The sequence below is a fragment of the Lolium perenne genome, chromosome 1, assembly GCF_019359855.2.
Source record: "Lolium perenne isolate Kyuss_39 chromosome 1, Kyuss_2.0, whole genome shotgun sequence".
NCBI classification, from domain to species: domain Eukaryota; kingdom Viridiplantae; phylum Streptophyta; class Magnoliopsida; order Poales; family Poaceae; genus Lolium; species Lolium perenne.
The window spans coordinates 184,862,045-184,934,133 of record NC_067244.2 but is presented as its reverse complement, the minus strand read 5'-3'; the positions used below and the strand labels follow the sequence as shown (position 1 = coordinate 184,934,133).

The window sequence follows — 72,089 nt, the reverse complement described above, 5'->3', positions numbered from 1 at the left end:
GACCTGGACGCGGACCACGACACAGACGAGGAGGAGGACGGCGCCATCCTCCTCGGCGTCCAGGAACTACCGTGTTGGCGCGACACGGTAGCCACCTCCGGCGGCGACATCCCTAGAACGGGGGAGTTCCCACCCTCGATGTGCGCGAGCACATTCGCGAGGGTGCGGCCAGACGCGCTCCACCACCGGTGGTGGCCAGTGGCGTTGTTCCTAGCGGGAGGAGGAGGAGGAGGGCCATCGTAAGCGGCGAGTTCACGCTCGTACCTGCGTCGGAAGAACTCCGTCCACGCCGTGTAGTTGTCTGGCCAAAACCGCTCCTCCGCGCGTTGCTCGTCACTGAGAGCGACGAGCACCGTGTCGATCTCCGCCTCCAGGGCGGCGCGACCCATCGGCGGCGGCGGGATCGGGACGCCACCCACGCTGAGTCACCATCCTCCCGGCGCGCGGAAGTCCGGTGGCGCCGGGTAGCCCGCCATGTGGAGGAGCCGCCGCTCCCATTGGTGGAGAGAGCGGCGGCCGAAGCCATTGTTCTCCATTGTGATCGCCGCTGTCGCTCGAGGTTGGGGAAGATTGAGAACAGGGATCATGGTGAATGCGGCCAGACGCGGTAGTTCGGCGATAAATAGAGGTCGACGCGCGTCAGGCGACGACATTAACTCGCCGCGTGGAATCTACGCGTCCGGCGAAGACTGACCGGCGGCAGGCTTTTATAGCGCGCGGAAGATGATGCAATGAGGATGACGATCGGTCTCTCTCACCGACAAGTTGGGGCCACCATCCGCGCGGGAAGTTTTCTCGGCGTCTCCCGCGCTTTCGTTTCGTTCAGAGTCCCCGAGCGCTCCCCGGGGGGCCGGGGGTGGCCTCGGCTCCCCGGATGGATGAAAGCCCAAATCCGGACGAAAACGAGGATCCGATGGCGCGACTGGGCCGTTTTCGTCCATCCGGATGACAAAAAGGCGTCCTGGGGGCCTCGTCGGGGAGACGGCCCAGTCGCGTCCCCCAAAGGTTCCCAAACGGCGCTGGATCGATAGTTTGGGTGATATGTTTTGTTCGTGCCGCGTTTGGGGGACGTCGCTCCCAGCCGCGTCCCCCAAACAAAATTTCATATTATTAACTTAAGCGAATTCATTCATACTTGCTATATATTACATAGATTCGAACGAAATTCGATAAGATTTAAACTAAACCTAATCTAGTAGTACTTGCGGTGGCCGGAGTCATCGTAGTACTGGTGGAAGTTATACATGTCGTCGGTGATGACCTCCTACTTGCCGCGCTCGTCGGGCTCGTCCTTCACCGCGCAGCTTGGTCCAACCTCGCCGTCGTCGGTGAGGTCCACGAGCGGTTTTCCCGGTGTCGCGGATGGACATGGCGATCGCCGCGTCGAGGTCGCCCCTCCAGGCATCCTTGTTGTTCAGTGACGCCAAGCACGCCGCTCGCAGCCCTGGACAGTCCTCGGGGTCGTCGCTGCTCGCGATGAGGGGCTGCTGCCGCTCGTACTCTGCCAGCAGCGCCGCCTTCCCGGCTGCCTCGTCGTCCTGCTCCTCCTTCACCTCCGGCTTCGGGATGAAAAGAGCGCCGCCGCCTCGCCTTTGTTGTTGCATGCTGCCGTTGCCGCTGCCTCCGCGCCTCAGAATGACTGGCGGCGTCGCGAACTCTGGCTCCTCCTTCACCTCGCTCTTGGGGACGGTGTAGGGTGCGGCTCGGTGCGACGAGGACGGCGCCGATCGCACCGGCCCTGATGAGGAAGAGTTGAAGGAGGATGAGTACGTCCTCTTCGGCTGCCAGGTGCCAGCGTGCTGCGGGAGATGGTGGCGGCAACGACGGCGTCTCTAACCTTGGAGCGCCGTTGTGGATGCCGTCGATGACGTTCTCCAGGGTCTGCCCCGGAACGTCCCAGAAGAGGACGTGCCCATCCTTGTTCCAACTATTCCGCCGGTCGACGAGGCTGGTGGTGCTGTTCATCTCCATGTCGTACTGCGCCTGGAAGTAGGCGACCCACCAGGCGTCGTTGCCGGTGGCCTCCCAGGTCGGATCTGCCCGCTCGTCGGCGGTGAGGCAAGACCGCCGGGCCCTGATGGCGTCCCTCCAGCGATCCGTGCCTGGCAACGGCGGCGGCAGGACACCTATGACGTTGACGACCATCCTCCACCCGCCGCTGCTTGGCAGGCGCATGTCCCGTGGACGGGATATCCCCCGCGGTACAGCGCCCACGCCTCCGCCACGGTGAGGCTGCCGCGGCCGAAGCCGTTCGCCGCGGTGATCTTGAGGGAGGGCGACGACATTGGATTGAGGTTGGAGCGGCGAGGAGAAGATTTGGGAGCGGCGAGATATTGGGATGAACAAGAACCGCAGGGGCGCTCTTAATGTACAGCGGCGGCAGGCAGGCGAAGCGGCAGCGGGTCATTGGACGCAATAACGCCCGCACGGACGGCCACATGGCCATGCACAACGAGACGCGTCCCTGCGTCGCCTAGGAAATCTTGGATGCCATTAACGTCGCTTGACCAAAGGTAGGCGATGGGGTTTTAGGTTTCTGAGCCGCTGACGCATAGGGCCCGCGTCTTGTCGCTCGCTTTTCGTTGTGTCCGGCGTGCCCGGAGCGTCCCTTGTGTAGCGGGGACGGGCTCTGGGCGCCGGACACCGTATTGGACCGTGCGAGGCTGATGACACACAAGTATAGGAGATCGCAACAATCTTCGAGGGAAGTAAAACCCAAATTTATTGATTCGACACAAGGGGAGCCAAAGAATATTTATAAGCTTTAAGAGATGAGTTGTCAATTCACCTACACCTGTAAATAGACTTGCTCGCAACAGTTTATCAGTAGTAATAATTTTATAGTAGTGGTAGTAGTGAAGTAACAGTAGTAATGAAATGAAAACAACAGTAGCGATGATTGCAGTAGACAGCAGGATTAAAATATATTGTTCCCGTCTTGGAGATGTGGTTTTTGGAGAACCTCTTTTGCAGTTCAGATGTTATCTTTACTGGTGGTTGCGTGCTGCTGCGAGTAGTTGATTGCAGTGGCAGGGGCTTTTTCCCTTTTTTTTCCGTGCTGCTGCTGTGAGTAGTTAATGCTGTTTAGGCATTTTGCTGGTGAAGAGGCTGAGTGTAATTAAAATCTTAGCTGTATTAATATATTTTCACTATCCAAAAAAATGTGGATGATAAGATCCAGATTAAGTGGTTCCACCTCCCACACGTGAGTAGTCCATCGCACCCGTGATCTCTTCTTGATTATTTTTTCTCAAATACTTCTTAGATTTAGAGGTGCTCTAGTTTTTGCTAAGTACGATGAAGTTTCTTATTTGTGAAAAGGACTACCCATCTATTGGTAACCATCTATAGCAATACAAAGAATTCAATAAATAATAAAAAATACAAATATATCTTCAGATAATCTAGCGATGACTACAAACACTAGCGCGACCAGAACGCACGCCACCGTCATCACCTTTCCATCACCGGAGAAAGGCAAAGCTTTTTGCAATATATAAACGAGAATTTATCGTGCTAAGACCCCAAAAGACCAGCGCATCAGGACAACATGTAGATCAGAAGAGGGCCCGAAACCACAACAACGAACAAAAAAAAACAATTTTCAAGAAATGGTTCCTTAACTTATCGATCGGCCTCAAATTGAAGATTAATCGCTTACCGACAAATTAATCGATTTTATCGGTCAACCATTATCAGCTTATTTTTTTGTAAATCCTAATTTCGGCAATAATTTCTTTTAATATGCAATGCAAAAATAAATATTGGAGGATTGAAAAGAAGTATTACCTTGATTCCTTGCATATGAATCAATAAAAAATGGAAAATTTGGGATAATGCACAGTTCTACAAGGCTATAAGATGAAAATATCAACTTCTTGACCAAATTTCAGCAAAATTCCACTAGAAATTTGCCAAAATATTGGGCATAACACTGAAAACCGTGCGAAATATTGTCTATCCGACTGAAAATCAGCCGAAATATCAGTTTTGGCAATAAATTAACTGATATGCCAAAATCTTATTGGTTACCACCCGATCCACAATAAATTGGTATCTCGAACAATTTTTTCAAGTGCAAAAAATGACTTGATCCTAGAAGATCCGCGCGGCGCACAACTCCACACCATAGTTGCCGGCGAACCGGATCGCTCGGATCGGGGAACGGGATCGGGGAACGAGGTTCGACATGCCAACGAACAAGGATCGGTCAGGGTACACATCTCTGGTATGGGAAGTTGGATCGTGGATCGGGATCCACTTTGATTTGGGTCGATGACAAGGGAAAAGAGGCGCAGAATCAAGGGAAAAGAGGCCCAGAATCAAGGTTATTAATTAGCCCAAATATGACACTTGCAATTTCCGGTTTTACGCTTTATTTTTAGTGGTCCTACCATATTCCAGGGTCGCTAATATGGGAAGAGGAAGGGTGCGAACGGGATCACGACCCAAAAACGAATTCAATCGATCCACTCGCGTTCCCGACTCCCGATCCGGGTCGATCGACCCAGGGTCACGGAACACGGCACCGATCCCGAACCCTGCAACCATGCTCCACGCGCCCTCGTTGTTGCTAGACGCACCACTGGGGCAAGGATAAGGCGGGAATGACATTATGCTGACTTCAAGATGTAGCCTCCGCTCACCATCTCGAAGAAAACGCTGGAAATAACTTAAATAAAATGGATACCCTCCTACCGGCGAGGGTCCATGTTCCGGCACGCCTCTAAGACACCAAAGCCACCGGAGGAGGAGTGGACCAGAGAGGTTGCTGGCGAGGGGAATGTAAACCTTGATGGATTTCTAGGGGCACATCCCAATTGCCTCTCTCCTCCCTATACATCTTTATGGGGTGAACTTGCTACAACTTCATAAATATACCGATGTATATGTATTTTTTTTGTTTGTTGCAGAATAATCTAATATGAAGTTTAAATTTAAAGTGGAAGGCAGTGTGACTATATTGATTATGTTCTTTGCAAAAAAAAGTAGATGTACCCTTGCATCGAAAGTTAAATAAGAACATGAAGGTTACCCTCTCAAGCTTGTCTTCCTCTCCTACCCTCCTCTTCCGGACTTTAAGATCCATCCAAAATTATTGCAATGACTCTCATCTTATGTAGTATAAAATATTATGTAGCCTAGTACCGCACCTTATGTTTCCCTTGGCACAAAGGTTTGTCTATCTGTGGTTATTGCTAGATATGTTTTAGCCTTTCACGAATCCCGCGGGTGCGAATATCAACCGAGTTTCTCCTCTCTTCTATAAAAGTATGCCGGCTAGGGCTAGTCCTTGTTGGTCTCTTTTCTTCCTTAGGAATCGGATGCATCGGGAATATGATAATAACTGGGACACAGTCATCTTCAAGTTAGAAGATAATAACATTATCAACAGAAAAATCCATAGGATGTTGTATACCGTTGCATTGCAGATAGTTTTATGAATTTGGCTTTCCTGGTTCCGTCAACTTAACTCTGTACAACTCCGGTTAGAAGGTCTCGTAGCATGGGATGGTGAAGTCAGAGCTTTCGTGTAGGTTGCTCTAGAGTTTGATCATCATTCATCAGGCATCTTGAAGCCAGAGCAATAACACGTAATTATATAGTACAAAATATTCTAGCACAACAAAAGAAAACATCTTGTCTCCCATAAGCTCGAGCAGCATCCGATTAACCGTTCTTAATATCTTATACTTTCTCTGTCCTAAACTAACTAATTTGAGACGGAAAAAGTATATATAGTACTCTCTCCGTCCCAAAATATAAGACGTCTAAGGATTGGTCAAAAGTCAAACCTTACAAACTTTGACCAAATATTTAGAAAAAAATATTTACATCTACAATATCAAATTGACATATTAAGAAAATATACTTTAGGGTGAATCTATTGATAATAATTTAGTATTGTAAATATTTATATTTTTGTGTATAAACTTGGTCAAACTTTAAAAACATTGACTTTTAACTAATCCTTAGACGCCTTATATTTTGGGACGGAGGGAGTATAAATTTATGTAAGATTTGTTAAAATTTGGATATATCTAGTTACTATTTAGTGTGTAGATGCATTTAAGTGTGTAGATACATTTAAATTTAGATAAATCTTATAATGGAACCGAGGAAATACCATTTTCTTAAAAAAATAGGCTGATTTATGTAGAAAAACACTAACGGCCAGTCGATCAGAGTTACACAACATACCAGCATTGCTGTTGGCCTGCTGCAAACACCATTGCCTTCTTTATCGGCTCGGGCTGCGGCCTCTTGGATGTTGCAAAGAGAGCACTCTCTAGTGCTCCTTTGATTCATTAGAAAAAGAGGAGGAAAAACGTTGGATTCAGATTTTTTTAATTGATGACCGCTGATACGTTTGATCGAGGATTGGAGCATAGGATTTATGTCAGTTTAAAGGAAAAGTGCTAGGATGCTTACCATCTGCTATTCTGCTTAGACCTCTTTGTAGAACACTTACGCGTGAAGACCAGACATGTGACTTCACCGGCATTAGTGGAACAGATGGAAGAATGGCCTAGCCGCACATTTAAGATTTAGTGGCACATTCCATGTTTCCACTAGAAACCAGTTGCAATTGGATACTTTCTTATGCATGTACACCACGCTTTCACCCTCCGAGTTGATCATACATTTGTGTGGACCTTCTGAATTTGTTCATCAAGCTTACAAAGCAAAAAAAAATATTGTAGTTACTCATGGCCTCGTCATCAAAAAGTATGACACATCATGGTATTTTTACCATGTGCTAAAGACCCTCGCACATTTGAAAAATTGGTCATCAAGCGAGTAATAACACGATGAACATAGCTATATTCACTAAACCCGACCATGCACATATTAGCGAAGCTCGTGACTTCTCCGTTATAAATTGTACCGAACTGGCAACATGCATTACACATATTTAACTACTATGTATTTGTACTCCTATGTGGAGGGCCATAAGGTTTTCGTGACTCATATGGAGTTCGAGACTGCTAAGTAATGGAGGTGACGGGGTCTTGAATGCGATGAATTCTTTGGAGGTGCTTGCATTGGATGACTTGTAGCAACTGCACCGGCTAGTGGGGGAGGAAGCATTGGATGCCTTCTTTGGTGGTGCTCTTAGAGTACCGAGTCTTTATTTTAAGGTGAAAACTCACGGTCTGACTTTTGTTCGTCGTACGAGAATGGTATTCTCGAAGAAATTTTTTTGGAACATTTTGGAGGCGTGGCTTTTGGAGAACCTCTTTTGTACTTCTGATGTTGTCTTTAGTGGTGGTTGTGTGCTGGTACTGCGAGTAGCTGATCACCATGTGGCATGGGCTTTTTTTTCAATTTTTTTTTGGTTATGTGCATCCTTAATGTCTTACATTTTTCTGATGAAGAGGTTGGATGTAACTAGCATCTTCACGATATTAATATATTTATTATCAAAAAATGTGGATGATAAGATCCGGATTAAGCGGTTCCACCTCCCACATGTAAGCAGTCCATATATGGCACCCATCACTCATCTCTTCTTGATTTTCTTCTTAAATACCTACTTAGATCTAGAGGTGCTCCAATTTTGCTAAGTACATTGAAGATTTTGTTTGCGAAAAAGGCCACTGATATATTGATAATCATCTATAGTACTACAAAGAACCCAACAAGTACTAAAAATTACAAATAGGTCTTTAGATAACCTAGCGATGAATACAAACACTAGCGTGTGCCGCAGGCGCGCCACCGCCATCACCCCTCCATCATCGGAGCCAGGCAGAGCTCATCGTATTAGAACTTTTTGTAGCACACAAACGGGAAGTTGTGGTGCTAAGTCCCCCAAGGACCATCGCACAAGAACAACAACCTTTGTCAAAGATAAGACTCGTATATCAGACCTGAAACCACACAACCGAACATGAAAAAAACGATTGGATCCCAGAAAATCCGCGTGATACACAACTCTACGTTCCCTCCATCAGTGCTAGACGCACCACCGGAGCGAGGATAGGACGGGGACGACATTATTTTGACTTCAAGATGTAGCCACCACCTCATCATCTCGAAGAAGACACTAAAAATAACCTAAACAAGAACAGAAACCCTCATGTTGACGAGGGGCCGTCTTCCACCACGCCTCTAAGGCCTTAAGATCACCGGAGGCGGAGCGGACCAGTGACGTTGCCGACGAGGAGAACGGGACCCTAAATAAATCAATTTCTAGGGGTGACATGGGTATACCCTTCGGGTACCCATTATTGGTATACCTGGATCGGCTCGGCCCAATATGGAGAAGGCCCAACAAGGCAACCCGAAGAAGTAGTCGACTAGGACTCTTGTAAAACCCTAGGCTGGTTGCATATATAAAGCTAGCCAGAGCACCCGAAATAGAGAGACCAACAGATAGACATCATAGCTCCGCCTACGGCGGCACCTTGTAAACATACTTGTGATCATATAGTAGATTGCTAGCAGCACGTAGGGATCCTCCACCGAGGGGACCCGAAGCTGGGTGCGTCGTGTGCCTAATCTCGCTCCCGGAATCTCCATCGTCGCTCTCTCCCGAAACCCAAGTCTACTATACGTAGGCATTGGCGAGATGATCCCTCGTCGATTGGCGCCGTCTGTGGGAAATTCGCGACGACTGGATTTTGTCATCCGGGCGAGATCATCGAGTTCATCATCAACATCTACTACAATCTTGCTGGTGATCAACATCAAAACCGCATCCGAGCGGGATCTTCAACCTTCGATTGCGGCCAGATCACGTTTGATCGGCGGCCCTTTCAACTATCAGCACTAGCAACTATGTCATCGCCATGAGTACCTTGAATCTCCAAATACGACGCAAGAGCGCGCTGCAGCGCAGTGTGAGAAACAGCAGCGGCTCGGCTGGTCGGGTGCTCAAAGATTGAGAATTTTTTTTCCGACAGTGCCACGTAAGTTTTTTTTCTCTCGTGGTGAAGTTTGCACTGACATTGGAACAAGTCCCAAAAAGACAAAACCAAACCGAAGTCTACGCCAAAGACTAAACTGGTGATATCTTTCTTCTACTTTCTTTTTTTATATATACAATGATTAGCATATACTCCGTAGTAGGCACATGGCAAGCATGACCGGTTATAAAATATCTCGTATTTGACTAGTCCATATCCTCCTGTTTGCATGATCATGCGTTACCCTCACTTAAGTCAGATAAGATTGGTAGGGATACTAAATCCTCACTTTATTTGGCCTATGCACGAGAAACAAATCAACCTTAGGCAATCCAGGCTTGGCGACTTCAGCTCCGCACAAGAGCACCTCGGCCGCACACCGCTAAAATAGATGCTGCCAGTGCTAGGAAGGCAAGAAGGCAGCGCTTAGATTGGAACAGCACAAAAACATCGGGTACCAAGAATAGCGACTCGGCTGCTAGCCGAATAAAATCCAACTTCACCATTTGATACAAAAATCAGGTGTTTTTTTTCGATAAAAGGAATATATTAATATAAAAAGATATCAATTACACCCAGCCTCTGCAACAACGCACCACCCTAATGGCACTACGGATGCACACAACCAAAAAAAAGAAAAGAAAACTAAGAAATAAAAGTCCCGCTACAGTATCTCGGGCCTAACAACAACAATACATCCACCGCCAAGACAACACCTGAAATACAGACTCTCCAAAAACGACGCCTCCAAGAAGGGAACAGTGCTCTAACACCGTCGTCGCCCGATCAACGATCTTAGGTTTTCACCCTGAAGAAAGTCCCCCTCAAAACAATGCCTCCAACAAGGTCATTGCCAGGCACAACCAGTTAAGGCCAGACCTTGGGATTTCACCCTGAAAGGTAGGACTCTGAACTTCACATGTGTTGTCGCCCCCACTATCATACCGCTGTTGTGAGGCCCGGAACACCAAGCAAGTCCCTCAACAGCGCGAAGACTTGAACCTCCCTTAGCTAGTCCTCCCCTCCGGCCTTCATGTACTTCTCTTCTTCCGACTTTCATCATGGATCCATAGTCACTTGATGTCAACACAGAAAAAGAGCTTCGCGCCGCTCCCTCCAGAACCAATCGGTCGGAATAAAAGCATGGGTGCGCACGACCGAATACCACCGATCCAGCAAACTCCAGGCACAAAGCACTGTTACATTCGCCGGCGGAGCCTTCCGGAACTCAACACTCCGGCTAGATCACGAGTCCAGGCCTCCGGTAGGTCTTCCTCTTCACGCAAGAGAGACCCTAGGACCACGCCCGCCACCTGCCACCAGGTCGACGGCGCCACCGCCATCCAGGGCCGCCGCCCTTGGTGCCGTGGTCCCAAACCTTGAGGAGGAGCAGTGCGAGATCCGTCTCCATCATCGCTGGCCCGGCGATGCCGAGGCTAGGACGGAAGGAGAGGATCGCGCCGCCATGTTCCGGGTTTGCTACGCCGCCCCCATCACCGCCCGCCCGAAGGCCGCGACGAGGAAGAGGAGAGCTGCGCCCCCAGATCAAGGCCATGCCGCCGCCACCAACACCGGCCGTCCGGCGAGGGGCCGCGCCGCCACCACCCTCCACGGTCCGGGGCCATCCCCCCCGTGCGGAGGCTAGCCTCCTTCCGCCGCATGGAGGGACCACGCGAGGAGCCCCGCCGCCCCCATCACCGGCCGCGCCCGGCTTCGCCGGCGACGACCTCCGGGGACGACGAGGAGGGCGGGAGGAGGAGGGGAGGACGGCTGCGGTGGCTAGGGTTTCCGCCCTAGGTCGCCCAGGAGGGGGAGCGACCCGAGCGGTATATTTCCAATTACGTAAAATTTATTTCGTGAAATATTTTTGGCTCGTACTATTATTTGCTCGCAGTTTTTTGCACCGTGATATAACTGCAGATTGAAACAAAGCTTCGACTGCTCTGCTCGGTCGCGGACCCAATATATTCGGCTGCGCCCTCTTCATCTACTTCTGGTCAGACGCCGCGCAACTTCATCGACCGAGTCCGCCACACGACCTGCTTTCACGTTGGCTCCACCGCACCCGATAATAAAGCTAAGTGCTCCTCTTTCAAAAGTTAACTATCATTTACTTTCGCCACACCCGAATACTCGGGGGTTGCATAATTACATTATTACAGCAAATTCACCCAAACACTGGGGGCTGCGCTATTACTTATCTTCTCTGGTTCAATGGAATTATCTTCTTCGGCTCAGTGAAATTATCTTCTTCGGCTAAGTGGAATTATTTTCTTTGACTTAGTGGCTTTATCTTCTTCGGTTCAGTGGATTTATTTTCTTCGGATTACTGGATCGGTTTTCTTTGGGCTATTATTGGTTCACTCTTATACAATATTACCCGATGCATTTTCGGGACAATGGATTCATCTTCTATGGTTATTATTAGAACTATTTTCTTTGGATCAACGGATTCATCTTCTATGATATCAACGGATTCATCTTCTATGATATCAACGGATTCATCTTCTATGATTATTACTGGATTCTTCGGGCCAATGGATTCATCCTCTATGATATCGACGAATTTATCTTCAATATATGCTCTATATTTAATGGCGTAATCTTCAATATGGATTCATCTCAAATACTTCATCTGGGATTCATCTTCATATATTATTGTCTATGACTTCATCCTAAATGGCTTTACCAAGTATGATGCCGCGACTCCATCAACTTATTTCGACGTCACGCCTAACGCTCGGGGGCTCGACAACGATTTCGCCTCGGGTCACGACTGCGACACAACAATCATGACATCACCTCAGCAATGCTCGGGGGCTCGGCTATTTCTTCATCAACAATTTCGCGGCCTCCACTTTTGCTATTTGGTGGTTTCTACTTTGGCTAGATTTCTTATCTACACTCGAAGACTTCATCATGCATCGACTTCATCGTGTCCAAAAAGCTAAGTGTTCTTTTATTTTGCACAAAGTATATTATCATTTACTTTCGTCGCACCCGACACTTGGGGGCTGCGCGGCATATATTCATTTTACATATCATCGAATCTGAACATCTGACACCGCATACGAAAAAGAGAGTCAAGGGAAAGATAGAAAAAGTTTGTTTATTTGTGCAGGAGATAGCAAAATTCAAAGTATATAAGAGAGAACCCGACGAAATTGTCTACAGGGAGAACTCGACGAAATTTTCTTCAAGAAAGAACAGGACCCGAAGAATTATCTTCAGGGAGGTCCCGAAAAATTATCCTCAAGGAGGACCCGAAGAATTATCTTCAAGGAGGACTCGAAGAATTATCTTCAAAGAGGACCCGAAGAATTGTCCTCAGGGAGGACCCGAAGAATTGTCCTCAAAGAGGACCCGAAGAAATTTTCCTGAAGGAAGAACTCGACGAAATTTTCATCAAGGAGGAACCAAAAAAAAGGTGGACAAATCTTCGGGTCCATTGACTCGTCATGTTGTTCCGATCAAGAGCATCGGTGATGTACCCGACAATATAGAATAACCAATATATTCGGCTGTCTCATCAAGCCGGGGAGAAAAATAGAAGAACCCGCAAAATGGGTCATTGCATCAGCCGAACAAGGCACTTGACAAAATATTCTCAGAGCGCCAAAGTCGCGAATAATCTCTAAATGCCGCAAAACTCTGCGAAGGTAAGACCCCGGGATCCGTCCTGTGTGGCGTGGCATCGCCAAAGACTGCGCTCTGCTACTTTTTTCCACATCAACAGATGTGAAGAAATATCCGGCGGACGCGCTGTGGACCCGATAACATTACTGGAATTCGGATCATGGTAAGTCCTTAAGAGGCACGTGACGAATTACGTCAGGTCCTGAGATCATGTCCAGGGACGTGATCTTGAAGTAGGTTCTTACGGGATTGCCACAAGAGCAGTTAACTGGTACCTGATCCGTCAGATGAACCAGTCCCATTTACCATTATCCCTGAACAACATAAATAGCAACGGCATGGAGTCGATAAAAAGAGGGATTGCGCCCAGAAATATGGTTAAGTTCGTTATTGAGTAGTACAACTTGAGTTTATGCCCAGGTGCAAGCACCTGCCCATAGACTCGGGGGCTACTCTTATCAAGAGCATTATTCACCCTCTCAATAAGATACAAGAAAGAGGAAAAATTGTGGAGTCGACTAAAAGCAAGTTGAGCCTACACCCAAGTGCAAACACTTGGCTGTAGCGTCGGGGGCTACTTCCATCGGGAGCGCTGGTCGCGCACCCGATAGAAAAATAATTTCGACAACATCTACGACAATCAAGCTTTGTAGACTCAACTCGATTCTACGATTCGAGTAGAGCCTACTCCCATCGGGAGCCCATGGATTTCATCAAGTCCCCCAGAAATATAGTTAAGTTCTTCATCGAGTAGTACAACTTGAGTCTATGCCCAAGTGCAAGCACTTGCCCATAGACTCGGGGGCTACTCCCATCGGGAGCGCTGTCGCGCACTCGATAGAAAAATAATTTCGAGAATCGTCGACATCATCTACGCTACACATGATCTACGACATGGACCTCGCCTTTGGAGATGATTATGCTTGGAGTCTCTACGCAAGTCTTCAACTTCCCTAGACACTCGGGGGCTACTGACATGGGTATACCCTTCGGGTACCCATTATTGGTATACCTGGATCGGCTCGGCCCAATATGGAGAAGGCCCAACAAGGCAACCCGAAGAAGTAGTCGACTAGGACTCTTGTAAAACCCTAGGCTGGTTGCATATATAAAGCTAGCCAGGGCACCCGAAATAGAGAGGCCAACAAATAGACATCATAGCTCCGCCTACGGCGGCACCCTGTAAACATACTTGTGATCATATAGTAGATTGCTAGCAGCACGTAGGGATCCTCCACCAAGGGGACCCGAAGCTAGGTACGTCGTGTGCCTAATCTCGCTCCCGGAATCTCCATCGCCGCTCTCTCCCGAAACCCAAGTCTACTATACGTAGGCATTGACGAGGTGATCCCTCGTCAAGGGACGCATCCCAATTGCCTATCTCCTCCCGTATACGTCTTGATGGGGTGAACTTTGTACAACTTCATAGATATACCGCTGTATATGTATTTTTTGTTTGTTTGCAGAATAATCTAATATGAAGTTTAAATTTAAAGTGGAAGGCAGTGTGACTACAGTGATTATGTTCTTTGCAAATAAAAGTAGATGTACCCTTGCATCGAAAGTTAAATAAGAACATGAAGTTTACCCTCTCCAGCTTGTCTTCCTCTCCTACCCTCCTCTTCCGGCCTTTAAGATCCATCCAAAATCATTGCAATGACTCTCATCTTATGTAGTATAAAATATCGTGTAGTCTAGTACTGCACCTTATGTTTCCGTTGCCACAAAATTTTGTCTGTCTGTGGTTATTACTAGATATGTTTTCCCTTTCACGAATCCCGCGGGTGCGAATATCAACCGAGTTTGACCACTCTTCTTTAAAAGTATGCCGGCTAGGGCTAGTCCTTGTTGGTCTCTTTTCTTCCTTAGGAATCGGATGCGTTGGGAACATGATAATAATTGGGGCATAGGCATCTTCAAGTTAGAAGATAACATTATCAACAGAAAAATCCAGAGGATGTTGTATACCGTTGAGGCTTTGTTGTATTGCAGATAGTTTTATGAATTTGGCTTTCCTGGTTCCGTCAACTTAACTCTGTACAACTCGGGTTAGAAGGTCTCGTAGCATGGGAGGGTGAAGCCAGAGCTTTCGTGTAGGTTGCTCTAGAGTTTGATCATCATTCATCAGGCATCTTGAAGCCAGAACAATAACACGTAATTTTATAGTACACAATATTCTAGCATAGCAAAAGAAAACACCTTGTCACCCATAAACTCGAGCAGCATCCGATTAACCGTGTTGTGTCTTAATATCTTATACTTTCTCTGTCTTAAACTAACTATTTTGAGACGGAAAAAGTATATATATTTTAAATTTATGTAAGATTTGTTAAAATTTGGATATATCTAATTACTATTTAGTGTGGAGATACATTTAAATTTAGATAAATCTTAGACACCTTTCATGGAATCGAGGAAATACTATTTTCTTAAAAAATAAGCTGATTTATGTAGAAAATCACTAACGGCCAGTCGATTGGAGTTACACAACATACCACCTGCTGCAAACACCATTGCCTTCTTTGTCGGCTCGGGCTGCGGCCTCTTGGATGTTGCAGAGAGAGCACTCGCCAGTGCTCCTTTGATTCATTAGAAAAGGAGGAGGAAAAACGTTGGACCCTAATTTTTTTTTAATTGATGACTGTTGATACGTTTGATCGAGGATTGGAGCATATGATTTATGTCGGTTTAAAGGAAAAGTGCTAGCATGCTTACCATCTGCTGTTCTGCTTAGACCTCTTTGTAGAACTCTTACGTGTGAAGACCAGGCGTGTGACTTCACCGGCATTAGTGGAACGGATGGAAGAATGGCCTAGCGCACATTTGAGATTTAGTGGCACATTCCATGTTGGATACTTTCTTATGCATGTACACCACGCTTTCACCCTCCAAGGTGATCATACATTTGTGTGGACCTTCTGAATTTGTTCATCAAGCTTACAAAGCAAATAATAAATATTGTAGTCACTCATGGCCTCGTCATCAAAAAGTATGACACATCGTGGTATTTTGCCCATGTGCTAAAGACCCAGGCACATTTGAAAAATTGGTCATCAGACGAGCAATACCGCGATGAACATAGATATATTCTTTGTCAGCTTACTTCATCCACAAAATCCCCACTAAGCCCGACCATGCTCACATTAGCGAATCTCGTGACTTCTCCGTTATAAATTAGACCGAACTGGCAACATGCGTTGCACATATTTAACTACTATGTATTTGTACTCCTATGTGGAGGGCCAGAAGGTTTTCATGACTCATATGGAGTTCAAGACTGCTAAGTAATGGTGGTGACGGGTCTTGGATGCGATGAATTCTTTGGTGGTGCTTGCATTGGATGACTTGCAGCAGCTGCACCGGCTAGTGGGGGAGGCAACATTGGATGCCTTTTTTGGTGGTGCTCTTAGAGTACCGAGTCTTTATTTTTAGGGTGAAAACTCACAGTCTGACCTTTATCCGTCGTACCCGAATGGTATTGTTGAAGAAATTGCTTTTGGAACTTCTTGGAGGCGTGGCTTTTGGAGAACCTCTTTTGTAGTTCGGATGTTGTCTTTAGTGGTGGTTGTGTGCTGTTGCTGCGAGTAGTTGATCACCATGTTGCAGGAGCTTTTTTCAATTATTATTTGTTGGTTATGTGCATCCTTAATGTCTTACATTTTTCTGATGAAGAGTTTGGATCTTCATGATATTAATATATTTATTTATCAAAAAATGTGGATGATAAGATCCAGATTAAGAGGTTCCACCTCCCACAGGTAAGTAGTCCATATATCGCACCCATCACTCATCTCTTCTTGATTTTCTTCTCAAATACCTGCTTAGATCTAGAGGTGCTCCAATTTTGCTAAGTACATTGAAGATTTTGTTTGCGACAAAGGCCACTGATATATTGATAATCATCTATAGTACTACAAAGAATCCAACAAGCAATAAAAATTACAAATAGGTCTTTAGACAACCTAGCGATGAATACAAACACTAGCGTGTGCCAAAGGCGCGCCACCGCCATCACCCCTCCATCATCGGAGCCAGGCAGAGCTTATCGTATTACAACTTTTTGTAGCACACAAACGGGAAGTTGTGGTGCTAAGTCCCCAAAGGACCATCGCACCAGAACAACAACCTTTGCCAAAGATAATACTCGTAGATCAGACCTGAAACCACACAACCGAACCTGAAAAAACGGATTGGATCCCAGAAGATCCGCGCGATACACAACTCTACGTTCCCTCCACCAGTGCTTGACGCACCAAGACGATGACGATATTATTTTGACTTCAGGATGTAGCCACCGCCTCATCATCTCGAAGAAGACACTAAAAATAACCTAAATAAAAACAAAAACCCTCATGTTGATGAGTGGCCGTGTTCTAGCATGCCTCCAAGGCCCTAAAGTCGCCGGAGGCAGAGCGAACCAGCTACGTTGCCGGCGAGGAGAACGGAACCCTAAATAGATTTCTAGGGGCGCATCCCAATTGCCTCTCTCCTCCCTATTATGGGGCGAATTTACTACTTCTTAGATATAGCACTATGTATTTATTTTTGTTTGTTTGCTGAAAAGTCTAATACGAGGTTTAAAATTTAAAGTGGAAGGCAGTGTGGATTACCTTGATTGTGTCCTTTGTAAATAAAAGTAGATGTACCGTTGTATCGAAAGTTAGGTAAGAACATAAAGATTAGCCTCCACCTTGTCTTCCTCTCCTACCCTCATGCCCCTGCCTTTAAGATCCATTCGAAGTCATTGCAATGACTCTCGTCTTATGTAGTACAATATAAAATACCATGTAGCCTAGTAGTGCACCTTATGTTTCGTTGGCACAAAAGTTTGTTGTCTTTTGTCATTACTAGATATATATGTTTTGGCCTTTTAGGAATCCCCGGGTGTGAATATCAACCAAGTTTCTCGTCTCTTCTATAAAAGTATGCCGGCCAGGGCTAGTCCTGGCTGGTCTCTTTTCTTCCTTAGGAATTGGATGCATTGGAAATATGATGATAGCTCGAAGATACTCACCTTGAAGTTAGAAGATAATGTTATCAACAGAAAAACCAAGAGGATGTTGTGTACCGTCGAGAGTTAGTTGCATTACACTTGGTTCTAGCAATTTGACTTTCTTGGTGCTGTCTACTTGAGTCTGCACAACTCCGGTTAAAAGGTCCTGTAGTGCAATGGATGGTGAACTCAGAGCTTTTATGTAGGCTGCTGTAGAATTTGGTCATCATTCATCAGGCATAGCGGAGATAACAAGCTGTAGCTCATGAAGCTCGAGCAGCATATGCAGAACGTAATTTGTACTGAAAATATTCTAGCAGAGCAAAAGAAAACATGTTGTTGGCCATAAGCTCGAGCAAAAGAAAACACAATTTATATTTTCTCTGTCCTAAATTAACTATTCTCGGACGGAAAATGTACCATATAGGAGTATTTCTTTGAAAACAAGCTAATTTGTGTAAAAAAAACACACTAACAGCCAGTGGACCAGAGTTACACAAAAGACGAGCATTGCTGCTGCAAACACCACTGCCTTCTTTGTCGGCTCGGGTTCATCCGGAAAAAGCCCCCCAAAACCCCCACCGCACGCTCACGACTGACTCCCCCACGCGATGGCCGGCGCGGCGCCCGCTCTCCCGACCTTCCTCCGGCCGCGGCCGCCCCCGCCTCTCCACCGCCGGTCCCCTCCTCCGTCCCGCCTGCACCCTGTCAAGCCCGCCGTGCCCCTCTCCCCCATCTCAGGTACGAGTACACGAATAAACCCGGCCTGCCTCTTTGACGAGCCTCGCCTTAGCTTTCTGCGACTTCCCGCTGCAGCCGTGGAGAAGACGAAGGGCGCCGCTGCTGCGGAGGCCGTCGAGGTCGAGCTGGAGGGGATGCCGTCGGAGTTCTACGATGAGGTATGTTGCGTGTTGGTTGCGTGGGTAGTTCTCAGAGGCATTTCGTCGTGCAGGTTCCGTGCAAGCATAAGCTGCTGCTACCACCACACTACACTGATGAAACCTGTATGTAATGAACTGGGAAATGTTGCACGAAGAACATAATTCTGTCTATAAACTCTGCCCCTTTGGTGGGTCAATAGGATTTGGTTGTTTTATATGTATAGCTGTATTGACCTTTTGCGTGCGCCACCATTGCAAATTTTTTTTTTTTTGCGGGTAGCCACTATTGCAATTTGTTACTGAAAGTTTTTTCACGGCAATACGGCTTGATTGGATGCACTGTAATTAGCCAATCTTGTCTTTAGTCCAGTTTGCAAAGAGGTCACAGACTAGCTGAAGCAGCACAAGGTTGTGGAGGAACAGCTCCACCGTGTTGCTACAATGTGGACAGCACAAATGTTGAAGGAACCGCTTCAACGTGGTGCGCTAGATATCGCTCTAGGGGCGTAAGCTAGATATCGCTCTAGGGGCGGGGGCTGTCAAGAGTTCAATCCAAACTCTCAACACAAGATCTAATCCAAGATCTTAAAAGAAGAACACAAAGTTCTCTTTATCGATAGGTAGATGGTACATATTCTGATTACATAGGTAGAGGTTGGACCTCTATTTATAGGCTGCATGAGCCTTCACTACTTAGCTATACAACCAGGGGAGAATGATGAGGGACAGTATATAAAAATAAAACATAAGTAATATCCAGTACTAGCTTCTACACACTTCCACTATATTCTAGGTAATATGGTCCTCTAGTTATGTGTGTTGTAGTGGTTTTCAGAGTATTCTAGTATAAGTTGTAACTAGGATATTTGTAGTTCTTAATATCCTAGTTACAACTTATACTAGAATACTCTGAAAACCACTACAACACACATAACTAGAGGACCATATTACCTAGAATATAGTGGAAGTGTGACTACATAAGTTAGGGAAAGAACTACAAATATCCTAGTTACAACTTATACTAGAATACTCTGAAAACCACTACAACATACATAACTAGAGGACCATATTACCTAGAATATAGTGGAAGTGTGTAGAAGCTAGTACTGGATATTACTTATGTTTTATTTTTATATACTGTCCCTCATCATTCTCCCCTGGTTGTTTAGAACTCGTCCTCGAGTTATCTTTATAGAGTGCTTGTTCTGGATGATAAAGAGCCAAGTCTGCCACGTTGAATGTGTTGGATATTCCCATCTCAGCTGGAAGATCTATCATGTAGGCATTATCATTTATCTTCCTTAGAACAGAGAAGGGTCCGTATTTCCACCATCTAAGTTTCTCTTTGATGTCTAATGGCGGTCCTTCTTTCCGGAGGTATACCATCACCTTATCACCAACCTGGAATGATTTTAGCCTCCGTTCGCGGTCACTTTTCTCATTCTCCTTGGAGCTATTACGATTTGATTGATTTGGTAGAATGATGATCTTCCACTTGTTCCAAGTGAAAGAGTAAGAATTTTCCTTCCCTTTGTGTGTTGTATTCACATCATATTGCCAAGGTCTCCCAAGAAGAACATGGATGGCATCCATATCAACAACATCACATAACACATTTGCGTGATAGTGCTTGCCCAAAGAGAGTGGCAAGTTGCATTGTTTGGTGACCCTCAAATTCACTCCTTTCTTGATCCACCCAATAGTGTAGGGGTTTGGATGATCATGTGTCTCAAGCTTTAAATGGTTCACCAAATTCTGAGAGATAAGATTTTCACAGCTACAACTATCAATCACTAATTTGCATACCTTGCCATTCACCGTGCATTTGCTCTCAAATATTTTCTTTTGTTGTGTGTTGTCGGGCTGCGGTGTTGAGCACAAGGGCCGCTGAATCACGCATACCACCTCTTCTCCCTCTTCTTCACAAATATCTTGTCCTTCTACATCTTCAGATTCATATCCTTCGCCACCTTTGCCATCATGGATTGTTGTGTTGACAAATTTCCTCAACGGGCAATTGCTAGATACATGTCCTTCTTCACCACATTTATAACATTTTATCACAGGCTTCGCCCTACTCTTACCTCCGGCTTGCTTTGGGACAGTTTCTTTTGCATCGGGTTGAGTGGTCACTTCTTCCATTCCGTGGGAGTGACTCCGAGATGAGTCTTCCATATGAGAATATGGAGCCTTACTTGCCTTTCTTGCCTTTACCAATCTCTCTGCCTTTAATGCTAGAGCTTGTGCTTGATCAAGGGACCAAATTTGCTGCATCATCAAACGATCCTGGATAGCATCATTGAGACCATTGATGTACCTTGCAACTTGTTGATCTTCAGTTTCACCAAGGTGGCACCTCACTTGTAGCCTTAGGAACTCCTCTGTGTATTCTGAAACGGTCCTATTTCCTTGAGCACAATTCTAAAACTGAATAAATAGGATCTGATCGTAATCTGCAGCCAAAAATCTCCCTTTCAAAAGATTCTTCATCTGCCACCAAGATCTCACACGAGGTTCTCCTCTTAGCCTGCGATCTTCTTGAAGGCGATGCCACCATGCACCAGCTCCTCCTTTTAGCTTGTATGCAACCAAAGAAACTCTACGATCTTCCGGAATATCCATAACCTTAAAGAAAGTCTCCACCTCATACAATCAATCAAGGCACCCCTCAATATCAACATTTCCATTAAAAGTGGGGATCTCAGCTCTCACCTTGTATGTATCCCTCGCATATGTAGAGCTTTGTACTCTCGGATATGTATGGAGATCAGGTTCTTCAAGGCCCTCGTCATATTCGTCACCTTTGGAAGCTTCAGCATACATTGGCCTCCTTGAAGTACGCTGAACAACACGTGAATGAGGTGTTTTTGCTTCAATACGACCTCCCATTCTTCGACGCCTATCATCTGCCTCCTTTGATGATTCTTCATTGGCAACAGGAGGAACACCCTTTCTTAGCATCTCAACTAGCTGATCAAATCTGCGGTTAAGGTCTTCACGGAGAGCTTGAATTTGTTGATCTACAACATCCACTCTTTTCCCCAATTCCTCCATTGCTTGGTGCAACTCTCAATGAGGATACCAACAGCTGGATCGGATCAGCAAGGCTCTGATACCACCTGAAGCAGCACAAGGTTGTGGAGGAACAGCTCCACCGTGTTGCTACAATGTGGACATCACAAATGTTGAAGGAACCGCTTCAACATGCTGCGCTAGATATCGCTCTAGGGGCGTAAGCTAGATATCGCTCTAGGGGCGGGGGCTGTCAAGAGTTCAATCCAAACTCTCAACACAAGATCTAATCCAAGATCTTAAAAGAAGAACACAAAGTTCTCTTTATCGATAGGTAGATGGTACATAGTCTGATTACATAGGTAGAGGTTGGACCTCTATTTATAGGCTGCATGAGCCTTCACTACTTAGCTATACTTACAACTAGAGTGTTCTAGAGAACACTACATAAGTTAGGGAAAGAACTACAAATATCCTAGTTACAACTTATACTAGAATACTCTGGAAACCACTACAACACACATAACTAGAGGACCATATTACCTAGAATATAGTGGAAGTGTGTAGAAGCTAGTACTGGATATTACTTATGTTTTATTTTTATATACTGTCCCTCATCACTAGCACATCTAGGTGTTTGTGGGAGTCTGGGCAGGGGTTCTATCTGTTGCGGACTGCTAGTTCTAATAAGACCTATGATCTCTGGCTGTTTCGCTCCAGTAACTAGAAGGCAAACCGGCATCAATTGGCGCACTAAAGAAGTACAGATTTATTGTGCATTGTTCTTCCATTTCATATCCTAATCATACTTTTGGTGCTATTTTCTGGCTTGTATATATTCTTTCATTTCATGCCTCCTAGCACATTGCTCTGTGCTCACTCCATGCTGAGCTGGCATAAATTTAACATGCTATTTGAGTCGGTGCCACTCAATTCCACTCACCCAGTCCTTGAAGAATAAGAATCCATTCACCCCAAAAGTGACGAGTTAAATTCATACTACCCTTAATCTGTTTAGTTGCAAAATTGTCGTGAGCATCTAACTGATCTGTTCTGAGCATGATTTATACTTTTCAGTTAATTCAGTTGCTTTACATATGCTTGGAATGATGTTCGGAAGCATCTTTCTTTGAGCTCCGTATGATGCATATATTCTCTTTATCCATCATCATCATCATTAATCCTGGTTCATCTTCCGTACTTATTTGATTTTTCTGGTCGGAAATTATATTTATGCGAGTTGACCTGTGGCATCAGTGGTTTTTCCTAACTTCAGCAACAAATATTTATCCAATAACCATAACCACCTGTGCTTCCACATGCAGGAGTGGCAAGCCAATCAGCGAGAGAGGACTAAGGAATGGCATGCATATCGTCAGAAAGAGGAAGCTGAGGAGGAAACTAAATCAAATGAATACCGAGAGATTGGGATGCGTATGAAAGCATACCCACAGGAAGAAGTCTGCAAAGCTAGGGTTTTAGTTTCAAGTTTCATCAGAGCCGGTGAAGATGTTGAAAAGGTAACTGAATGCATACTTAAAAATTTGATTTGGGGGAAAGCATATTACTACGCCATGTTCCTCTCCCTTCCTCTTTCTGGAACAACAGTGAACTGTGATTTGGGGGAACCACAGAAGAGACATGAACAGGATATGGACAAGTGTGACACAACAGTAGTAATGATTTGTTTTGTGGATTATTAATCAAGTGTTACAGGGTTCACATTACTTTACAACTGGCAAGTCTGGTAGGAAAATGCATATATAAGAGTTTTTTGAATTCAAAAGGATGAAACCCTCACTCTTGAGTCTAGACTTTTTTTTGATTAAGTTCAGTGACCTAGGAAACATTTAGATATTGGAAGTGACCATAACATTGGTACCATAACTGCGTCGTAATCAACCCATTGAAGATTTACTTACTGCTAGTCACATCTGTCTCTGTGAAGCACCAGCATGTGCATCCTGGGGCATGCTCCAGGCTCGATCTACTCACTGCAGTTGACAGGCTCACTGGCAATGGTTGTCACCCAGTCATTGACAGATTTGCTTATACGAAAACTTGAACACAGTAAAAGAATCATGGAAAATAAGCCGAACGTTTGTGTTCCCTAAAATTGAGTATATTTATCGAAGACAAAGTTTCAAAACTCATTTTATGAAATATTTGATTTCATTAGTGCGTTCTACTTTTATTTGCAGGTAATTGAGAAGGCTGCTGAAAGAGGAGAGCTTACCGAACTTGTTCTCATGGTCATTTGGAATCGACTTGATGTTGCTCGGCGTGATGTATGTAAAGCTCAGTTCTGGGTCATTTTAGCTATAGGTCCTACGGATTGTGTTAAATCTATGAACAGTTCAAGTTCTTTATGTTTGCATCTGCTAAATCTTGTTTTGTATATATTGCGTGATATAGGGTCCTGTTATAGTTTGGTACTTGGAACTTCTGTTACCAAAAGTATGGTTGTTTGATGTTTTGCTTGTTCATTACTGCCAAACCTGTTGAAGGTGCATGTGAAAGCATTAATTGAGTAAAAGTTTGGTTTGAGACTGCATAACACTTAAGCATACAAATTCTTTGAAGAATTTGGAGATACAAAAAAAAAAAAAACACCTGCAGGAGCTCTTAGAATCCTAATATCTCATATAAAAATTTCATAACTATTTCTGTGTAACTCAGTTTTTGCTAATTCTGTTCACTTATGTTGGCCGTATATCCATTTGAATTGCTAGAGCATTACCATTGCATTTGAACCAGTGTAAACAATTTCCTTCATTTCATGGTCTTTGTCTTGTGCTGCCCCTGTTGTCCAATGTTAAGCTTTATATTTTTAAATTTGTCTGCTTAGCAGAAATGCATCCGAGAAGTTCCCTTGCCTGTAAATTATAAATTTAGTACATATTTGTAGATTTGACCTTCTATTCTACCTGCAGGATGAGAAGGATGCCATCAGAAGCCTTGATCTCTTGTATAGAAGGGTAGAGGTAAGTGGAATATGAGACTATGCACGCCTTTCTGTATAGCCTTGATGATAAGTTTGCCGCAAGTGTTGATTATTTAACTCATCCTTTTTTTATGTCTAATTAGTTTTTAATGGGCTAATCAGAAAATGAAACCTGAATGCAGACAGAGATTTTAAGAAGCGAAGCAACTCCTGCCATGAGATTACTCGATGAACTTTTGAATATTCATGATGGGTCAGATGATGACAAATGGCTAAAGACATGCAGAAAGCACATGATTGAAGCTTTTCCAAGAGAAGACCCATTCACCATGGTCTTTCCTGCTGGATTCAACATGGAGAAAGTAAGTTAGTTCAATGCAAGTCACCCTTTTCTTGGTGAAACTGGTAGTATGTGTATAGATGATACTTCGGTGTGAGAAATTGACGCAGGAGAATTAGAAAAACAGTTTTTCACTTCCATCGTACCTTGTTTGATACTGCTCCTTGATTTGTTGATATCTCTTCTTAGTCAGTCACTGCTAAAAAATACTGTAATATCTTAAACGTATAAGCCATCACACTAATGGTGCTTACTATAACTTTGCCAAGCTCTTATACATTTAACAAGACATAGATACCTAAAAATGCAATTTCACTTAAAGCAATTTTTACATGAAAAAATACAGAAAATAGTGCAAGGCGGAGACATTTTCAGATCTCTCATTGTAAAGACTACAGAGATAATCACTTCATACTTACAATTTTACATTCTTATCATTCCCTAATTGACTTTGGATTTCTTGCTCAAATTATTTCTCTATACCATCATGGTTCTTAGTTCTTACATGCTACAGAAAAGTTCTGAACATTTAATTTTTGGTACTTATTTACTTGTTTTTGTCAGCATGACGGGCAGATCAAGTTGCCTCCTCAGGGCGATGATGTTCTTCTGAGAGTTGACTTTGTCAGGGAAGTCGATGAGCTGCTAAAAGAAGTTCAAGCTGAACAAGAAAAGAATAAGTTGCAAACTGGATATGACCCAGGATCTGTCGCGACAATGTTGAAACAGCAAGAGAAGATGCGGACTATACGCCAAGTGGAAGCCCTCTTGGAGTTGGCTGCCACCCTGAAGTGGTGAGGACTGAGGAGTTTCATTTTCGTGTGTGTCTAGACTCTAGAAGCCATTGACCCGGGTCCATGGATGATTCCACTGGAGCACCGCGTTTAAGCTGATTCTTTGGTTTCTGCTAGTTGTAGCTTAGAAGTTGTTTATTTAGAGTAGAGAATGCCATTATTCTCCCGCCAGAAATGTACATTTATATGTGTGGAGTGGAGATAAATAGTGATGCACGATCTGCATACTGATTGGGTTTCATGCAATTGGATGCTACTAGTTCAATTATATTTGCACTGTTGGCTGCTGGACTCAACGTGGCAGAGGCAGGAGGACCTTCCAGTGCAGGCAAGCTGGAAACCCTCAAGCTGTTTCACTATGTCGACCAAAAGGAAACGGTTACGTCCCAGTTTGCTAGATTCCGAAGTGATTTTGTATTTTGTAAATCGCATCTTCAAATCGATGACACCTCAGCCCGTAGTGTTTTCCCGTAGGTTTATTTACGTAGGTGTAGCATTGTTGAGGTTTAAATATCCAATATTTGGAGTTACGGTTTTAGAGGTAAACCATTGGGTTTGGGATCGAAGAGCGCAAATAAAATATTTGGGGAATATTTCTTTGGTTTTGGAAAGTGAGATGCCAAGATCCAATCATCATTCACTTAAAGATCTAAATGAAGAGGCAATAAAATACAATTAAGTCCAATTAAATAGATCGTTGTCAAATTTAGAGTGCCGAAATTCAGAAAAAAAGGTTACTGGAAATCGGGGAATTGTAGACGGTGGGTAGTAGCGCTGTCCGGTAGTGTTATCACCAGAATTTGACCGGATCAGAGGTGGGCCGTAATTAAGATGAGCTTGGAGAATATACATGGAAGATATACATGAAGCGGCCTTGTACATGAAGTTTGGGCTAGTTTGCCCGTGTATCTGTAAATATAGTAGAATACGTGTCGGTTAGTTAGAATTTGGCTCGTACACGGTTGGGATTATTCCCACGTTAGAAAGTCTACGGACTATAAATATATATCTAGGGTTATTGAGAAAAACAACAATCACGTTCATCACAAACCAATCTAGGCGCATCGCCAACCCCTTGTTTCGAGGGTTTCTTCCGGGTAAGCATCATGCTGTCTAGATCGCATCTTGCGATCTAGGCAGTATACGTTTATTCGTTATTCATGCGTTGCTCGTGCTGAAGCCTTGTTGATGGCGAGCAACGTAGTTATCATAGATGTGTTAGGGTTAGCATTGTTTTACCACGTTACATGCTTTGCTCTATACTATCCCTAGACATCTAGCCGCCTTTACACCTATCTTAGGTGTAAGGGCGGCACCTTGCTTGATCCGTGTTTAGTAGATCCGATCCGTTATGATTGCTCCTTGTTCTTCAAGGATTAGTTTAATATCTGCATAGTTAGGCCTTGCAAACGAGTTGAATGATCCAGTGGCGCGTAGGGTGTAGTTTGCTAGCCCTAGATAAGATGTTCCGGGAATCAACTCTATGTTGGTTTTTAGGCCTTATCTAGGGCTGGTCTATTATCATCTTACGTGGCCGCCAGGCTCAATCACGTGTAGGATGTTCCGATTATGCGGTGAAAACCCTAAATCGTCGTAGGTCGTTTTAGCTTTATATTGATCAAGCAGGACCACGATGTGATCGTAGACCTTATACGAACCATGGGTGGATCGGCTCCTTGAGCCGATTCACAGGACAACCTGAGAGCCGATCGAGGCTCGTATTTAATGTTTACGTGTCTGCCATGCAGGAAACTAAGCGAAGCAAATCCATCACCTTCCTGACCAGATATAGGTCAGGTGGCACGCCCTTGCACCAGCATCGGGACGTGCGTACCAGGAGCTTTGCGGGCCGTCGCTCGAGGGACCAGGGCTAGCCGCAGCTCTGAGTTGTTCCCGGCTCTACGTGTTGCCAGCCGCAACTCGCCGGTGGGTTTCGGACGCCAACACATTCTGGCACGCCCGGTGGGACCGTCTTCGACATCAACTGCATCGCCATCTACATCTGAGATGGCGGAAGGTACTCCCGTCACGTACGAGGATCTGACTGAGGAGCTCAAGAAGAAGTATGACGAGGTCAAAGCTATCCTCGAAGCCGACCTCATCGGCTCTTTCCAGAGGACCCGCTCACACGGCATCAGGTGGAAGGGGTTCTCACCTGAAGGCGCGCTCGATGGAGTGGACCTGTCTACCCCTTCAGAAGAACGCACAAGGTCTCTGCGTCAGGAGATTAATTTCATGGTAGCTCATTCGCTACACCGCCATTCTGAGAACCTGGTGAACACTTTGGAGCGTGTCGCCCTTCGGGTGATCCAGGAAATCATGAGGCATCAGTACTCTCCGTCAGGACCTGCTCTAGGGACTCACCAAGGAGAGATACCACTCCAGTCCCGACCACCGCTGCCGTTCGCGTTGGCAGCACCAGAAGTGCCGAGTTCACCGGCATTCGTCGTCCACAAGATCGGTGATGACCCTAGTGATTACCAGTTCTTGTATGAGGCGCCTAAGGAGATCCCTCACGGGTACACGTGCACATACGTGCCAGACTGCAGTAACTGGACACTCACGAACCAGATTGCAACAACAGGGACTTCTGGAACAGCAGGAGGAGCTTCTGGATCAGATCTTGAGAAGCAGACGTGGCTAGCTAAGTATGCCACCCCGACGAACCTCCAGAGCTCAACTCCTGCAGCTGGCTCAGATCGTGAGAAGCAGACGTGGCTAGCTAAGCATGCCACTCCAACAAACCTCCAAAGCTCAACTCCTATAGCTAGCTCAGAGCTTGAGAAGCAAGCGTGGTTGGCTAAGTACGCCACTCCAGCGAATCTTCAGAGCTCGACTCCTGCAGCCAGCACCGCGGATCAGATCAGTACAATTTTGAGAGACCAGTTCGGCATGGTGCCGAAAAGGAGGGCAGTCGGCTATTCCAAGCCGTACCCCAACGAGTACGATTTGATCCCACTACCACCCAAATATCGGCTCCCCGAATTCTCCAAGTTTAGTGGGTCAGATGGCTCTGAAGGAGATATGCCCTAGAGGCAATAATAAAGTGGTTATTATTTATATCTTTATGTTTATGATAAATATTTATATATCATGCTATAATTGTATTAACCGAAACATTAGTACATGTGTGATATGTAAACAACAAAGAGTCCCTAGTATGCCTCTTAACTAGCTTGTTGATTAATGGATGATTAGTTTCATAATCATGAACATTGGATGTTATTAATAACAAGGTTATATCATTATATGAATGATGTAATGGACACACCCAATTAAGCGTAGCATAAGATCTCGTCATTAAGTTATTTGCTATAAGCTTTCGATACATAGTTACCTAGTCCTTATGACCATGAGATCATATAAATCACTTATACCGGAAAGGTACTTTGATTACACCAAACGCCACTGCGTAAATGGGTGGTTATAAAGGTGGGATTAAGTATCCGGAAAGTATGAGTTGAGGCATATGGATCAACAGTGGGATTTGTCCATCCCGATGACGGATAGATATACTCTGGGCCCTCTCGGTGGAATGTCGTCTAATGTCTTGCAAGCATATGAATAAGTTCATAAGAGACCACATACCACGATACGAGTAAAGAGTACTTGTCAGGAGACGAGGTTGAACAAGGTATAGAGTGATACCGATGATCAAACCTCGGACAAGTAAAATATCGCGTGACAAAGGGAATTGGTATCGTATGTGAATGGTTCATTCGATCACTAAAGTCATCGTTGAATATGTGGGAGCCATTATGGATCTCCAGATCCCGCTATTGGTTATTGGTCGGAGTGAGTACTCAACCATGTCCGCATAGTTCACGAACCGTAGGGTGACACACTTAAAGTTGGATGTTGAAATGGTAAAACTTGAATATGGAATGGAGTTCGAATATTTGTTCGGAGTCCCGGATGAGATCCCGGACATCACGAGGAGTTCCGGAATGGTCCGGAGAATAAGATTCATATATAGGAAGTCATATTCCAAGTTTGGAAATGATCCGGTGTATTTATGGCAGGTTCTAGAAGGTTCTAGAAAAGTCCGGAAGAAACGCACTATGGAAGGTGGAGTCCCGGAAGGACTCCACAAGCTTGGCCAGCCAAACCCTAAAGGAGGAGTCCCAGGTGGGCTCCACCTAGAGGTGGCCGGCCACCCCACCTCAAGGAAAGGTGGGAATCCCACCTTGAGTGGGACTCCCTCCTTGAGTAGGTTTCCCACATATGGGAGGTTTTAGTGTTGGGGTCTTATTCGAAGACTTGGACTACAACTCTTGGGGCTTCCACCTATATAATGAGGGGCATAGGAGAGGGGGCTGACCACTTCAAGCCTCAGCCTTGGCCGCACCCCTTAGAGGGCCGGCGCCCAACCCCCCTCTCTCTCCCCAAACCCTAGCGGTCTCTCTCCTCCACCACATCCCGCACGCTTAAGCGAAGCTCCGCCGGATTTCTCCACCACCACCGACACCACGCCGTCGTGCTATCGGATTCAAGAGGAGCTACTACTTCCGCTGCCCGCTGGAACGGGGAGGTGGACGTCGTCTTCATCAACAACCGAATGTGTGACCGAGTACGGAGGTGCTGCCCGTTCGTGGCGCCGGAAGCGATCGTGATCAAGATCTTCTACGCGCTTTTGCAAGCGGCAAGTGAACGTCTACCGCAGCAACAAGAGCCTCCTCTTGTAGGCTTTGGAATCTCTTCAAGGGTGAGACTCGATAAACCCCTCGTTGCTACCATCTTCTAGATTACATCTTGGCTTGGATTGCGTGTTCGCGGTAGGAAATTTTTTGTTTTCTATGCAACGTTATCCTACAGTGGTATCAGAGCCGTATCTATGCATAGATGGTTGCACGAGTAGAACACAATGGTTTTGTGGGCGTTGATGCTCTTGTTGTCTTTAGTTTGAGTACTTTGCATCTTTGTGGCATAGTGGGATGAAGCGGCTCGGACTAACTTTACATGACCGCGTTCATGAGACTTGTTCCTCGTTCGACATGCAACTTGTATTGCATAAGAGGCTTTGCGGGTGTCTGTCTCTCCTACTATAGTGAAGATTCAATTTACTCTTCTATTGACAACATTAGTATCACCGTTGTGGTTCATGTTCGTAGGTAGATTAGATCTCTCTTGAAAACCCTAAACCACGTAAAATATGGAAACCAAATTAGAGATGTCTAACTTGTTTTTGCAGGGTTTGGTGATGTGATATGGCCATAATGTGATGATGAATATGTATGAGATGATCATTATTGTATTGTGGCAACCGGCAGGAGCCTTATGGTTGTCTTTATATTTCATGTTGAGAGGTATTTCAAATTAGTTGTAATAGTTGCTACATGAGGTGAACAACCATGAAGACGGCGCCATGGACCTTGACGCTACGCCGACGATGATGGAGATCATGCCCGTTGATGATGGAGATCATGTCCGTGCTTTGGAGATGAAGATCAAAGGCGCAAAGACAAAAGGGCCATATCATATCACATATGAATTGCATGTGATGTTAATCCTTTATGCATCTTATTTTGCTTAGATCGCGACGGTAGCATTATAAGATGATCCCTCACATTAATATCAAGATAATAAAGTGTTCTCCCCTCGTATGCACCGTTGTACAGTTCGTCGTTTCGAAGCATCTCGTGATGATCGGATGTGATAGACTCAACGTTCACATACAACGGGTGTAAGCCATGTTGCACACGCGGAATACTTGGGTTTGCTTGACGAGCCTAGCATGTACAGACATGGCCTCGGGACAACGGAAACCGAAAGGTTGAACACGAGTCATATGGATGATATGATCAATCCCCCATTGAAGCTACATCATCTCACGTGATGATCGGTTTTGGTGTAGTGGATGTGGATCGCGTACCACTTAACAACTATGAGGGATGTTGTATTAAGTGGGAGTTCATTAGTAATTAGATTAAAACATGAACTATTTATCATGAACTTAGTCTGAGTAGTATTTTGAATTAATTTTGTAGTTTTGGCATCCGTTTACTACTATGCGCTAGTCTTGTAATTGAGATAGAAATACTGTTAAAATCTGATAAGAAACTTTACGGATTGGTACCGTATTGTTAAAGAATCAAGAATTGATTAAGTCCTATTGCAAACTTTTAGTAAACCTCATATTGTTGATTCAATAAGCTATGGTTTCAATTAGTACCTAAAGTTATCTTGTCTCCGTGAAACTTGAAGTTCAAATCTGTTTGAAAAGTAAGGAGCTGAAAATTTAGTTTTCAGAAATAATCAAGGTATGAGATATATGTGATATCTAAGACCTTATTGCAAGATGATAGAATATAAATTTGGTGAGACTACATAAACTCATAAGTTTTATGGGAATGTATGAAGGTTGAAGACGCCAGGCGTCACAATCCTCCAACTTTTGGGGCACTAATAATATTCGCATATCCATGAAGTTATCATCCTTAGTATGCACCGTTGCTAAGACTCGTCGTTTCGAAGCATCACGTGATGATCGGGTGTGATAGATTCTACGTGTGCATACAATGGGTGCAAGCCAGATTTGCACATGCGAATACCAAGGTTAAAACTTTACGAGCCTAGCATGTACAGACATGGTCTCAGAAAGTCATCATGATACAATGGATAAAATTATGAGTGAAATTGTTCATCATATTAAAAAGTTACTAATAATGAAATCTGAAACACTTGTCATATGATGATCAACTTCAAAGTAAGAACCTCAAGGTTATTGGTATTAGACCAACAAACCTAGAAGTTATTGATGTTGAAGTGTTTTTCTGAATAATGAGGAAAGCTAAAAGAGAAACTGCAAAAGATATTTTGGCAAAAAGAAAGAAAAGACTAGAAAGTCTAGCTCAGGTGTATATAAATGATATACATGTTATGGTTGTATTCCTAGTTAAAGTCACACTATGAAATTCTTGGGTATTAGTACTATATTGGTTGGTATGAAGTGTCATACAAAACAACGCAATACAAGAATACAATGGCCTAAGTGACTGACAAGGAATATGATAAGAATGCACGTCTGGAACAAAATAAAATGTTATTATGTTCGTCGTTAGCATTCTATCTAGCCCTTAGAATTTATAATAAAGAACTTAATAATTGTTATTTTGCTCTGGTCAAATGAAAACAATGAGTTGTTCAAATTATGACATTACTCCATGTATGATGGATAAGTTATTATAAATCTTAATGGTGAAACACACATACATAACACTGATGCTAAAAAGCCATAAGGCAAATGATTTGAATTCCACTTATTTGTGGAACCGCTATTTAGGTCATGTTAGAAAGGAACGCATGAAGGAACTCCATGTAAATGGATTTTTGGAGTCATTTGATTTTTGAATCGTTTGGCGCTTGCAAATCTTTTCTAAAAAGAGAATGACTAAAATACCGTTCATAGGCCAAGAGTTGAATGGGCAACTAACTTAGTGGAAAAATACATGATGATGTATGTGGTTCACTGGGCATAGTTGTGTGCGGGAGATTCTTCTACTTCATGAAAACTTTCAACAATGAATTGAGTATATATATGTGGATATATTCAATAAGGAAGAAGTTTGAAACATTTGAATGGATTCAAATAAATTTCAGCATGAAGTAGAAATCATCATAATAGAAAAGTCAAATATCTATGATTGGATCATGGTGAAAATATTTGAATTACGAGTTTTAGCGAACATCTAAGAGAGTTATGAAATTGTTCTACAACTTACGTTTCTTGGAGTATCATAGTGATGATGAAGTATCCAAGAGATATATCCAAACTTTGTTGGATCAATGATGAGATAAAATATTGATGCCATTATATTTTTGTGGATTATGCTTTAGTGACTACCGCTTTTACACTGAATAGAGCATCATCATGATCCGTTGAAATGACACCATAAGAGTTTTGGCATGGGTATAAACCCTAATAGTCCTTTCTTTAAATTTTGGTCTAAGAGTTTACAACCAAAATCGGATGAATGTCTTTGTTGGTTATCCCAGAGATTTAATTGGGAATTCTTTCCACGAGACAAAGACAAAAGTGTTTGTCAATGTTTCTTATTTCCAAGAAATTGTTTCTAGCGAAGTATTTTGAGTGGGAGGACAATAGAACTTGATAAGGTTTATGAACACGAGCATAATGATCGAGTAGCGCAGCATCGTAAATTGGTTAGGAAGCGACCGCGACGATCATGGCTCCCATGACTACAAAGTGTTTTTAGCCATGGAGATCGAAGTACATATTGAACCTTGTAGATATGGTTTACTTTGTGATCAAATAAATGATTTGTGGACAAAGGATTGATTTTGAACAATGATAAACCAACTACAAACAAAGAAGTTATGATGGGCCCTGACTCCGTTAAAATGGCCATGCGCCATAAGATCCATAATAGATGAATACTTTTTGAAAGTAAATGGATCTATAGACTTGGATGAAATATCCTTGAAGAAGCTCGACTTGTCGAAAAGTTGTTTACGACAAAGTTCAAAGAGTTGACTACGATAAGATTAGATCTTCCGTAGCAATGTTTATAGTCTATGTGGATTATTCTAGTAATCACTACATATTTCTTTTATGAGATATGCTAGTAGGATGGCAAAATACACTACTTAACAGAAGTGTGTATTAAAGGTGTATACTAGATACAACCAAGAGTTTTGCTGGTCTGTGGAATACTAGATAGGTATACAAACTTCAATTGGATGAAGTAAGTATCGCGGAGTTAGAATCTTCACCAGATGAAATAGTCAAAGAGTTTTTGATTTCATCAGAGACGATGAAGAGGCTTGCATTTGCAAGAAATTAAGTGGGAGCGCTAAGACATATTTATAATACTTTATGTATGTGACATATAGTTGGTTATAAATGATGTAATTATATACTTGATTAAAAAGGTTTCATTGAGAAATTAACTTCAATGAAAAGATATGGACTGAAACAAATTTAGTGTCAAGATCTATGAAGATAGATTGAAACACAAAATAAGTTTAAGTCAAAGTACATAGAATGGATATTGAAATAGTTCAATATAGAAATATTAAGAAGATGTTCTTATCATGTGAAGTTTTAACAAGACTTGAGTGTATCTGACACTCAATGAGTAAAAAAAAAAACACATGAGTGATTATAAATCACGAATAATATGTACACAATCAGATATCATAAAGTGTTATGAGCATATACCAGAATGATTCATATGATGATCATGGGACGACAGTAAGAATATCCTTGAGTACTTTAGAAGAACTAAGGATATATATATATATTTTTGTATGAAGAAATGACAAACAAATTGCTGTAAGGTGTTACACCGATATTGGTTTTGTCACATATAAAATATAATTTCAATCTCAAATTAAACTAAGTGTTGTTTAAAAGGTAGCACAATGAGCTAGAAGTTGTCTATGCTAGATTTAGAAGAGTTCTAAATATTGTGACGGATTCTACGAAAGAAGGCAGAGTATATCATTGTTTTGACAATGACAAAGGATGTTAAGTCAAGAGGTTCTTTGAGAACTTGGTGTAGTTCCGACAGAGTCAGAACTTTGAAGCTATATTGCGTATGACAATATTAGTGACATATTTCAGACAGCGGAATTAAGGTTCCACCAGAAGACCAAACATATTTAATGCCGACTCATTTGGAAATGAGTGATGCGTTGAGACGCAAATGAATTACAAAATACATACGTTTCTGAGTGTGTCAGATCCGTTGACTAAAAACCTCTCCCGTGAGCAATACATGATAAAGCACCATAAGGCCAAGGTGTTATATCTTTACAAATGTAAACTAGATTATTGACTCTAGTGCAAGTGGGAGACTGAAGGAGATATGCCCTAGAGGCAATAATAAAGTGGTTATTATTTATATCTTTATGTTTATGATAAATATTTATATATCATGCTATAATTGTATTAACCGAAACATTAGTACATGTGTGATATGTAAACAACAAAGAGTCCCTAGTATGCCTCTTAACTAGCTTGTTGATTAATGGATGATTAGTTTCATAATCATGAACATTGGATGTTATTAATAACAAGGTTATATCATTATATGAATGATGTAATGGACACACCCAATTAAGCGTAGCATAAGATCTCGTCATTAAGTTATTTGCTATAAGCTTTCGATACATAGTTACCTAGTCCTTATGACCATGAGATCATATAAATCACTTATACCAGAAAGGTACTTTGATTACACCAAACGCCACTGCGTAAATGGGTGGTTATAAAGGTGGGATTAAGTATCCGGAAAGTATGAGTTGAAGCATATGGATCAACAGTGGGATTTGTCCATCTCGATGACGGATAGATATACTCTGGGCCCTCTCGGTGGAATGTCGTCTAATGTCTTGCAAGCATATGAATAAGTTCATAAGAGACCACATACCACGGTACGAGTAAAGAGTACTTGTCAGGAGACGAGGTTGAACAAGGTATAGAGTGATACCGATGATCAAACCTCGGACAAGTAAAATATCGCGTGACAAAGGGAATTGGTATCGTATGTGAATGGTTCATTCGATCACTAAAGTCATCGTTGAATATGTGGGAGCCATTATGGATCTCCAGATCCCGCTATTGGTTATTGGTCGGAGTGAGTACTCAACCATGTCCGCATAGTTCACGAACCGTAGGGTGACACACTTAAAGTTGGATGTTGAAATGGTAGAACTTGAATATGGAATGGAGTTCGAATATTTGTTCGGAGTCCCGGATGAGATCCCGGACATCACGAGGAGTTCCGGAATGGTCCGGAGAATAAGATTCATATATAGGAAGTCATATTCCAAGTTTGGAAATGATCCGGTGTATTTATGGCAGGTTCTAGAAGGTTCTAGAAAAGTCCGGAAGAAACGCACTATGGAAGGTGGAGTCCCGGAAGGACTCCACAAGCTTGGCCAGCCAAACCCTAAAGGAGGAGTCCCAGGTGGGCTCCACCTAGAGGTGGCCGGCCACCCCACCTCAAGGAAAGGTGGGAATCCCACCTTGAGTGGGACTCCCTCCTTGAGTAGGTTTCCCACATATGGGAGGTTTTAGTGTTGGGGTCTTATTCGAAGACTTGGACTACAACTCTTGGGGCTTCCACCTATATAATGAGGGGCATAAGAGAGGGGGCTGACCACTTCAAGCCTCAGCCTTGGCCGCACCCCTTAGAGGGCCGGCGCCCAACCCCCCTCTCTCTCCCCAAACCCTAGCGGTCTCTCTCCTCCACCACATCCCGCACGCTTAAGCGAAGCTCCGCCGGATTTCTCCACCACCACCGACACCACGCCGTCGTGCTATCGGATTCAAGAGGAGCTACTACTTCCGCTGCCCGCTGGAACGGGGAGGTGGACGTCGTCTTCATCAACAACCGAACGTGTGACCGAGTACGGAGGTGCTGCCCGTTCGTGGCGCCGGAAGCGATCGTGATCAAGATCTTCTACGCGCTTTTGCAAGCGGCAAGTGAACGTCTACCGCAGCAACAAGAGCTTCCTCTTGTAGGCTTTGGAATCTCTTCAAGGGTGAGACTCGATAAACCCCTCGTTGCTACCGTCTTCTAGATTGCATCTTGGCTTGGATTGCGTGTTCGCGGTAGGAAAGTTTTTGTTTTCTATGCAACGTTATCCTACAGGCTCCAGTTCAATCGAGCATGTGAGCCGATATTTGGCGCAGCTGGGCACGATCTCAGCATCAGATGAACTACGTGTGAGGTTCTTCTCACAGTCCCTCACAGGATCGGCTTTCGGGTGGTACACTTCGCTGCCACCAGATTCAATCCGGACTTGGAAGCAGTTGGAAGAACAGTTCCACATGCAGTATCACTCAGAGGCTTCCGAGGCTGGCATTGTTGATCTAGCACAAGTACGACAGAAGCGCGGAGAAACAGTATCAGAATACATCCAGCGCTTCAGGACCGTTAGGAACTGATGCTATTCGGCTCGTTTGACTGAAAAAGAAGCAGTCGAGTTGGCGGTGGTGGGTCTCGCATCGCCGATCAAGGATATGGCTTCCCAAGCAGACTACCCTTCACTGCCGCATATGGTTCAGAAACTGTCATTATATGAACAGCGCCACCCAGAGTTGTACCAGGACAAGTTCAAGCGTGCGGTAGTCCTGGTTGAGGCAGATGAAGATGAAGGATCTGCGGGAGATCAAGAGGTAGCAGTAGCTGAATGGACACGGGGGGCAAGCCCCGTGTCCTGCAAGTGGGTTAAGCCACAAGGTCCTCCAAGAGGGTTTGACTTCGACGTGACCAAAGCTGAGCAAATTTTCGACCTCTTGCTCAAGGAGAAGCAGCTAAAGTTACCCGAAGGCCACAAATTCCCTACGGTGCAAGAGCTCAACGGCAAGCCATACTGCAAGTGGCACAACACGTTAACCCATACCACCAACGACTGCAGGGTGTGGCGTCAGCAGATCCAAATGGCGATAGAGCAAGGGCGTCTAATCTTTAGCCAGTACGCCATGAAAGTCGACACGCACCCCTTCCCCGCCGTTAACATGGTGGAGTACGCTTACCCCGGGAGGTGCCAGACAGGTTTTTCGTCCAGCATTAACATGGTAGGACCTGCGCACCACCCTGGTAAGGACAGAGACGAGGGCACCCGCTCTCGTGGCAGGGACAAAGAGGAAGCCGCTCCACGCGATCGGCTCCGACACGATGGCAAACGCTACATCACAGAGGGAGAAGTGAAGAATGTGCGATATCAACGACCTCTCTCTGATCATCTCCTCAACAAATACGTGAGTCAGTACGACCAGCGCCGGCAATACAGCGACGACGACGAAAGAGATCGTCTGGATAGCAGGGACGCCAGGAGATATCGTCGGCACGATCGAGACGAGAAGAGATATGAGCGCCACGCCAAGGACAAGTCAAGAGAGCAAGACGACGTGGACAAGCACTGGGACTGTCCCTTCTTCAAGCACTGCTGGGATTCAGGAATGAGCCGATTGCCCACAATCGGCAACTGCCCAGAATGTAGACAGAAGAAGAAGGGCACAAGAGACGTGTCAGTGTTCAAGCGTATAGGACCTCTCCCATCTCGGAACAAGCAAGCTGAGTCCTCTCGGGTGGAAGATCTCGAGGAATTAGAGGACGAAGAAGAAGAAGAAGATAGATACCACCGGCCAAGGTGGTGCCCTGATGGACTCAGCCGTTCCCAAAAGCGTAGGGTTCAGCGACTACGTGGCTTGGAGGAAGCCGAAAGGTTATACCTGCACACGTTAAGGAAGGCGCGGCCCGATCTAGCCGCGAAAATTCAACGAACCCTGGACGAAGAGGGTCGACCACAAAAGATGGAGTGGCGCCCAAGCAAAGGAAGCCGATGATGAGACATCGGCTGATACAAACATGGTGTTCATCCTTCCAGCGGAGTTTTGTGCTCCAGGATTAGACGAAGCACCTGTGGCACAACTTGACTGCGGCCCACGGCCAGTTATCTTCGAGAAGCCACGAGAAAGAAGCTACGGTGCACCGAAGGCCTGTACGTACGAGGTTACATCAATGGGCAGCCTGTCAACAAGATGCTGGTGGACACCGGAGCGGCAGTCAACATCATGCCATACTCCATGCTACGTCGTTTGGTACGCTCTAGCTCGGATCTGATCAAGACCAACGTTACACTGAGCGATTTCAACGGCCAAGCATCTGAAGCACAAGGTGTTCTGAACGTGGATCTGACCGTAGGGAGGAAAACCATCCCTACGACATTCTTCATCGTCGACAGCAAGAGCACTTATGCTGTCCTGCTAGGGAGAGATTGGATCCACGCCAACTGTTGCATTCCATCCACGATGCACCAATGTCTAATTCAGTGGGATGGAGATGAAGTAGAGGTCGTCCACGCAGATGACTCAGCCGAGATTTCAACGGCTGGCATGAACGTTTGGGAGACGGCAGGACAAGAGCCGCTCTCCGGTATCACTTTGGACGACTGCGAGCGCATCGACGTGACAAAAAACGGGGTGAGGCTGGTCTTATCTGCCGGCCTGACCGTGTAACAAGAGCAAGAGTTATGGATGTACGTGGCAAGGCCGATCCTTGTGATCGGCCCCAAAAAATAAAAAGTGATGATCTTGTCTCAGGCATGCCACGTAGTCATAGTAGGGCACGAACACGATGTACACCTTCATTGAGCAATGCAATCAAGATGGGGGCCGATTCCAGCAATCGGCCCATATTATCCTTACCACACGTTTTGCCTGTGTTCAGCGTCGATCTAACAGGTGACGGAAAGCTAGGGTATGGGTTTACATCGGCTGATGAGCTAGAAGAAGTCGACATTGGTCCTGGGGATAAGCCACGACCAACTTTCATCAGCAAAAAGTTAGATACACACCTCAGGAGCCAGATGATAGCTCTGTTAAAAGAATACCCAGATTGCTTTGCATGGGATTACACGGAGATGCCTGGGTTAGACAGGAGCATCATTGAGCACCGGCTCCCTCTCAAGAAAGGATTTCGGCCATTCCAACAACGAGCACGTCAGATGAAGGCCGAAATTCTCGAAGAAGTCAAGAAGGAGATCGAGAAAATGTTAGCCGCCGGGTTCATCAGGCCATGCAGGTACGCTGAATGGATCTCCAGTATCGTACCTGTAGAGAAAAAGGACGGCCGATGGCGTGTGACCATAGATTTCCGAGATCTCAACAGAGCCACTCCAAAGGATGAATATCCAATGCCTGTGGCAGAAACATTGATCAATGCAGCTGCTGGCCACAAGGTGTTAAGCTTCATGGATGGCAATGCCGGCTACAACCAAATCTTCATGGCTCCAGAAGATATACACAAGACCGCATTCAGAGTACCAGGATCAGTGGGCTTGTTTGAATATGTGGTCATGACTTTTGGGCTGAAGAATGCCGGTGCAACATACCAACGTGCCATGAATTACATTTTTCATGATCTGATCGGCAAGTTGGTGGAGATTTACATCGACGACGTGGTGGTTAAGTCTGTCTCCATGGAAGGACACTTGGATGATTTGCGACGCATCCTAGACCGAACTCGAAAGTTCGGACTGAGAATGAATCCAAAGAAGTGTGCCTTTGGTGTGACGGCCGGTCAGTTCCTAGGTTTTCTGGTTCATGAGCGAGGAATTGAGATCGGCCTGAAAAGTCAAGAGGCAGTACGTACCATGCAGCCGCCTACCACGAAGAAGGAGCTCCAACGTCTCATCGGCAAGATCAACTTCGTCCGTCGGTTCATCTCTAATCTGTCAGGACGAATTGAGCCGTTCATGGCATTGGTAAAGATCAAATCTGATGACGAGTTTCACTGGGGGGCAGAACAGCAGCAAGCGTTTGACGAGATTAAGCGGTATCTGACAACGCCGCCTGTGCTAGTTCCACCCCAGCAAGACAGGCCGTTCTATATCTACTTATCAGTAGCTGACACGTCCATCGCTTCGGTGGTGGTGCAACTCTATGAGAGTGTTGAAAAGGTCGTTTTCTACCTCAGCAGAAGGATGTTGGATGCAGAGACAAAGGTATCCTGAGGTCGAGAAGCTATGCCTCTGCCTGTTCTTCACCTGCACCAAGCTTCATCATATCCTTTTGACGGCAGAGATCATCGTCATATGCAAGTCAGACGTTGTCAAGCACATGCTGTCGGCTCCTGTTTTGAAAGGCCGACTTGGTAAGTGGATGTTTGCGTTGTCGGAGTTCGATCTCCGGTATCAGCCTGCGAAAGCAGTCAAGGGACAAGCGTTGGCCGATCTTATAGCTGAACGAATTAATACTAATATAGCAGCACTATCTGTACGTGCATGGGCTATGTTCTTCGATGGATCGGCTTGTGATGATGGTTGTGGCATCGGCATTCTGCTCGTGTCGCCTCGGGGGGCAACATATTCCTTCTCCATCAGGCTGTCTACACCTTGCACCAACAATGTCGCTGAGTATGAGGCAGTGCGCAAGGGAATGGAGTTACTTTTGGAAGCCGGGGCAGAGGCGGTGGAGCTTTTTGGAGACTCGAAGTTGGTGATTTCCCAGCTCACGGACGAATACAAGTGCGAGAGTGAGTCACTCTTCACATATTGGATGGAATGTCGTGAGCTGATGACACATTTTCGGTACATCAATTTCAATTGGGTCCCAAGATCTCAGAATACCGACGCCAATGATCTCGCACAGATGGCGTCAGGATACAAGGACATACTAGATGGGTCAGAAGTTCAGGTGCAGTTCCTAGAACAGGATGACTGGAGAGCCGATATCTTCAATTACTTGAAGGATTCGGCTCGGGGGGCACCTAAACGGATAAGATACAAGGCCATGAAATATGTCCTTATAGGAGATGACATGTTCTACAGGACGTTGGAGGGGTTATTACTCAAATGCCTGGGACCAACTGAGTCTAATCGGCTCTTACATGAGGTGCATGAAGGCGCCTGTGGAACTCATCAATCGGCTCATAAGATGAAGTGGCTGATCAGGCGATCAGGGTTTTATTGGCCCACCATGCTTGAGGACTGCTTCAAGTACTACAAGGGATGCCAAGCGTGTCAGATGTTCGGGAAGATTCAGATGGTACCCCCATCAGCAATGAATCCCATCATCAAGCCTTGGCCATTTCGAGGTTGGGGCATGGATATGATCGGCAAGATCCATCCTGCGTCGAGCAAAGGCCACGAGTGGATCCTGGCCATTACAGATTACTTCACCAAATGGGTGGAGGCCGTCCCTATGAAGAAGGTAAAATCAGAAGATGTTATCAAATTTGTGAAAGAACACGTCATTCATAGGTTCGGGATTCCCCAAACCATCACGACCGATGGAGGTTCGGTCTTCATCTCTAAGGAATTCAGAAAATTCTGTGATGAAATGGGAATTAAGCTGATCCGATCATCTCCATACTATGCTCAAGCCAACGGGCAAGCTGAAGCGTCCAATCAGAGCCTGATCAAGCTGATTAAGAGGAAAATTGACGAGAACCCTAGGGTTTGGCATGAAACATTGTCAGAAGCTTTGTGGGCCTATCGCATGTCATGCCATGGAGCTATAAAAACTTCGCCATACCAGCTCGTCTATGGGCAGGAAGCCGTATTGCCTTGGGAAATTACGGCTGGATCGAGACGTGTCACGTTTCAGAATGACCTGACAGCTGAAGAATATGCAGCTCTGATGAGTGATACTATTGAGGATGCAACTGAACTGAGACTTTGGTCGTTGGAGAAGATTAAAGAGAACAAAGCCAGGGTAGCTCGTGCATACAATAAGAAGGTGAGACCAAAGGAGTTTCAAGTTGGTGATCTAGTATGGGAAGCAGTGTTGCCATTAGAAACCAAGGATAAAGCATATGGCAAATGGTCTCCTAATTGGCCCGGGCCGTACAAAGTCGTCCAGGTTTTGAAGGGTAATGCATACATGCTGGAGCAGCTGGACGGCGCTAAGTTCCCAGCAGCTGTCAATGGTCAGCACCTCAAGAAATATTTCCCGAGCATGTGGGACGATGGGCAGTGAAACATAGGGGCCGATTCATAAAATCGGCCAGTAAATTTTTTTTTTATATACAAATCATAGCTGATGCGCAGACATCGACTTGAGAAATATGGATACCAGTACAGCCGATGCACGGACATCGACTTTAGAATAATGAAAAGCCGATGCATAGCCATCGATTCTGGAGGACAAGCTCAGTCGAGTAGGTTAACAGATCAGTTTCAGGCCAGAATCCATAGCTTTTGAGATGATTCTCCCATTGAATCTGGTGAGGAGTTGAATCTGCGCGTTTGAGATTGGAGGACGGCGTAGACACGGATAAGATCTGTTTGACTGCATGAATAGGCGACCGATTTGGCCTTAAGATGCGTGTTATGGTAGGAGCCGATGCTCTGCCATCGGCTCTTTGAGCGTTGACTTCGTTTGACAATCGGCAAATTGGGCAAGAAGACAAAGTTAATGGGGGAATATTTTCTTCATTAATAAGGGAATTTCTTACAAAGAAAGAGCCGATTGCTCAAGGGAGGAAGAACAAAAGAAAGGTCTATTGACCAATCTGCTACTACTACTACTAGGCCTATACTAGCCGGTCCTAGTCTACGGGCCGTCGCTGCCCTCGTCGTCGTCTTCGGAGCTCTCGTCGGCGCTGCTGCCGGCGGGCTCCTCGTCACTGCTCCAGCGGCCCCCATTGGGGGCCTCCTCATCTTCATCATCGTCGTCGTCGTCGTCGTCGTCTGACCCGGCGCGGAAACGCTTCGCCGGCGGGTAATCCTCGAGGGAGTCGTCGTCGTCGTCTTCCTCCTCCTCTTCCTCGGAGGAGGTGTAATCGTCCCAGGAGAACGAATCGTCCTCGCTCTCCGATTCCAGTTCCCCATCGGCGAGGAACTGGAGTTCTTCTTCTCCGCTGGTCAAGGACTTGTCGTCCTCGGACCAAACGGAGGAGGCGTGGTCCTCCTGGTCCCACTCCTCTGGGGCGCGTTCGTCGTGCGCCGCCATCTGAGCCGCCATCGGATCCCACTCTGGCGTGGGTTCGCGGGAGGAGGAGGAGGAGGAGAAGGACTGGGAGGAGAGATCCGACGAGGCGGAGGAGGAAGAGGAGGAAGACATTGCTCTGAGATTGGGGTTTCTTGGTGCCGATGGCCAGAACAGAGCAAGGGGATGAAGTGGCGAATTGTTTGGAGCGGTTAAATAAAAGGGGATATAGTGGAGATTCAATGCCACAGCAGTTTCCGAGGAAGTGGTGCCCAAAAAGAAAAAAAAACAACGGTCAAATCACGTGGAGAAGTTGAGAAGGCAAGGCATCATGATGAAGGATACTGCGGCGGTTTTGCTCTGCCACGACATGACCCGACGAAGAAAAAGCAGAGTGATTTTGGAATTATCAATTCCAAAACCAGGGGGGCATGTGTTATCACCAGAATTTGACCGGATCAGAGGTGGGCCGTAATTAAGATGGGCTTGGAGAATATACATGGAAGATATACATGAAGCGGCCTTGTACATGAAGTTTGGGCTAGTTTGCCCGTGTATCTGTAAATATAGTAGAATACGTGTCGGTTAGTTAGAATTTGGCTCGTACACGGTTGGAATTATTCCCACGTTAGAAAGTCTACGGACTATAAATATGTATCTAGGGTTATTGAGAAAAACAAAAATCACGTTCATCACAAACCAATCTAGGCGCATCGCCAACCCCTTGTTTCGAGGGTTTCTTCCGGGTAAGCATCATGCTGTCTAGATCGCATCTTGCGATCTAGGCAGTATACGTTTATTCGTTATTCATGCGTTGCTCGTGCTGAAGCCTTGTTGATCGCGAGCAACGTAGTTATCATAGATGTGTTAGGGTTAGCATTGTTTTACCACGTTACATGCTTTGCTCTATACTATCCCTAGACATCTAGCCGCCTTTACACCTATCTTAGGTGTAAGGGCGGCACCTTGCTTGATCCGTGTTTAGTAGATCCGATCCGTTATGATTGCTCCTTGTTCTTCAAGGATTAGTTTAATATCTGCATAGTTAGGCCTTGCAAACGGGTTGAAAGATCCAGTGGCGCGTAGGGTGTAGTTTGCTAGCCCTAGATAAGATGTTCCGGGAATCAACTCTACGTTGGTTTTTAGGCCTTATCTAGGGCTGGTCTATTATCATCTTACGTGGCCGCCAGGCTCAATCACGTGTAGGATGTTCCGATTATGCGGTGAAAACCCTAAATCGTCGTAGGTCGTTTTAGCTTTATATTGATCAAGCAGGACCACCATGTGATCGTAGACCTTATACGAACCATGGGTGGATCGGCTCCTTGAGCCGATTCACAGGACAACCTGAGAGCCGATCGAGGCTCGTATTTAATGTTTACGTGTCTGCCATGCAGGAAACTAAGCGAAGCAAATCCATCACCTTCCTGACCAGGTATAGGTCAGGTGGCACGCCCTTGCACCAGCATCGGGACGTGCGTACCAGGAGCTTTGCGGACCGTCGCTCGAGGGACCAGGGCCAGCCGCAGCTCTGAGTTGTTCCCGGCTCTACGTGTTGCCAGCCGCAGCTCGCCGGTGGGTTTCGGACGCCAACATGTAGTCCTCACATGTACACTGCAAAGTAGGAGAAAAAACATCACCTTGTTGTCAGGTAGCGACGATGGTGTGCTAACCCTCCTTGCCTACACCGTTGAAAGGATATAGATGATAACCTAGAGGGGGTGGATAGCTTCTATAAATTTTCTTTGATCTTTATTTTTCGTAATTTTAGCCTTTGCGAAAAATGTAAGTGAGCCAGATGCAAACTAGGTGAAGCCGATTATATAATGATACAATAAACTTCATGAAGATCTTACCCACTGAAAATGCAAGTGAGGAACTACAACATGAGAGGATTGCCATGACTGTTGCAAGATAGCGTAGGTTAATTAACAAACTACACTGCGTCCATGTGTATTTAAGAAGTTAGAAATTAAGTTGAATGAACTGGCAAAGGTACTAACCCACTGAAGATCTTACCCGTGAAACACCATATTTTATGTCGATCGATATCCATCAATATTTGTGTCACCATAACGGTCCCACTATACCATAGGCTAATTAACAAACTTAAGTTGACTGACTAAAGTATCGTGTTATGTTTAAGTGTTGATACTAAATAATTAATGATATGATGCCTTGAATTAAGATGAGATAGCTAGATTTTTTTGAGCCCACGTCTCCACGTGCAGGACCCTATTCCAAGACAAAGTCCGAGCTAGTAAAACACCGTATGTTTGCTTCATCATATAATTATCCTAAGATATACAACGTAGGCTAGTTAACAAACTGCATTGCGTTCATCTGTATTTTACAAGTGAGTTCTTAATTAAATTGTTTGAACTAGAAGAGAGTGTTACAGAGTATATTTTATGTTCCTCTCGTCTCGAAGTCTCCACGCTCTTCCTGCCCTTGAGAGTCGACCTACGGCCGCCGGGCCGATCCAAAATCCTCCCCACCGGAGTAGCCGGTCGGAGATGGATATGGAGAGGCGCCGGATCTAGGTCTGTAAATATTAGCCACAATAAAAGTAGCTTTGGTGTGTTTCGGCTAGATGCTGGGATTTGGCTTTTTGCCAGGAGGTTGCAGCTAGATCCTTGGGGCTGGATCTGGTTCTTCCTAGCCGGTCTGCTCCTCGTTGCAGTGCTCCGGAGGTTGGAGACAAGGACGGCGAGGCAGCTGGCTGCTGGATCCTCCACAAATAAAGTCACCTTTCTCTGCAAGTTCGGTGTTGCAACTCAAGGTATGGAGATCCCCTCCTCTGGTCATGGTGACTTGGAGGATGTAGATCGACATGGCTCTTGTTGTTGTTCGTCGATTCTGCAGCAGGGGAGCTCTGAAGCTGCTCCCGGGAGTGCATCTATGGCAGCTTTTCTTCGGCTGCCATCCAAGATGGTCGAAGGGCGACCACTCCCACCCTCTTCGTCGGCCACGGTTCTCTCCGGCCGACGATTGAAGGCGAAGAACAACCTCCAGGCTGCCATGCCAAGATGGAGGCCCCTCTGCTCCGGTACAGTTAGCTCCCGATGCTTCGCCCCAAGTGGTTCTATCCCCGGTGGCGGTGCGTTTGGCTGTGCCGTGGTGCTTCGACGCGGTGGTGAAGGAGCTGGACCTGATGGTGTTTCTAGGTCTAGATCTAGGGTCCTTTGCCTATATTGTCAGGACCTGTTTGTAATTTCAACTTTTAATGGTCCTTCTTGTATTTGTTGTGCCACCGCTTTGAATGAAAGCTTCTAGGTCCCTTTGGGACCTCCAAAAAAAAAAAAAAAAAAAAAAAAAAATCATTAAAGTCTGGATCTGTGAATTAAGATGCCTTAGCTAGTTAGGATTTCGTCCCCACATGCACGCTGCTAACCGAAGACCGAGGTCAAGCTAGAGAAATACTGTATTTTTCCTCTATCGATATCTCTTGATATTTGTGTTACCGCAAATATGTCAAGATAGTGTAGGATTATTAAGAAAACTAAGATACATTCATGTGCATTTCACAAGTCAGAACTTAAGTTGACTGAACAGCTATAGATCGAGTATAGTCTAAATTTGGTACAAATTAAACCATTAAATATAATATACTACGATCTGTCACCGCACGTCTCCACATGCATGTAGCTAATCGAATATGAAATCAAAGCTAGTTAAACACATTTTTTTGTCGGTCAATATCCCTTGATATTTGTGTCACCATAACTGTCCCACCAGACCATAGGCTAATTAACAAACTTAAGTTGACCGGCTAAAGTATCATGTTATGGAAGTGTTGATACTAAATAATTAATGATATGATGCCTTGAATTAAGATTTCTTAGAAAGCTAGAATTTTTCAGTCCAGAAGGTTATTCCAAGACAAAGTCCGAGCTAGCAAAACACCATATGCTTGCTTCTTCATATAATTATCCTGAGATATATATCGTAGGCTAGTTAACAAACTGGATTGCCTTCATGCACATTTACAAGTCAGGTCTTAAATTGTCCGAACTAGAAGAGAGTATTACGAAATGTATTTTATGTCGACACTAAATCATTAAAGTTTGGATCTGTAAATTAAGATGTCTTAGCTAGTTAGGACTTCGTCTCCACATGCACGCTACTAACCGAAGACCGAGTCCAAGCTAGCGAAACACTGTATTTTCCCTCGATCGATATCTCTCGATGTTTGTGTCACCACAAATATTCCAAGATAGTGTAGTATAATTAAAAAGAGCTGTGTTACGGTGATTGGCGAGTACTAGCTACTACTACCGAGTACTACCGCTGTGATTAATTATGTCCGTCCGATCTGGTCAGTTAAGCATGTAGATTTAATTAACTTACTAGGGGTAGTGTGGTAAATTCCAAGGCAACCGTCCCACCTCTAATGACCGCACCGCTCCCCAACCTCTGCCTCCTTCCTCACGACGGCGACAATTCCTACCCGCTGCTGTCGAACTCCTGCCGCAGGTCCCTGGCGGCGACGGCGCCGGAGCTTGCCGATCCCCTCTGTCCCTTCCCCTCCGCAGCTCTCCTCTCCGCGCGAACGGCTCCGTGGACGGCGACGGTGGCGGGTTCGTCGGTGCTGGTGTGGGTGATATAGGGGAAGTTCTGCGGCGACAGCGCCGGCGCCATCGGAGGCGCGCATCGGTGCCGGAAATCGGATCGCAGCCACCGCCGCCGCTGCTCGCCGGTCGATCAACTTCGATCAACTTCTGGTATGATTAATGCCTTTGGTCGCCTGTAGTACCGGACCCTTAAACAAATTATTACTCCGTACTAATATACATATGTATCACTCAGATCTTCTGAGTAGTCTACTTAAAGATCCATTGCTAAATCCCCGCTAATTGCATCTAAGATAACTGAGTGCAAATTTTTGGCCTGTGATACTGCGTCACACTGTATTTGGAAGCACTCTGGTTTTTCTTTCCACATCTTGACACACCTACAAAGAGTGTTGTCAGTCTTTTGATGCAAGATAGTTTTCAGAGGATATGCAATGTAAGATTACTAAGAATGAAACTGAGCATATTCAGGAATGTTCATTCATCTATGATTAAAGCCTATAAGGATCTTGATCATTCGACAAGCCTTTTTTAGAAGCCTTTAAAAAAATACTTTGCAGTATGTTGGAGTTGAGATGTCTTAACGTCGGATAGCGCTGCAGAACTCGGAAGGAGATCCATGCTGATGCAGCTTGCGTTGATTTGAGGATTCGGTGCCCTTACTTTTATGAGCTAGGATGCAAGATTGTTCCTTTGTAATTTCTGAATGACTTCAATTCTTGATTCATCGTTACAATGTTTCTGTATGATCTTTGTTAGAAATAGTTTTTTTTAGACATGTTAGAAATAGTTAGTTACTCAAGAGTGTGGATTTTGTACACACAAGCATGGGTGTGGGTGTACTCTATGCCATCCGATTGAACCTAGAGATTCGTGCAAAGTTTGGCTGGATGGAACATTTTCCTCCGCAGCTCTCATTTTACTGTCACATCAATGGCCTATTTTCTCCTGCCTTTTCGCCGCCCGACACGGTTCGTGGCTGCTGATGTCGGGGACAGACCCAAGCAGAGACGCGTAGGGGCCCGGTACTCCATCCCCAACCTCTCTCCCCGGTCATCTCTTCCGGTCGCGGCAACTGCTCGCCGTCCATCCCCAACCTCTCTCCTCTCCTCGTGCTGTAGGTGCTGGGAAAAGATCCTTGATTTTCCCCCAGCCACCACTCCATCCCCCAACCTCTCTCCTCTCCTCGCCGCAGTGCCACCAGGTAGCTACATGGAGCCGCCGGGAGTCCTGTCCCTGGAGGCGTCTCCACCGTGCTGCTGAGCAAGCAGGTACAGTATGCCGTCGCCGGGATCTGATTTTGTTCTCTTCCCCTTTCCTTGAGTGTTGAAACTGTACATACGGCGCGGTCTGCGGCGTGCAGGCAATGGCCGCTGCTGTCTGCGGTCTCCATATATCCATCTTCTTCCTCCGGTATCGAAGGGTGGGAAGGAGGGCCGAGGGTGGAAGAGATCCCGCGACATGTAGGCGGCTCAAGTGAGAGGGGACTAGGAGGCGGTTAGCATCGGGAAGAGAAGCAGCGGCCGGAGGTAGGACGGGAGTTGACCATCTGGAGCCTGATTTGTTCTTCTCATTTATTTTCCGATCCGACTTGGTTTGTTCTACTATCTAGATTTGCTTCCACTTTTGGTCATATATATCTGGAGGGAATATGTTGTTCACGATGTCTTTTCGTTCGACCCAGATCCAATTTGTTCATTAGCTGTTCTTCAGCTATCATCTTCATGACATGCATCATAGGCACACCAATTTTTTCTTCCATTTACTGTAAAAAAATACTACTCCCTCCGTTCCTTTCTATAGTGCCTATAGATTTTTGACATTTGTTTCAGAATATTAGGTTTTAGCTTAGCTTTTTTTCAATTACCCCCTCCCCGTTCAGCTCCCAAATCGTTCAGCTCCCAAAATTGTTATGGTAAGTTAGGAAGATATGGATTTCCCAAGTTTTACGTTGATGTCAAATCGTTCAGCTAGGGGTCTTGTGCAAAAAATACTCTTGCGCTAATTTCCGTGCCAAAAAACAATAGGCACTATAGAATGGAACAGAGGAAGTATGTTTTTTCTTCAATGTAGCATGTGTTCGCAGTGGCATGTACAAGTCTGACCATCTTTTCCTCTGGAATTTCTGATGCGCACATATTGTTTGACGTAGTCCTGTGCACTTGACAAATTCGAATGTGGTGTCTCATGTGTTCCAGATTCATTAATTTTGGATCCAAGTGTGCAGTATTCCATCTCTCTTATCTTCTCTCTTTCACCAAGCATTTGTAGCATATGGTTTTTGTGTCAGATTATTTCCTTGACTTGAGTTCCGAATTGTTTCCAGGTTAATGGTATAATTCTTACATATTTGTTTCCAAGTTGATTGATTAGCTCATAAAACAAAGATGCAAAAGCCTTCAATATAGAATATAAAATTAGGCAGCGGTATCTAGAAATCTATTCTGTCAATGCAAACAATATATTCTATCAGTGCAAAGAACACTAGCAATCTATTCTGTCCGTGCAAAAAACACTAGCAATCTATTCTGTCAATGCAAACAATATATTCTATCAGTGCAAAGAACACTAGCAATCTATTCTGTCCGTGCAAAAAACACTAGCAATCTATTCTGTCAATGCAAAGAACACTAGCAATCAGTTCTCCATTTTCTGCTGCAAACAAATTTCTTGCTAGCTCAACTTGCTACCCTGGTTCCACTAAGAAAAAAAAAGTAAGTAGGCAAAAAACAGTAGGAGTTAGCAACCATCCAAAACATAAGATGATGGGATGCATCTCTTCTGTCTATGCTATTTTTTGACTTTAGTTCGGACATGGGGATTCAAGTTATGAAACAGACAGCTTTGGAGGAGATACTTGACGAGGTGAGTTTGATTCTCCAACGATTGTAATATGGAAACCCAAGCTGTTTTTGAGTCCATATAGTGCCTTAATTTCAACAACAACAAAAAACGCAGGTTGTTGCCGGCCATGCCGTCGAGGAGGAGCATGTCGCGGAGAACTGGTATTCTTCTGAAGAAACCACGCAGGCAGAACAAATGTAGCGCATGTGAAGGCACCGGCCATAATTCTGCGACATGTACTGCTGGAGTGGAAGTAGCAGATGCTTAGTGCAAGGACTCCAACGTACTATATCTTAGCTATTTTCTTGACACTATCTGTTGTAAGGGATTTCTAATGTAATCTTGTTGACCTGTTCTGTCGCATTTCCAGTTCAGCTCTGCAATGCTACAGCTTAGCTATTTTGTCGATTGAGACATGAGATTTCTCAATCATGTGGTGTGCACTTTGCACTATGTTACATCAAATCTTTTGTGCTGAGCAATGTGTTATATGGTAGTACAGAGCAACTGAACTAACTAGAGGAATGCCAGGCTGAAAATGTTGTATGTGCTTACAATGGATACGTCTATTTTCTATTTGCTCGTTAGCTCTCCAATTTCACATCTTAGCCACTTCGCTGCTACTACCAAATGACAGCTGCAGTCACAGAATGCCCTGGCTACATGGTAGTCTAGAGTGCAACCATAGCTGCTAACTGACTACCTACTGCTAACTTACGAGCTGCTTTGCTCCGGGACGCCCAAAGCTGAATCAAACTAGACGAGCGCAGACCCATCGTTGCAAGAGGTTGCGGACGCCGTCGTCGACGGTGGCTAACCACCTCGTCGTCTCCCTCATCGATGCCTTGGTACCCTGCATCAGACGAAGAGTCGTCGTCCTCGAGCTGAACCACACCGGCTGCTAGCTCGACGCCGCCGGCGCCCATGCTCTCCGCCACATGCTCCTCTGCGCCTATGTTGCCAGGACCAACCTGAGATGTATTTTTTGTTCAGATCAGATACGCTCCTCACAGGTGATTACAGTTATGGTGTCGATGGGCAGCTGAACTAACCTCAAGAGGAACAAACAACCGAATATGTTCATTCCCACCCCCGTCATCAAGTTCTTGCTGCTCACCGTCGATGTGGCCGTCATTATCCAACACTCACTTCGTCGGCTGCTTCGTAACCTGAATCCCCAGGAACGATCTGAGAACAAATATGCAACCACCAACTGTGCATTTTTTACTCTGAAAATGCTCTGAATCCCCTTCTTCGGTGCTGTATTTTTTACTCCATGGTCCGGCGCCAGCGCCACCGTATCCTCCGCTGCAACCACCACCTGTGCATCGATGGGCCGATGCGTCGTCGTCGCAGCTGTCGCCGCCGCAACCACCTTCGGTGCTGCATCGATGGCAGCAACCGTCGACGTTGTCGCGTCCTCTGCTACTGCAACCGTCAATGCTGCCGCATCCTCCGCCGCCGCATCCTCCGACGGAGCCGCACCCGCCGCCGCATCCTCCGGTGGAGCCGCACCAGTCATCCGCCCCCGCTGCCCCAATCCTGCGGCGGAGCCGCACCCGCCGCCCCCCTGAATCCGGCTCCATCGCCGGTGCTGCTGCGCAGGTAGACTGCGACATGGTGTTGCTCCGGTTGAGAGACGATGATCGACGAGAATGGAATCGGGAGGAGTGGCTGCTGCCGGCCATGTCGGGTGAGAGGGGAGACACAGCAGCGGGATGGTGGAGTCAAATCCGTGTCTGGTGGCTTTCTGCTACTGTTTAAGGACCCATCATTTTTACAGAAAAGAAGGAAAAGGAGAAAAATAACTTCTCTCACCTAGCATCTTTGTCCGAATCTCGAAGCATCCAACGGCTCCGGTAACACCCACACCCATGCTTGGGTGTACAAATGTAGAGTGTGGATTTTGTACACACAAGCATGGGTGTGGGTGTACTCTATGCCATCCGATTGAACCTAGAGATTCGTGCAAAGTTTGGCTGGATGGAACATTTTCCTCCGCAGCTCTCATTTTACTGTCACATCAATGGCCTATTTTCTCCTGCCTTTTCGCCGCCCGACACGGTTCGTGGCTGCTGATGTCGGGGACAGACCCAAGCAGAGACGCGTAGGGGCCCGGTACTCCATCCCCAACCTCTCTCCCCGGTCATCTCTTCCGGTCGTGGCAACTGCTCGCCGTCCATCCCCAACCTCTCTCCTCTCCTCGTGCTGTAGGTGCTGGGAAAAATAACTTCTCTCACCTAGCATCTTTGTCCGAATCTCGAAGCATCCAACGGCTCCGGTAACACCCACACCCATGCTTGGGTGTACAAATGTATTTCCGGTTACTCAATTGCCACATGATTTTTTTCAATCCTTAGACATGCTAACTATTGTTCAGTTTAACCTAGTAATTTCCGTAATCATGTTGGCATACATTTACATAATGCATTATTCTTTCTGAATTTGTTTCTGTTATTTAAATGCTTCTCCATGAACAAGATTACTCCACTAGTATATTAACTTAAAACTGGATGAACTGTTGTAAGTTCGATTAGCAGCAATTTTGTGCAGAAAATGCAGTTATGTTGAGGGTATGGCTTGAATAACTCCAGTTATTTAAATGCTTCTCCATGAACATGTGGTATTATATACTGGTGTGGTTTGTCAATGTTAAAATAATTCCGTGCCAAATGCTTTTTAGGAGATATAATGTATGTTCCTGCTTTTCAAAAGAAAAACACTTACTGTCTTGTTACCTTATGTGAAATCTATTGGAAAAATACAATTTGAAAGATTGATGTGTCACAAAAAAAACCGTTGGATTTCCCACTAAAAAAAGCTACAGCTCCTCTTGTGTTGTTAATGGTTCTCCTCTTCGTCAGGGGGGCAGCTTCAATCCTTTGCGTGTATGTTTGGCTCTTCCGTTGGCGCATTAGGAAATCTCGTTGGGTGGAATTGCTCTCAGTTACTTTTCTCCAAAGGCCATGTTTCTGTTTTGCGCAATCCTTCTAGTGCTACAGTTCTTCACTACTGGTTATACCTGAGAGCTCCCTCAAACTCCCAAAGGTAGCTACTAATTCATCAGTGGTCTCCAACATCCATAAACAAGCCAAAGAGCTATCATATGCGCTATGGATGCACGAAATATTTTGGTCAAGCATATGGTTTTCAGTATTTTATGCTGTCATACCATTTGTACTTCTGACCATGTTCTTAATAAGATTGAAGTGTTAAGACTTGATTCGTCCGTTATCGGTTTATCCAAGGTTTTTGGGCAAGTGGCTCTTTTTGGCTTGGAACATGGCATACAACAAGTGCTTTAAAGCAATGCCTGGACGTAATTAAAGGTCTTATCAGCTCTGTAGTTCATTAGAGCGGGCATAATGTCATCAGAGCGGTCATAATGTTATTTGTTTTTCTATTTGCTGCAGAAGAACCTCCAGGACATAGCTTGTTTGGACCTTGCAGATTTTGTTATCTTCTTTTTGACTGTAAAATACTTGTAAGAATTTAAGAATAAAGAAGCATTATTGGCCGAGGATGTGGAACCTGGCACAAGCAGAGAGAAAAAGGACTAGCGGGTACAAGGGAGGAGTAAATTCTTTGTTGTAGCTATAGCTGCTGTGGGTCTGGGTGGCTATGCCACATGTAAAGCCTTGTAAATCTATTTCTCTGCCTTAATGAAAATGACAAGCAACATTTCGCTGGTCCATTAAAAAAAAGATTGTTTTACAAGAGACACATACAACAATGAAAAACATGCGGCTGTGAGATCTTATTTGCATGACCGGCAGCCTTATGATTTATTTTGAACTGCACAGAAATGGCCAACGACAAGGGGGCCATTAGCCCCCGCTAAGCCTGTGCTAAAACGGTTGGGCAGTTTGGCCGGTTTCTGCTACTTCAATATTTTGCACTAGCTCCAGATTTGGGATTTTATTTGTGAAGGAGATTGAACTACGAAATTCCTAACCGGGTCTGAGCTGTTTCGATTTTTACACACCCTTAGCCCCCGCTGTCAGAAAAAAAGCAACCAGCCTAGGCACAAGCTGCTGAGCACCTGAAAATCAACACTAATTGGCAAACAACTCTATAGCACGGTCCATGTCATCACGTTCCTGCTACAACTTCTCGTTCATGTCCTTGTGGATCTTCTTGACCCGTTTCTCCATTTTCTCACACTCCTGCGCCAGATCCATGGCCGCACGTTCTTGCATCACCTTCCAGTCCATCTCTGATGAACTTTCCGTCTCTTCATGGATACTTTTTATCTTTGAGTCCATCTTCTTGCGCTCCCGCCTCATCACCAGGTCCACGGCTTCACGTTCCTACCTCACCTTGTCCATCTCATCAAGCTCGCACTGCACCCTCTTGTCTTGTCACGCTTGTGATGCACATACTTATACACCTCCACACTGTTGTGATGCACCTTTGAATCCATGGTTCCTACAACATGTAGCATTCAGTTAAGTTTAATTATTCATTTGGTGAACAACAAGAGGTCAAATTTTGTGCATTTTAAAACTAGCTATATTTTATGTTTAGTACCATTTGATCTAATGGGCTTAGTACCTACAATTATTCAGGTTGCAGGACAGAAGTACTCAAACACCCAACGGGAGCTACGTACCTACTACACTTATTCAGTCCTTCAAGGTCTAGAGAGAGTGCTTCATTTTCTAAATCTACCGCTGAGTAAAAACACACTTCATATACCGTGGATTTAATTTCTTGCAGGTAAACAGGAGGCAATTACAATGGACATGACTTGTACGCAGCATGAATCAGAAATATTCATTTTAGGAAACAAAACTTTATTAGGAAGCACCGAAGATAGAGTAAAAGAGAAATCATGCATGCCAATATTATTAATATCCCAAATCTGAAGCGCGCGCCAAGCAGATGGAGGACGCACTATAATAGTGCATGGATTAATTTTGCTTCTTAGCCTAACCCATGTACGAATAGTTGAATTTGCCTTTCTGTACATTACACAAGATGCAACGAATGTACCCGTGGACTGAGATTCATTAGCTGATGGAATTAGTTATTGTTTGAGCTTTAATAAGTGCAACACAAAATAATGGAGAATCCGCACATGCCTTTGAACCTACTACTGAATACCATCTAGACATCAAACAAAGGAAAAACAGATCTCAATGAGTATGCAAATACAGAGTGAGATATTATAAGAAGCTCTAAAGTCCATGAATTTTAGGGAGACAATATAAGCAATAGATGCAAACCAGTATGATATTTTGCGGAGGGGCAATAAAACGAAGTCAATGAATTGCAGTGTATTAGTGAAACTGCAGATTACTCCCAGATAACACAAGATGCAACCAGTGTATTCGGTACCAAATAATCATAGTATCAGACGGTGAGGTGCGGGTGGATCACGTCGTCCTGGGTGACGAATCTTGGGCGGAGCTGCACGGCGCAGCCGCTGGCCAACACGGTGCTAGAGTGGTGGCCGGAGAGGCCTGCTGGAATGGGGAATTTTTGCAGGGGCTAGGGGATGGCGGTGGTGAGCGAGCGCGAACGGGCGGCAGAGCAGTATGCCGTCGAGGAGGGGGAGGAGGTGGGAAGAGTGGCGGGCGACGCGGAGAGGGGACAGGACGACGGCCGCCTCCATGGCACGACGGGATGGAGAGGATCGGAGAGTGAAGTCAAAGAGACGATGGATGCCATCTGAAAGTGAAACTACGTAACTACCCTTTTATTGAATTAAAATAAATGAATAATCCCAGTACTTTCCTGTACTTCTCGGTACTTATTTTCCAGTACTTTTCAGTACTACTATTTTTTCCACCGTTGGATTAAATAGCTTGAACGGCTTCCAAATTCCCCAATCATAGTAAAAGTTGTAAATTAAAAAACTACGGCGCATCCATGTGCATTTCACAAGTTGGAACTTAAGTTGACCGAACCCCAAGAGAGATATGGAGTATAGTCTCAATTTGGTACTAAACCATTAAATATCAGATACTAGGATCTGTGGTGTAGTTTTGATTTGTAAGTACGTAACTCACCTAAGACAGTAGGCAAAGACTCTGCTGTGTAGTTTTGATTATTTTAGGTGAAGTGACAAATGTACATGCATGAGAGGTGTACAAAAGAAAAGAAAAAAAAAAGATAAAAGAGAGAAGTGGACAAATGGAGGCCAAGCTACATGTAGTCATTTATTTTCAAAAATTCAAAAAATCATATTTTAGTTTTAAAAAATTCTGAAAAATCCTAGAATAGTCAATGATGTATCCTACAGTGGTGCAAAATCTCGTAGTTTTAAATATGCACTATTCACTATACTCATATTCAAACATTTTTCATTTGTGTGCAGCCTAGAATATAAATAATGTCACATTAAAAGTTTGCATGTTTATAGTATACATCATTGGCTACATCTGAGATTATTTTTGGATTTTTCAGAAACTTTAAAACATGAAATCCGTATTTTTAAAACTAAAGGGCTGAATGTAACTCGATGGCTCCATTTTTAGTTTTCGCAAAAGAGATCTCAAATAAAACTATATACACGTGCTAAAAAATGCCGATGTTTCTTTCCTCGCTGCTCTGTGTTTTTGACTCGTGTCAGCTCATTTTTTAAAGATTGCCCTGGACCTGCATAGGTTTGGCTCTAAGCCCCGAAAGGTCCTAGTATTTCTGCTCATTCATATAGCCCAAGATCCTAGAATAATGATCTGCATGTAGAAAGGCTTGCTGATCAAATATGGATCGGATGTGACTAATTTTTAGTCGGACTAAGAACTAAGCTAATTCTCAGTCAGGTGATGAAATTAAATCACGAAGAAATCTAGTGGTCGGCAGTTGCAACCCATGTTACAACTAATGACCAGAAAGAATCACGAGGGATATTCCAACGGCTCAGATATTTTTAATAAGTGGCAACCACATTTGAACAACAAAAATCCTAATTGCAACTCTTATTGCAACTCATGCTAGCACGAATCATGATACAGTTCTATGGTTTAGAAGTTGGAATTAAGTTTAACCAAGAATTAGCAAAACCAATCAGATATTTATATAGTGCCCGATATAATCAACGGTAGAACTGACATCACTCCCAGTAGGAAAGAGATACCGGTAGTGCGCTAGCTAGCTGGCTGCATGGAAACTCTACGAGCAGCAACAGCGGCGCTTGCTACAGCTAAACCCCATCAAACTGCACCGGCGAAACACAGCTCATCGATCTGCATCCTTTACAAGTGTAAATGTAAGGAATGCACCTAGATCGATCTACGGGATATCATGAGCCACTAAGCCAGTGTGTGATCGATCGTTAGGTCAGATACATCGAGTAGGCAAGCACTGGTGGAAAAACAGGCTTCGGGTGAGCCCCATAAGTCGCGATGCTGCAGGATCCGCGACAAATGGTACCTTTAGTCGCGGTTCGGGAGGAGAACCGCGACCAAAGGCCTGGGCCCAGGGCGCTCGGTGGCCAGCCGGTGCACGTGGGGGGTCTTTAGTCGCGGTTGGCCAGGCCAACCGCGACTAAAGGTGCCCGAAGGCCTTTAGTCGCGGTTGGCCAGGCCAACCGGGACTAAAGCCCCTCCCCTATATATACCCATCCAGCAGCCAACACTTAGCCATTTGGTGCCATTCTCTTCACAAGCTCACAAGTGGGTGTTAGGTTTGCTTTTGGTTCCTCTTATGCACATAAGGTGTTTGATGAAATGCCCCAAGAGCATGAAACAAACATGATATGAAGTGTTGGAGCCACACTTGAGCTTTCTCATTTATTTTTTCCTCCTCGATCGCGGTTAGCAACTTGAACCTTTGATGTGTCGTTGATAAAATGTGCATGTGTGTGTAGTTCATTGTTTAATTTATATTGTTTGTAGCTAGTTAGTTTAACAAATGCATGATGGTTAATTATATATTTTATATTATAATAATGCAGATGAATCGACAATGGATGTACGGTAACCGACTCTCCGGCGAGTTCAGTGCGGGTTTGAAAGATTTCCTCGTAGTGGCTAATGCGAACAAGCAGGAGGGTTTTGTTATCTGTCCATGTGTTAAATGTAAGAATCAGAAGGGTTACTCTTCCTCAAGAGATGTTCACATGCACCTGCTTCGGCACGGTTTCATGCCAAGCTATAATTGTTGGACCAAGCATGGAGAAAGAGGGGTTATAATGGAAGAAGATGAAGAAGGGGATGATTTCATCGATGAAAGCTATCTTGCTCATTTCGGTGATACTTTCATGGAGGATGCTGAAGGTGAAGGGGAAGGTGAAGGGGAAGGTGAAGAAGAGGCACGTGATGATCCCGTTGATGATCTTGGTCGGACCATTGCCGATGCACGGAGACGCTGCGAAACTGAAAAAGAGAGGGAGAATTTGGATCGCATGTTAGAGGATCACGGGAAGGCGCTGTACCCCGGATGCGATGATGGTCTGAAAAAGCTGGGCTGCACTGCTGGATTTGCTGAGATGGAAGGCACAGGCAGGTGTAGCTGACTCGGCATTTGAAAACTTGCTGAAAATGTTGAAGAATATGTTTCCAAAGAATAACGAGTTGCCCGCCACTACGTACGAAGCAAAGAAGGTTGTCTGCCCTCTAGGTTTAGAGGTTCTCAAGATACATGCATGCATCAACGATCGCATCCTCTACCGCGGTGAATACGAGAATTTGAATGAATGCCCAGTATGCACTTGCATTGCGTTATAAGATCGAGGCGATGACCCTGGTGACGATGTTGAGGGCCGAGAAACCCGGGAAGAGGGTTCCCGCCAAGGTGATGTGGTATGCTCCTATAATACCACGGTTGAAACGTCTGTTCGGGAACAAAGAGCATGCCAAGTTGTTGCGATGGCACAAAGAGGACCGTAAGTCGGACGGGGAGTTGAGACACCCCGCAGATGGAACGCAATGGAGAAAGATCGACAGAGAGTTCAAAGATTTTGCAGCTGACGCAAGGAACATAAGATTTGGTCTAAGTACGGATGGCATGAATCCTTTTGGCGAGCAGAGCTCCAGCCATAGTACGGCCCGTGACTCTATGCATCTACAACCTTCCTCCTTGGTTGTGCATGAAGCGGAAGTTCATTATGATGCCGTGCTCATCCAAGGTCCGAAGCAACCCGGCAACGACATCGATGTGTACCTAAGGCCATTAGTTGATGAACTTTTACAGCTGTGGGGCAGACCTGGTGTCCGTGTGTGGGATGAGCACAAAGAAGAGGAATTTGACCTACGAGCGTTGCTTTTCGTAACCATCAACGATTGGCCTGCTCTTAGTAACCTTTCGGGACTGTCAAATAAGGGATACAATGCATGCACGCACCGCTTACATGAGACTGAAAGTGTACATTTGCCAAATTGTAAGAAGAACGTGTACCTTGGGCATCGTCGATTTCTTCCGAAAGGTCATCCAAGAAGAAAGAAAGGCAAGCATTACAACGGCAAGGCAGATCACCGGCCGAAGCCTGCGGAACACACCGGTGCCGAGGTATTTGATATGGTCAAGGGTTTGAAAGTCATCTTTGGAAAGGGTCCTGGCGGACAATCGGTTCGAAGGGAGCTGACGGGCACGTAGCCATGTGGAAGAAGAAATCTATATTCTGGGAGCTAGAATATTGGAAAGTCCTAGAAGTCCGCTCTGCAATCGACGTGATGCACGTTACGAAGAATATTTGCGTGAACATCCTAAGCTTCTTGGGCGTGTATGGGAAGTCAAATGATACAAAGGAAGCACGGCAGACCAGCAAAGTTTGAAAGACCCCGATGACCGGCATCCGGAACGGTTTCAAGGTCGTGCCGACTACGCTCGACCAAAGAAGAGAAGGTCATCTTTTTTGAATGCCTGAGCAGTATGAAGGTCCCGTCGGGATTCTCGTCCAATATAAAGGGAATAATAAACATGGCGGAGAAAAAGTTCCAAAACCTGAAGTCTCACGACCGCCACGTGATTATGACGCAATTGCTTCCGATTGCTTTGAGGGGCTCTGCCGGAAAATGTTCGACTGCCCATTGTGAAGCTATGTGCATTCCTCAATGCAATCTCTCGTAAGGTAATCAATCCGTAAGTTCTACCACGATTCTGAACGATGTGATCCAATGTCTTGTCGGTTTCGAGTTGGTGTTCCCGCCATCCTTCTTCAATATTATGACGCACCTCCTGGTTCACCTAGTCGATGAGATTTCCATTCTCGGTCCCGTATTTCTACACAATATGTTCCCCTTCGAGAGGTTCATGGGAGTATTAAAGAAATATGTTCGTAACCGTGCTAGGCCGAGAAGGAAGCATCGCCAAGGGCTATGGAAATGAGGAGGTAATTGAGTTTTGTGTTGACTTTGTTCCTGACCTTAAGCCGATTGGTCTTCCTCAATCGCGGCACGAGGGAGACTAAGTGGAAAAGGCACGATCGGAAGGAAATCAATGATATGTATGGACGGCCATTCTCTGACTGAAGCACACCACACAGTTCTGACCAATTCCAGCTTGGTTGCTCCGTACTTTGAGAAACACAAGAATATTTTACGCTCGGACAACCCTGGGAAGCCTGAATCCTGGATTAGGAAGGCCCACATGGAGACTTTCGGCGATTGGTTGAGAAAACATTTAATGAGTGACAATAAGGTTGTAGATCAGCTGTACATGTTGGCCAAGACACCATCTTCGACTATAACGACTTTCCAAGGGTACGAGATAAATGGGAATACATTTTACACGATCGCCCAAGATAAAAAGAGCACCAACCAAAACAGTGGTGTCCGCTTTGATGCAGCAACCGAGAATGGGCAAAAGGTCACATATTATGGTTACATAGAGGAGATATGGGAACTTGACTATGGACCCTCCTTTAGGGTCCCTTTGTTCCGTGCAAATGGTTCAAGCTAACAGGAGGTGGGGTAAAGGTGGACCAGCAATACGGAATGACAATGGTGGATTTCAACAATCTTGGTTATCTTGACGAACCATTCGTCCTAGCGAAAGATGTCGCTCAGGTTTTCTATGTGAAGGACATGAGTAGCAAATCGAGGAAACGGAAAGATAAGAAAACGATCAGTACATCATGCGATGATCCAAAGCGCCACATTGTTCTTTCAGGGAAAAGAAACATCGTGGGAGTGGAGGACAAGACAGACATGTCAGAAGATTATAATATGTTTGCTGAAATTCCGCCCTTCAAAGTGAACACCGACCCAAGCATTAAGTTAAATGATGAGGATGCTCCATGGATACGGCACAATCGTAAGCAAGCAGGGACACAAGGGAAGAAATGATGTGTAATAATTTATTGTACCAAACTTTGTTGAATGAATCATGTGAATTATATTACCCGTGATGTGTTTGGTGTCCATTTTCGAATGATTCAATTGACTCGAGATAGCACCGATGATACATGAAATTTGGAGTGACTAAGTCATACTCCTGCATGCATACATGAAATTTGGAGTGACTAAGTCATACTCCTTCATACAGAAATTTGGAGTGACTAAGTCATACTCCCGCATACATGAAATTTGGAGTGATTTAGTCATACTCACCTAGGCGTATAATATGCATACTCGTAGTCTTCATAGCCGCCGCCGTTGTCTTGGTAGTCGTCGCCTTCTAAGTTGCCGGCATCGTCGTCGCCGCTGCTGTCGTCATTGTCGTCGGGCGGCGCTCGTGGCTCAAATCGAGGGTAGCGCGGGCGGGGGATATCGCCGGCCGTGATGTAGTCCATGACGCTCTGCGAGTCCGGCCGTACCACCATAGCCGACGGCCGGCCTCGTGGAAGTTTCCGGGAGGCGGACCGTCCTCCTCATACACAGCGAGCGCCCTCTCACGCCGATTGATGAAGAAGGCGTCCCAAGTATGCTGGTTATCGGGATGCCAACGGGGATTCATCCGCTGCTCCGGCGTGAGGTCGAGGTAGTAGTGGTTCGTAATGGCCGCCCGGCGCGCAGTACCCTGAGGGACGGGAGGGACCGGCACGCCGCCGGCGCTTAGGCTCCGGCCGGCTGGGTCGCGGTAGCCACGAGGGCAAGGGTAGTTCGAGGCGCAAAGCTCCTCCACCTGCTGGTAGGTTAGAGTGGGTGCGGTGGAAGCCATGAGAGAGTGATGAGAGATTGTAGAGATGTGATGCTGGCCAAGGCGGGCTACCTATATGTACTGACAAATGGCGGGAAAAATGGGAGCGGGAAGACAGGACGCGGGAAGAAAGAGGCGGGGAGAAAGTGGCGGGAAGAAATTGGCGGGAAAAAATTGGCGGGAAGAAAGAGGCCGAAAGAAATTGGCGGGAAACAATTGGCGGGAAGAAAGAGGCGGGAAGACGGGGAAGAAATGGCGGGAAGACGAGGAGGGAAGAGGGGGTCGGCGGAAAGAGGCGGGAAGAGGGGGTTTTAAAATTTTGAATTGAATTAGTTTTATTTTTCTGAATTTTTTGATATATTATTTGTATTTTAAGATTTTGAATTGAATTAGTTTTATTTTTATGAATTTTTTGATATATTATTTGTATTTTTAAGATTTTGAATTGAATTAGTTTTATTTTTATGAATTTTTTGATATATTATATGTATTTTAAACATTTTGAATTGAATTAGTTTTATTTTTCTTAGTTTTTTGATATATTATTTGTATTTTTAACATATTGAAATGAATTAGTTTTATTTGAATTAGTTTTTTTTTTCTGAATTTATTGATATATTATTTGTATTTTTAACATTTTGAATTGAATTAGTTTTATTTTTCTGAATTTATTGATATATTATATGTATTTTTAAAATTTTGAATTGAATTAGTTTTATTTTTATGAATTTTTTGATATATTATATGTATTTTTAAAATTTTGAATTGAATTAGTTTTATTTTTATGAATTTTTTGATATATTATATGTATTCTAAACATTTCTGAAATGAAATAATTTCGAAAAAAAGCCTTTAGTCGCGGTTGGCCAGGCCAACCGCGACTAAAGGTCATTTTCCGCGGAACCTCAAATGGGCGAAAAAGGCTTTAGTCGCGGTTGGGGTCACCAACCGCGACTAAAGGGTAGCCTTTAGTCGCGGTTGGTGACCCCAACCGCGACTAAAGGTCATCCGCTATAAATATCGCGCGGCCGAACGGCCGCGCAGTTCTCTTCTTCCTCCGCCCGTTCGTGTCTTGAGACGATCTCTGCCGCGCGCCTCGACGACGCCGCCGACGCCTCCTCGACGCAGACGCCGCCGCGCGCCATCGACCGCCGCCACCCGCCGCGCACCATCGACCGCCGCCACCGCGCGCCATCGACCGCCGCCACCAGCTCGCCGTAGCCCCGTAAGGATCCAAACCGCCCGCCGCCGCCCGCCCGCGCCGCGCCGTGTCGCCGCGGCCGCCGCCGCGCACGTACCCCGGCGCGCCGCCGCGAGAGAGAGGCGCGGGCCCCCGCGCGCGCCACCGCCCGAGAGAGGCGCGCCGCCGGCCGAGAGAGGCGCGCCGGCCACGATAGGGCGCCGCGCGCGGCGCATACCGGCCGGCCCGGCCAATTTTTTTTCTTTTTTTTTTAGTTTTAGTTTTTGTTAATTTCGAAATTAAAATTAACTAAAAATTGAGACTTATAATTTGAGACTTAAAAAACTACAAGAAGACATAAAATTTGAGACTTAAAAATTTGAGACTTAAAATTTTAGACTTAAAATTTGAGACTTAAAATTAACTAAATAATTGAGAGTTAAAATTTTGAGACTTAAAAAACTAAAAGAAGACTTGTAATTTGAGACTTAAAATTTTGACTTTTTTTGACTTAATAATTTTGACTTAAAATCTTGACTTAATAAAACGTACTAGATCTAGGGGGGAGACGGAGGCCCGAAGGCCGGCCGGGGGCGCGCGCCACACACACGCATTAGGACGGCGTGCCACACACACGCACTAGGGCGCCGAGGACACATAACTTAACCACCGCGCGAGGGTTATGTGTCCTCGGCACCGCCACCGCCCTTTCGCCACCGCCCTTTCACCACCGCCACCGCGCGCGTATACTGAGGGGGGAGCGAGCCCCTCGTCGCCCCCTCCGCATACGCCTCCCTCTCCGTGACGCCGTCGTCTACCGCCCCGTCTCGCGCTCTTCCGCGACACCCTCTCCCAACCCCTTCCAGCTCGCCGGCCCCCTCCTTTTTGCCACCGCCCTTTTGCCACCGCCACCACCCCTTCTTCACTTAATTAATTTGTTTTGACTACATGTTTTCAGGATCTGACCTATGGCGGACGAGAGAGCTGGCGCGTTTCTGGACAACTATGATCCGGACGTGAAGACCATATGTTCGGCATCATAACAGGCGATATGCCACATGTGCCGACCGGAGAAGAAGAAGAGGATAACTCTTCTTATCTGAACCTTGAGTGTGAAGATGAAGGGCGCCGTCGGCAAGCGAGATGATGCCGAAGAAACGTCGATAAACGACGATCTTCAATTGGAAGTAGCAACCACCTCCGGCGCCGAGGTATATATATATATATACATATTGAGCGTCTGGTGATACAACAACTAACTGATTTGAATAAATGTGTGTGTACTAACGCGCGCGACTCTCTTTCTTATTTTAGCCCTCGGCCGGATCGTCGAAAAAATCGAGTACGTCGTCAAAGCGTGGCGCAACCAAGACGATGAAAGCAGGAGAAACATGCACCATCGATGTTGTCGACGAAGAAACCGGCAGGCCGCTGGAGCCCAAGCAAGAACGCCACCAAGTTTGTCGGCCAATGCGGAGCCGTTGTTAGAGACAACGTCTCGATCACCCGCCAGGAGTGGAATGAGCCAAAGAAGGCACGTGTTGGTTTCACTTTTGTCGATAAGAGAGAAAAAAAAGATTGCTTCAACAAGCTTATGGAACATTTCGTTCTACCTCCGGAATACCGCAAATACGATGAGGAGGGTAACAAGATTGCGGAAAACAAGAAGAGGCGCAAGCTAGTCAAACAGTTCGCTCTTTCTAGGATGGCCAACGCATTCCGGAAATACAAGCAAAATCTAGCCCATGACTTTGTCAACCAGGGCAAGACTCCGGATTTCAAAGGACAATATGAGAAACTGCAACATGATTGGCCAGAATTTGTGAAGCAAAAGAAATCGGAGCAGTTCCTTGAACTATCGAAAAAAAATAAGGAAAATGCGGCCAAGAAGGAGTACAATCATAAAATGGGGCCAGGAGGGTATCGCTTTTGGCAGCCTAAGTGGGAGAAGATGGAGAACGAGCTGAGGGCGCGAGGAATCCGTCCAGGTACGGAGGGATGGGACCCAAGGGCCAAAAGCTGGTGGTACGGGCATGGGGGATCGCTGAACCCGGAGACAGGGGAGTGTGTTTATCAGGGCAAAATAATTACACCCACCCAAAAGCTTATTGAGGCAATGAGGGAGGCTCAAGAGGTGAGGATCAGGTTCAACGAGAGAACGACGCCCGACAAAAGCCCTCGGGAATCCCTGAACACGGAGGACGTATACGAGGCATGGGGCCCATTCCGTGGAAAATAGGGTTCCCCCGGAACGATGACCCGTACGGTTCTGAAGCCGTAAGAGAAAGATGGATCGGGATGCAGATGTTGTGGCGAAGTTGGTAACGGAAATGGATGTGATGAAGAAAACCGTGAGTGTACTAGTCGCCGAAAGAGATGCAGCTCGGGCGCAGCATGCTGAAGATCATCCAATGGATCTCGGAAGCCAGCAGAGAAGAAGCAGCGTGGCTTCCACGGAGGCCTCACCGGCTGGTGCACCGACGATAGAAATTACTGCACCGGAGCCTCTGGTGGTCGAAATTACTGCACCGGAGCCTCCTCGCTACCCCGTGGACGATATAAAGGAGATGAAAGCATGTCATCTGTATTATCCTATCGGGAACATGTCCATGAAGGTAGCCATCGGCAGTGCTTTACCACCTGGAGCACTCCACCACAACAACCCCATTTAAGATGGCTATGCTCGTGTGACGGTGGAGGAGATAGTCCAAGGGTTTGAGAACCTGGACATTGACATTGCTACACCTGAAGGGGTGAAAAGACTTGGAGATGTCAAGCGCCAGTTCATTCTATGGCAGAAGAAATTTATCAAGTTTCCAGGCGAGGCGCCAACAAGTCCACCCCCGTACGGTGGTGGTGGTGGCGGTGGCGGTGACGGTGGCGGTGGCGGTGGCGGTGACGGTGGCGGTGGCGGTGACGGTGGCGGTGGTGCTTCACCTAATACACCTCATTCACGTCAGCCCACGCCGCCGCCCCCGCTCCTCGTCCGGCGGGTGATCAGACACCGGTACCGCCCCCCAATCCACCTCCGGCGAAGAAGCAGAAGCAGTCCTGGGTTATTAACCCGGACCCTTACGTACCTAAGAAAACAAAGGTACCGGAGGTATCACTGAAGCCTCTCCCCACGAGGCCTTGGGAAAGTAGTGCCGAGGAAGTCGAGGCGGGCGCGGCTGCTGATTTAGAGAAATGGAAGGCGAGCGTCAAGAGGAAAATAGAGGGCGAGCCCAAGCCGGTATATTCGACAAGGAAAAGCAGTGGGCTAAGTCATTTTTGAACACACCGTCCCAAGCCGCGAAGAATCTGCCTGACGACTATTTACGTGAACTTCGTAGGCAAGCACTCGCGTTCAAGAACAGGAAAGAGTTGGCGGAGAAGAAAGCCGTGAAGGACGAGGCCGAGTCAAAATTAGAAAGGGGGAAAGAAGTTGCCCAGCTCGGGGAACAAAGTAAACAATCGATCGCCCCGCTCATAGTGCAAGCCGCCGATCCGGATGCCCCGATATCGTAGCAGCTGCGGCAGCACATGGATTGACTGTAACGAGTGCCAGAGAACAAGCGGCCGAGTTAGGTATCACTCTTCGTGCACTGCTAGGCCTTGATGAGGCGCCAATGAAGGACGTAGTATTTACATATGTGAAGAATGGCCCTCTCGTCGAGCCTGCGCAGGAAGGGGATCTACCTCGACAAATGCTAGGTCTGCTAAATTGGTACAAGGGTTACATAAAACATAAAAACGCCAAAGACTATATCTATGCGGAAGTTAGATATGAGCATCACTTCAAACATTACCGGGTACAAATTCCTCTGAGTGAATTGTTCCAGCTGTTCAATCTGCGCGACCTCGACAAATCTATCATCGGTTGCTACGTTACGTAAGTGATTTATTAATTTCTACCCCATCTCGTTCATTGCCTGCACAGTCCTAACTATCTTGTTGTGTACGCTATTATGCAGAATGAAGAAGCGGGAAATGCGAATAAGGAACATCCATGATGTTGGGTTCATTGACCCACACATCGTTAATTCACATGTGTTAGAACACCACCCCGCCGACGTGGAGGATGACCTGTGGCGGTTTATTAGAAAACAGCAACAGAAAAGTGATATTCTATTTCCTTACCATTTTGGGTGAGTGTTTCTGTCTTGAGCACATTCTCTTTTGTTTACTCCATGCATGGTATGTGGCTAATCGATGAGTTATGCATGACTGTGCATGTATCGTGTCCGATGGTTCCACTTGATTATTTTGGTAATTAAAGTTCAGACCTCCTCAGTTCTCGTCCACGACTCTCTGAATATGGATCCGGCGCTTTGGGGCGACATGAGAAAAATGTTGCAAAAGTAATTATTTTCATTCATTTGCGCTCTATATCGATCGGCCTATTTCGTTCATCATTTCCTAATATCAAGTAACTAATTAATAACTCTCTTGTTTATTTAATTTTCTTTGCCTCGTAGGGTTTGGAGACGGTTCGTAGATACCAAGGTCGGTGAATTCAAAAAGAGCTATCTTTTAAAATGGCAGTGCGGACGATGGGGATACTCAGCCACCGGGGACCAATCTATGTGGATACTATGTTTGTGAGAGGATCCGGAGATACTGCAATGAGCGGGACCAGACGTGTGAGAACAACATCCTGAGGAATAACCTCCGGAAGACGCTTAGTCCAGAAGCTCGCTTCCGACCACTTCAAGAGGAACTAGCTGGATGGTTGGCGAGGGAAGTCATCGATCCTAGAGGAGAACACTATTACGATGACGTAGAACTTTATATGCACCAGAATTTGTAACTAACTTGTTCAAAATTGTATATGGTCATCCGATATTGAATATATATTGTATATGGTGATCCGATATTGAATATATATTGTATATTCCTCTTGAATTCTTTTTGGTTCTAATTTCAAATTTGTTTGAAATTGTACATTCATATGCATGTATGTATACAGTACCGTAGAATATGTGAAACTCCTTCAAAATTAAAACCCAAAAGAAATAAAATAATACAAATTAAAAAGAAACCAGATTTAGGGGGAGGGGGGCTAAAACCCTAAACCCTGCGGAGGCCTTTAGTCGCGGTTGGCCTAAATATGTGAAACTCCTTCAGAATTAAAACCCAAAAGAAATAAAATAATACAAATTAAAAAGAAACCAGATTTAGGGGGAGGGGGGCTAAAACCCTAAACCCTGCGGAGGCCTTTAGTCGCGGCTGGCCAGAAGAACCGCGACTAAAGGTCCTCCGCCCTGGCGCTCGCCTGCGGCCCACGTGGACGGGCCTTTAGTCGCGGTTCGTAAGGAACCGCGACTAAAGGGGGGGGCCTTTAGTCGCGCAGCTTTGGTCGCGGTTGCGCCACCGCGACTAATGGCAGTTGCCAACCGCGACCAAAGCCCTTTTTTCCACCAGTGAAGGCACGTTCGTTCATGTGTGGGAGAACGTATAGTTAATCTTCCTATGTCAGGGTACTGCCCAAAAAATAGACCTGTGTCAGGAGATGGAATCTCTAGCTAATTCGCTAGGCTTTGATAGAAACTAAGGAGTCACTAACTTCAAACCTTTCTATAGTTGACCACTTGCGTTAATAAAGATATGAAGAGATTTGTTTAAGAAATTAATGCTGCCTAGCTGCTAGATCGATGCTAGCGGTGCAAGTCAACAGACATGCTACCCTGATTACTCATCAAAACACCCACTATATTCAAGACACGAAGTGTGCGTTCGCCGTTCAGCAGCGTGCAAGATATCGCCCCGCATGGCCTAGCTCTACCGCTATATATACACACGAAACCCTCAGCATCCAACTCAGCTCACACTCCACAGAGCTCACACACAATGGCTACTAAGCTTGTAGCTCTTGTCTTTGTTGTCCTTGTGAGCATTGAGTTCACCAATGCTTCGAGGATGCTCGCTAGCTCATCCAGTGCAGCAGGAGGAGGAGGTGGGGGAGGCGGCGGAGGTGGTAGTGATGGTGGGAGTGGTTGGGGCTCAGGAGGTGGAAAAGGCGGTGCCTCGGGATATGGTGAAACCTATTCATGGGGTGGTACCCAGAATAACTATGCCCAAGGAACTGGTGGTGGAGGAGGAGTAGGGGCCGGTGGTGGTTCATTGGGTGGAGCCGGATCTGGTTCCGGATCTGGCCATGGCACCGGTACTGGTTCAAGTGGTTCGGCTTCAGCTCCCAGAGGCAATGGCTATGCAAATGCTAATGGTAATGGAGGGGGTGAAGGCCAAGGTGCTGGTGCCAACGGGTCTAGCGGACAAGGAGCCGGAGAGGGCGGTGGTACAGGAGGTGGTGAGAGCAACGTAGCAATTGCATCCGCTCCCGCTGGCGGTGTTAGCTACTCTGATGCCGGAGGCAGTGGAACCGGTGGTGGCGGCGGAAACAATGGGAATGGAGGTGGTAAAGGATCTGGAGCTGGACAGGCCGGCAACGACGACACTTCTGGAGGTAGCGCCAGTGGTCAGGGTAGCGGCGATGGTGGTGGCATAGTTAAAGGTGTTGCTCAAGGTCCAAGTGTCGGAGTTGGTAGTGGTGTTGGCTCTGGAGCTGGACAAACCGGTAGTAGTGGTACTACTCTTGAAGGCTATGCCGCCGGAAATGGTGCAGGTGGCGGTGGCGGTGCAGGTAGTAGCGATAATGGCGGGACAGCCAGCGGTGGAGGCACCGGATCTGGATCCGGTGACGGAGGATACCATTGATCTTCGTTTTTTCTATCAAGCTAGAACCGGAGCCCAGCACACATTTTTAGTCTTACCATTCTACTATTCCACATCAGTTAATTTGTCTTTATTTTTATGTTTCTCATTAGGCTCCCAATAAAGGGCTCCATGTAAGATTCTAGTGAAAGTTAAGCAAGAAATTATGAGAAAAAGCTATAGTATGTCATTCCTCTTTGCCTCGCTCCAATGCTCGATCTCATCTGTCACTAGCACACAGGTGTGTGATGTATGCAACCACACATGGTTGAAAACATTGACAGTGTTCCATGTGATAAGAGATGGCGCGCAGTTCAAAATTTCCAACCCCATGCGATGCCCCACACAGACCACCAACAGCACACGGTTCGTACGTGAATCATGAATGATTGTGTACAACTCACTTTCATCTAGTTGACTAAAAACAATCGTGCGATCTTAGATTAGTCATAGTGAAGAGTAATATAGAGTAGTATTATGCATATGAAACTAGTATATGTTAGAGTATCTCCACCGGGACGCCCCATAGCAGCCTCGATATCGTTTTGGGGGCCGGTGGCAAAAAAAGGGCTCACACCAGCTCGACCCAAAAAGCGTCGACTAGTTTTCGAGCTCAATAGACGCGTCGGTAACCCCGTGCCGGCCCCTTCGTGGAGGGTGCGGATCGGGCGCGCCAGCTCCTCACGGCACGTCAGAAACCGCGCGTGGGCTCCGCATGGCAGCCAGACGCACTGCTTTCCCCACCTCCCACCCACGCCCGAGCTGACTCCCACGCCTCTAGATCGCCAATGCCGCCGTCGTGTTCCCCTGCTTGCAATAGGCTTCACCGTCTGTACAGGAACCGCCGTCCATC

The 72,089-nt window shown here is 45.6% G+C and overlaps 1 protein-coding gene and 3 long non-coding RNA genes across 6 annotated transcripts; 2 read left to right on the top strand and 2 right to left on the bottom strand.

Annotated features, from left to right (window-relative positions):
• Positions 1-18,070: 18,070 nt before the first annotated feature.
• On the top strand, positions 18,071-25,780 carry LOC127315548 (protein PALE CRESS, chloroplastic). The gene is made up of 7 exons (XM_051346029.2): positions 18,071-18,282; positions 18,358-18,440; positions 22,760-22,954; positions 23,636-23,722; positions 24,368-24,418; positions 24,561-24,740; positions 25,283-25,780. The coding sequence occupies exons 1-7, from the start codon at positions 18,153-18,155 to the stop codon at positions 25,514-25,516; spliced, it is 960 nt and encodes a 319-aa protein (XP_051201989.1). The 5' UTR covers positions 18,071-18,152; the 3' UTR covers positions 25,517-25,780.
• A 22,527-nt stretch (positions 25,781-48,307) lies between these two features.
• On the top strand, positions 48,308-51,912 carry LOC127315538 (uncharacterized). 2 transcript variants are annotated; one of them, XR_007860130.2, is made up of 4 exons: positions 48,308-48,642; positions 49,095-49,763; positions 49,856-51,357; positions 51,451-51,912. It is a non-coding gene; the product is annotated as an uncharacterized lncRNA (long non-coding RNA). The 2 variants fall into 2 exon arrangements; XR_007860129.1 differs by lacking the exon at positions 48,308-48,642 and having other exon boundaries at positions 48,649-49,763.
• Positions 51,888-53,225, bottom strand: LOC127315529 (uncharacterized). The gene is made up of 2 exons (XR_011745616.1): positions 52,389-53,225; positions 51,888-52,307 (listed from the first exon to the last, which is right to left on the bottom strand). It is a non-coding gene; the product is annotated as an uncharacterized lncRNA (long non-coding RNA).
• A 1,866-nt stretch (positions 53,226-55,091) lies between these two features.
• On the bottom strand, positions 55,092-56,999 carry LOC127315522 (uncharacterized). 2 transcript variants are annotated; one of them, XR_007860128.2, is made up of 2 exons: positions 56,565-56,999; positions 55,092-55,764 (listed from the first exon to the last, which is right to left on the bottom strand). It is a non-coding gene; the product is annotated as an uncharacterized lncRNA (long non-coding RNA). The 2 variants fall into 2 exon arrangements; XR_007860127.2 differs by having other exon boundaries at positions 56,677-56,999.
• Between the last annotated feature and the right edge of the window lie 15,090 nt (positions 57,000-72,089).

Coding starts and splice junctions, on each gene's coding strand:
- LOC127315548 (XM_051346029.2), top strand. CDS start 18,153: ATGGCCGGCGCGGCGCCCGCTCTCCCGACCTTCCTCCGGCCGCGGCCG. Junction 18,283..18,357: donor GCCCCTCTCCCCCATCTCAG/GTACGAGTACAC, acceptor TTCCCGCTGCAG/CCGTGGAGAAGACGAAGGGC. Junction 18,441..22,759: donor CGTCGGAGTTCTACGATGAG/GTATGTTGCGTG, acceptor TTCCACATGCAG/GAGTGGCAAGCCAATCAGCG.